The sequence below is a fragment of the Chiloscyllium punctatum genome, chromosome 49 (assembly GCF_047496795.1).
Source record: "Chiloscyllium punctatum isolate Juve2018m chromosome 49, sChiPun1.3, whole genome shotgun sequence".
NCBI lineage: Eukaryota > Metazoa > Chordata > Chondrichthyes > Orectolobiformes > Hemiscylliidae > Chiloscyllium > Chiloscyllium punctatum.
The window spans coordinates 61,261,891-61,333,979 of NC_092787.1; the positions used below are offsets into that span (position 1 = coordinate 61,261,891).

Consider the following 72,089-nt stretch of genomic DNA (forward strand, 5'->3'; position numbering starts at 1 on the left):
GCACTAGGTCCAGAATAGCCTGCTCTCTTGTGGGCTCCATGACAAGCTGTTCCAAAAAGCCATCCTGTAAGCATTCCATGAATTCCCTTTCTTTAGATCCACTAGCAACATTATTTACCCAGTCCACCTGCATATTGAAGTCACCCATGATCAATGTAACCTTGCCTTTCTGACATGCCTTCTCTATTTCCCGGTACATGTTGCGTCTCTGGTCCTGACCACTGTTAGGAGGTCTGTACACAACTCCAATTATGGTTTTTTTGCCTTTGTGGTTCCTCAATTCCACCCACACAGACTCCACATCATCCAACGCTATGTCATTCAATACCATAGATTTAATTTTGTTCTTAACTAACAAGGCAACCCCACCCCCTCTGCCCACCTCTCTGTCTTTTCGATAAGTCGAAAAACCATGGAGGTTTAACTGCCAGTCCTGACCCCCCTGTAACCAAGTCTCTGTGATGCCTACTACATCATAATCATTCACTATTATCTGTGCCATTAATTCATCGGCTTTGTTATGAATGCTACGAGCATTCAGGTAAAGTGCCTTAATGCTAACTTCCTTATTAGAGATGTTGTAAGTCATATCTTTGTGGCTGATCATCTAACTCAATGTCCTGTTCCTGTTTTCACCCCACACACTTCAATCCCTTTATTCCTAAGAATTATACCTAACACCTTCTTGAAAACATTCAATGTTTTGGCCCAAGCTGCTTTCTTTGACAGAGAAAAGTCTATTCAATGAGCCTCACTTGCCTGCCCTTTCTCCACAGCTGCTTTGTCGCTCACCTTAGGGTCATGTACAAAGACAGTGTTCAGTCTGGTTCATGGATGTAAGTTTGCTCGCTGAGCTTGGAGATTTGTTTCCAGATGTTTCGTTACCTTACTAGGTAACATCTTCTGTAGGCCTCATGTGAAGCAATGCTGAAAATTCCTTCTTTCTGTTTATATGTTTGGGTTTCTTTGGGTTGGTAATGTCATTTCCTGTGGTGATGTCATTTCCTGTTATGAAGTCACTTTTGGTTCATTTCCTCAGGGGGTGGTAGATGGGGCCTAACTGATGTGTTGGCCCAGTCAAAGTGGTGTACTTCCTCATCGCATGTGAGGATAGTAGTGAGAACACCAACGAGCCACAAAAAGACATGACCCACTCTCACTAGTATTCTCACATACGGATGAGGAAGGACACCACTTCGACTGGGACAATACATCCATCCTAGGACAAGCCAAACAAAGACATACATGAGAATTCCTAGAAACATAGCATTGCAACCGGAACTCTATCAACAAACACATTGAGTTAGATCCCATCTACAATGTGCATGTGCTTTTAGGAACTCCAAGGGTATGTACAGAACCCACAACGTCGGTGATATAAGGGACATTCCTCGTCTGTCATGTTCTTTACTTGGATAAAATTGCAATAAAACTGTGAATGACAATTGTGAACTTTCATAGATGCTCATTATAGCCAACGTCACAGCCTGTTATGTTATAATTATATATCTGACAAATCATTGAATGATATATGAGTGCTTGGACCATTTTATTGCTAGACATTAAAGATGCTACAGCGAACAGAATACAATACATGACCACATATGGTTACTAGATCAAGTGCAATCTGATTTACTAGCAATGATTTTCAGAAAGTAAACCATTAACATTTTAAGAAGTCAATTCTTGGCTCTTCTGTAGAATGCTTGGCTAAGTTTGAAAGAAAATTATTGATTATGTTTCTCAGTGTTGATTTCTATTTTTAGCTTTTTGATTTTCTTTTGGTGCTTTTTGTATTTGCAGTGGTAAAGAAATAGATATCTTTCCCGATTGACAATTTAAAAGGCATGCCATGCACATCTGTTTCTTGTCATAAAACTTTATAGAAAGTGGTATTAAAAAATACAAATGAAGTGAAAGACAAAAAATATGCCAAATATACACACCCTACCCCTTTTGCATTAAATTTACAAGAAAGCAATCCCTAAACAATTAATAGGAGTGTGCTAGGAATGTGCAGAAATAAAGGCATGAGGCTCTTGAAATGGACAATAAAATACAGAGAGCATTTCACTGAAGGTCCTTCCAATGGGATCTTGTTTCCCAACCACTTTATCAAATTAAAACAAACTAGGCTAAATCAAAAATTGCTGTTAATTCTCCAATTCCAGTGATTCTTTCTATTGGTTTGTTTGGTAACCATTCTATTGTTCAATAGAACAAAGGTCTCAATGAAATGCTCAAAATCCAAAATAATTGTAAAGCTTCATCACGCACAATTCCCTCATGTCATCTGAGATAATTATTGTCTGGAGCTTCTACAAGTATTTAGCAATTTAATCACAATAAATACTTGTTTATCATAAAAAATATTTGTTTGCTCCGTCCGCGCTCACCCCTGCCCGGACGGAATTTCACATTGGCCTCAAGATCCCGTACTTCCCCCAGGAACTTGTGCCCCACAACCTGAGCCGTCTCCGGAATTTTAGTTTTGTCCCTTTACAGGCAGGCCCTGTATTGACTGCTGCTGCACACCGTCCACCTCTTCTCCCTCATCCACCGTCCGGACATGCCGGGCGGTGGGGATTCCCAGTGGAGAGCTCTCTACGTGGGAGTCCTCCCCCTTTCTCTCGGGGATCTGGGGTGGAGGGTGCTGCATGCAGCGGACCCCTGCAACCGCAGATTGCGGTGGTTCACGGATTCCCAGCCCAACTGCTCATTCTGTGGCGCTGTGGAGTCCGTGGACCATGTATATATTGGGTGTGGGCGTTTGCACTCCCTTTTTGGTTTTCTTAAAAACCTCCTCCTCTGCTTTTGGTTGCAATTCAGTCCCACGCTCCTGATCTTTGAGCACCGAGTACGGAGGGGGGAGGGCAGGTCTCAGGACCTCCTTGTGGGTCTGCTCCTGGGCCTGGCCAAACTGGCCATAACCAGGTCCAGGCAGCGGGCCGTGGAGGGGGTCGTTAGGGCCGACTGCCTGCCCCTCTTCCGGGGTTACGTTAGAGCCCGGGTGTCCTTGGAGAAGGAGCACGCGGTGTCCACCAACACCCTGGAGTTGTTCAGGGAGAGGTGGGCACCGCAGGGAGTGGAGTGTATTATTTCCCTGTCCAAATCTATTTTGATTTAGTCCCTACCCTCCCCTTCACTGTTTGATCACACAGCATTGCCATTTGTGGAAGGCACTGCTTGTCACTGGCCACTCGGGTGTTTCCTATCTTCCTGGTGGTGGAAACTGAATAAAGATTTGTACACCTTGTGTCTCTCACTGTGTCCCACACCTGCATACACACAATGTGGATGCTGGGGGAAAAATAAGCACTCCCGCAATTAGGCGGTAGTGTGGGGGTAAAGAGAAACAAAAGGACTGTCAAAGGTTAAAAAAAATCAAATATAGTTGCTCAGCATTAACTAATGCCATTTTCACTTTGTATCGTGGATTCATATTCTGCATAACATGAAATTGGATTGAGTCCTTTGACCAAATATGGTAACTATGCATCACCAAATACTTAATAACTCAAATATTTGAAGTTAGGTAACAGGGTTGGTTGAACTAATATGTCCTTCAAGCAGCCTCACTGAATGTACACAAGAGAATTGTTTTTTGATGTTTCTCCAGTGCTATGAACATCTTGTTTAGTTCAGGGATACAGGTTACTATCAGGTCACTTGTTCATTTTGACAGGTTTCTAATGCTTGCAAATAAATTATAATCTTTCTAAGGTTTGATTCTTCAGGTTTCTCCTCTGGCAGCTATTATACAGCTGCTTCATGAGTTTAGGCAGCTGTTTTGTGACAAATTATTTTACCAGAGAGCCTGCAGGCTCAATTCAATCTGATACTTACCTGACCCACATGAGCAGGGATCATGTGGGTCACATTCAGGAACACAAAATAACCTATACAGAGCTCAGAACCAACTCAAACACTTCCAATGCCAACTTGGAAGTAATCAGCTGATTCAACAGAGACCACCATTTAAAGATAAACATAGAAACAGGAAACAGGAGCAGGGCTGACCCTTCAAGGCTGCTCCATCATTCAATAGCATCATGGCTGAGCATCCAACTCAGTACCCTGTTCCTGTTTTCTCCCCACACCTTTTGATCCCTTTAGCCCTGCATATTATATTTAATTTCTTCTTGAAACCATTCAATGTTTTAGCAGGAACTTCTTTCTATGGCAGAGAATGCCACAGCTTCACCATTCTCTGGGTGAGTAAGGCTCTTCTCATCTTAATCCTCAGTGACCTAATTTATGCACCACCCAGTCCTTCCTGCATTTGCCTGTCTAGTCTTGTAAGTATTGTATAGGTTTCTATAAAATTCCCCCAGTCAATCTTCTAAACCCCAGTGAATATACTGCGAATGGGTTCAGTCTCTCTTCATATGTCAGTCTTGCCATTCCAGGAATCCTGCCATATCCAAATCATCCTTCCTGAGATAAGAAGACCAAAACTGCACACAATACTCCAGGTGAATTCTTGAGAATTTCTTAATTCAATCCCAGTCCACACAGCACGTTAACTCAAGCAGATCTTGTACTTTCCTTCTGTCCAGGCTCGAATGAAGGCAGATCAACCATTTCTACAAAGAAATCACTGAAGTTATTGATTTGTCTTTCCTTTGCATTTCACAGCTAGCCTTTCTGATCTAATTGTTTTCAAAACAGTTTGTTTTGATTTATCTTGGGGACTTGTTTTCACCTGCTCCTTGCTAATGAGCAGCCAGTTTTAATAGAATTCTAAGGTTATTTTATATCTTTACATTTCTATTAGCCCATCAGTGGTTTTCACTTCAGTTATTGGGAATACCAACTTTACCTAAAAGAGTGGAAAGAGCATGGAATTTGTGAACCAGAAGAGTAGTTGAAATAAACCAAATAGATGCATTTCAGTGTGTCAGTTCTTTGCTAGACTAGTCTAAAACTGAAATGTAACAAGAGTGCATCAGTTATTTGAAGTCAAATACATATTGACCAACTATGATGTTGTATTGATCCAAAGTTGTTTCAGTGTCACTGTTATAAATCAATACATTCAGACATAGCAACCCGATTTAGGCACTGGTGAATACTCAACAATTACTGAAAGTTAGAAGAATAAGCTGTGGGGGTATTTCATTTTCCAACAAATATTACAATAGGCTCATGAATGAAAAAAAGGTAATAAGTTTATCATAAATAAATAATTCACTCTCCAGTAACTCAATACAAATAAAGCCTCTACTCAGAGCAAGGTGATGAAAATTGTACATTTTTCATAATCAATCAAGTGTTGTTGAATGTCATTTTTGATGTTGCTGATTATATATCTCAAAGATAGTTTGATATTGGGAATAACACTGAGTTATTGTATTTATATGTTAATTCCAAAGAAAGTACAGAACTCATCAAGAGTCAAAGTATGCCCGGTGCCAGGGTGCGAGACATCTCTGACCGGCTTGAAAGGATATTGGAGCGGGAGGGGGAGGATCCAGTTGTTGTGGTCCACGTTGGTACCAACAACATAGGCAAGACTAGGGTGGAGGACCTGTTTGGGCACTACGAAGCACTAGGCAGGAAATTGAAGCACAGGTCCTCAAGGGTCATCATCTCCGGATTACTGCCCGAGCCACGTGCCAATTGGCATAGGGACAAGAAAATTAGGCAAGTAAACATGTGGCTAAGGGATTGGTGTGGGAAAGAGGGATTCCACTTCATGGGGCATTGGCATCAGTTTTGGAACAGGGGGGATCTGTACCGTTGGGACGGTCTCCACCTGAACCGATCAGGTACCAATGTTCTAGCGAAGAGGATAAATAGGGTGGTCAGTAGGACTTTAAACTTCTGAGTTGGGGGGAAGGGAAAGTGAAAGCGACAGGGAGTATGGAGGTAAATGGAAAGATAAGCAGCAGGATAGCATGTGTCCAGGCGGATTTAAAATTGAGGCAGACTGGGAATGCAGAAAAAAGCAAGGATAACTTAGGACATATGACTTACAACATCTCTAATAAGGAAGTTAGCATTAAGGCACTTTACCTGAATGCTCGTAGCATTCATAACAAAGCCGATGAATTAATGGCACAGATAATAGTGAATGATTATGATGTAGTAGGCATCACAGAGACTTGGTTACAGGGGGGTCAGGACTGGCAGATAAACCTCCATGGTTTTTCAACTTATCGAAAAGACAGGGAGGTCGGCAGAGGGGGTGGGGTTGCCTTGTCAGTTAAGAACAAAATTAAATCTATGGTATTGAATGACATAGCGTCGGATGATGTGGAGTCTGTGTGGGTGAAATTGAGGAACCACAAAGGCAAAAAAACCATAATTGGAGTTGTGTACAGACCTCCTAACAGTGGTCAGGACCAGAGACGCAACATGTACCGGGAAATAGAGAAGGCATGTCAGAAAGGCAAGGTTACATTGATCATGGGTGACTTCAATATGCAGGTGGACTGGGTAAATAATGTTGCTAGTGGATCTAAAGAAAGGGAATTCATGGAATCCTTACAGGATGGCTTTTTGGAACAGCTTGTCATGGAGCCCACAAGAGAGCAGGCTATTCTGGACCTAGTGCTTTGCAATGAACCAGACTCTATAAAAGATCTTAAAGTAAGGGAACCCTTAGGAAGTAGCGACCATAATATGGTAGAGTTCAGTCTGGAGTTTGAAAGGGAGAAGGCAAAATCTGATGTAATGGTGTTACAGTTGAATAAAGGTGATTATGAGGGCATGAGAGAGGAACTGACTAAAATAGACTGGAAGCAGAGGCTAACCAGGAAGACACTAGAGCAAAAATGGCAGGGGTTTGTAGGTATAATTGAGGACACTGTACAGAGGTTCATTCCCAAGAAAAGAAAGATTAACCGGGGAGGGATTAGACAACCTTGGCTGACAAAGGAAGTCAGGAAATGTATTAAAGAAAAAGAGAGATCCTATAAAGTGGCTAAGAACAGTGGGAAATCAGAAGATTGGGAAGGATACAAAAGCCAACAGAGGATAACAAAGAGTGTAATAAGAAATGAGAGGATCAAATATGAAGGTAGGCTAGCCAGTAATATTAGAAATAATAGTAAAAGTTTCTTTCAGTACATAAGAAACAAACGACAGGCAAAAGTAGACATTGGGCCACTTCAAACTGATGCAGGGAGCCTAGTGATGGGAGATAAGGAAATAGCAGGAGAACTTAACAAGTACTTTGCGTCAGTTTTCACAGTGGAAGACATGAGTAATATCCCAAAAATTAAAGGGTGTCACGGGGCTGAGTTGAGTATGGTTGCCATTACGAAAGAGATAGTGCTAGAAAAGTTAAAAAGTCTTAAAATTGATAAATCTCCTGGCCCCGATGGGATACACCCTAGAGTTCTGAGAGAGGTTGCTGAGGAAATAGCAGAGGCATTGGTTGAGATCTTTCAAGAGTCACTGGAGTCAGGAAAGGTCCCGGATGATTGGAAGATGGCTGTAGTAACCCCTTTGTTCAAGAAAGGATCAAGGCAAAAGATGGAAAATTATAGGCCAATCAGCTTAACCTCGGTTGGTAAAATTCTAGAATCCATCATTAAGGATGAGGTTTCTAAATTCTTGGAAGAGCAGAGTCTGATTAGAACAAGTCAACATGGATTTAGTAAAGGGAGGTCATGCCTGACAAACCTGTAGGAATTTTTTGAAGAGGTAACAAGTAGGTTAGACCAGGGAAACCCAGTGGATGTGGTCTATCTGGACTTTCAAAAGGCCTTTGATAAGGTGCCACACGGGAGGCTGCTGAGCAAGGTGAGGGCCCATGGTGTTCGAGGTGAGCTGCTGGGATGGATTGAGGATTGGCTATCTAACAGAAGGCAGAGAGTTGGGATAAAAGGTTCTTTTTCAGAATGGCAGCCGGTGACTAGCGGTGTCCCGCAGGGTTCGGTGCTGGGGCCACAGCTGTTTGCATTATATATTAATGATTTGGATGAGGGAACCGGGGGCATTCTAGCGAAGTTTGCCGATGATACGAAGTTAGGTGGACAGGCAGGTAGTACTGAGGAAGTGGGGAGGCTACAGAAGGATCTAGACAGGTTGGGAGAGTGGTCCAGGAAATGGCTGATGGAAATTAACGTGAGCAAGTGCGAGGTCTTGCACTTTGGCAAAAAGAATAAAAGCATGGACTACTTTCTAAATGGTGAGAAACTTAATAAAGCCAAAGCACAAAGGGATCTGGGAGTGCTAGTCGAGGATTCTCTAAAGGTAAACATGCAGGTTGAGTCTGTGATTAAGAAAGCGAATGCAATGTTGTCTCTTATCTCAAGAGGGTTGGATTATAAAAGCAGAGATGTACTACTAAGACTTTATAAAGCTCTGGTTAGGCCCCATTTGGAGTACTGTGTCCAGTTTTGGTCCCCACACCTCAGGAAGGACATACTGGCACTGGAACGTGTCCAGCGGAGATTCACACGGATGATCCCTGGAATGACAGGTCTAGCATATGAGGAACGGCTGAGGATACTGGGATTGTATTCATTGGAGTTTAGAAGATTAAGGGGAGATCTAATAGAGACGTACAAAATAATACATGGCTTTGAAAAGGTGGATGCTAGAAAATTGTTTCTGTTAGGCGAGGAGACTAGGACCCGTGGACACAGCCTTAGAATTAGAGGGGGTCATTTCAGAACGGAAATGCGGAGACATTTCTTCAGCCAGAGAGTGGTGGGCCTGTGGAATTCATTGCCACGGAGTGCAGTGGAAGCCGGGACGCTAAATGTCTTCAAGGCCGAGATTGATAGGTTCTTGTTGTCTAGAGGAATTAAGGGCTACGGGGAGAACGCTGGCAAGTGGAGCTGAAATGCGCATCAGCCATGATTGAATGGCGGAGTGGACTCGATGGGCCGAATGGCCTTACTTCCACTCCTATGTCTTATGGTCTTATTGAAAGGTGCAGCATGTTCAAATGGCCGAACAGCCTACTCCTGCTCCTATTTTCTATGTTTCAAGGAATCAGCACGAGTACGATGAGTCAAATGGTGTCCATCAGGGATGTATTATCTTATAAATCAACAACATTTCTAACTTATGTGAATACCTGCTTTGTCGCTCATCTTAGGGTCATGTACAAAGGCAGTGTTCAGTTGGGTTCATGAACAATGACAGGGCTAGAATTAGTGGGTAAGGCCTGGGATCTTATGGAAGTAGCTGGAGTCAATACTTAGATTTGTCCCAATATTTAATTGGACAAAATTTCTCCTCATCCAATCCTGGAGGTTGGACAAGCAGTGAGATCAAGGATACCTAATGGAAACACTCTGCACAATATGAATGAATAGAGAGACCAAGGAGATCCATTTTGTTCACCGAAAATAGATGATTTTTAAAAAAATTTCCTAAGTATCATTTCATTTGGACCTAGAATTAGATGGCAGGGTTTATACATATCGTTCAGCTATTACTGTTGCATATGAAATATGTTCTGGCTGTTCCCACCGTGCTAACAGAAAACATAAATCCTTCCCAAAATCTATTTCTAATCTGGTAACATATCATTGGCCATTGTAGCCTGGTTGAAAGATTACATTATTGAGGGCATTATTCTATAAGATAGGAGTCAACTTGCAGTGTCAAGGTTATTTCAGAACAACAACAGTTGATATAAAGTCAGAAGTTCTGTCTAACATATTTTATCACAGATATTCCATTTTAGTGGACGTAGTATGAGAATTTGTAAACTTTCAGGATACATCAGTGTGCTATTGATTGTTTAAAACTGTAATATCTGCAATTTTAGAAACAGGTACTGAAATAACACTATAGACTTGCAGCCAGCAAAAATAATTTGCTTTTATATAGTGCCCCTAAACTTTTTGATAAGAGCGTTATCAAATAAAATTTGATACTAAGGGGATACAATGTTATTATTACTTAAGGTTTTATCAAGGATCTTAGATTTTAGGGATGGCTTAAAGAAAGAAAGAGAGTTTCAGAAAAGTGTTGAAAAATGTAGAGTTTGGACATTCAATGGCACAGCTATGAATGGAGATGTGAAGGATATCAGTTAGGCACAGTAGGCAAAAGTTGGAGAATGCCAGGTTTTCACAGCTGGACTAGAATGTGGCTGCTGGTTTAAGTTCTTGAACTGTTTCCTATTCAAGATCTGCCAATTACAGCAATAATGCAAATAATGCAGCTTATTGGTTAATAATTACTAGTTAATCAGATCAAATAATACATCTCTTCAGTTGATTGCAACTGTCATAGGAATGACCATGCTCAATCAGTCTGTGCATACAAAACTCTGAACATAGTGTCTAACATTAAGTGTAATTCTGCAATGGGAGGGCACTTGCTCAACCATGGGAGAAAGTGAGGACTCCAAATGCTGGAGATCAGAGTTGAAATGTGGTGCTGGAAAAGTACAGCAGGTCAGACAACATCTGAGGAGCAGGAGAATCGACATTTTGAGCATGAGCTCTTCATCATGAATGTGGGGGTGACACAAAGAGGCTGAGAGATAAATGTGGGGTGGGGGGGTATGTGAGCTGGGGGGGACGGTAGCTGGAATGTGATAGGTGGATGAAGGTGGGGGGGATGATAATGATAGATCAGAGAGGAGGGTGGAGTGGCTAGGTGGGAAGGAAGATGGACAGGTAGGACCGTTCAAGAGGGCAGTGCCGAGTTGGAAGGTTGGATCTGGGATAGCGTGGGGGAAAGGGGAGATGATGAAACTGGTGAAATCATCATTGATCCCATGTGGTTAGACTAAGCAACCCCCACCACCCCATGGCTGAATACTTTAACATCCTCTCCCACTCCGCCAAGGACATGCAAGTCCTGGGCCACCTCCACTGCTAAACTCAAGCCACCCGATATCTGGAGGAAGAATGCCTCATCTTCCACCTTGGGACCCACCAGTTTTGTCATTTCCCTACCCCCACCCTATCCCAGATCCAACCCTCCAATTCTGCACTGCCCACTTGACCTGTCCTACCTGTCCATCTCCCTTCCCACCTACCTGCCCCACCTTGCCATCTGAGCTATCACCTTCATCTACCTATCGCTCTCTCAGCTACTTTCCCCCTCGCCTCACCACCATCCCACCCCCCCTCCCATTTACCTCTCAGCCTCCTTGGGGCCCCCCCAACATTCCTGATGAAGATCTTATGCTCAAAACGTCGATTCTCCTGCTCCTCAGATGCTGCCTGATCTGTTGTGCTTTTCCAGCACCACACTTTTTGACTTGCTCAACAATCCCTAGTGTGCTATGAAGTACATGGATAATCAATTTCACATTGTCCATTCGGCTCACAATGCTATTCACTTATGTTTGCAAGCAAGCAGGACATCAGTGACTTAACCAACTTTGAATAGTAGCTGCACTAGCCAGTCAAACCTGAAAGTATCTGTTGTATAGTACCAGTCTGTAACTTGGGCCGTCTGACTCACAGGACAGCTCTGTTCATTGTGTCTGCACGTCTGCCCACTATAATTTGTGAGTGAGTCAATTTAAAAATAATCAGCAGCAAAACATTCGTTTTAAACAAGGTATAGGTTGTTTATTATAAAGATTGCAGTATGTTGCCTAAATAAAAGTAATAAAATTACTAACTAAATACATATAAGGATAAAGGACATTTAAAAAGGTGAAGCACAGTTCAGCTTGTCATACTATCATTGCATAGTGTGAAGGATTGATTGTCTGGAGTGAATTAGCTACATTCAAAAGCTGCAATAGCCTCAATGGTTGAATAGTTAATGTTTGCCTTTGCAGGTGGGTTCAGTAGATGGGTGACTTCCAGGAATGACTGAAGCTCCCTTTTCAACACATGAATGACATTTGAAAACTGCCTGGATTCCTTTCAGCCTAATAGGGATGGTTTCTTGACTTATTCTGCAGTTTCTGGTTGCAGAGAGAAAACGCCAGCTCTCACATGCTGCTTGCAGGTGGTTCAGCTGAGGCTGGCGCCTACAACTGTCGTTTGTGGATTCTCCAGAGCTCTCTGCACAAATTAGCTGCTTCCAGCCAGATGGTTATGCAGTTCAAAACTCAAAATGGTCTCCTATCCCAAACTGTCAAATCATGCTTCCATGTTAATTATTGAGTCAGTTCTGGAGCACTGTGCCATTCATTGTCATTTACTCCAGGGAATTAACTTTTTAATTGTCTCAACCATTAACTTGAAGGGCTCCCATTCCTCCAAAGCTGGTGACATAGGAAAAGTTAATTATAACTCTGGGAAAAATAAGTCAATGCTTTTCTCTTTATCCACTGTGGAAATGTTAATTGAATTTCAAATCTCTCTTATGATCTTCAAATTTCTCTTGTGATCCTCAAATGTCTCTTTTGTTCTTCAAATGTTTCTCGTGATTTTTCTTCTGATAAGGACGGTGTGGTTCCAATCACAGCTGAAGCTGCAATAGGCATTTTATGTGTTGCCAAAAATCCTTTCTCAGTTGACATTTCTCCAGCGCCCACATGGTCTAATGTGGGTGAGAAGAGCCACCTTCTGGTCTCATGAGAAGAGTCTCTTGTCCTTAAGAATCTTATATCAAGGGAAAGGCTGGAGGCATTGGATATTGCAAAGACTTTGGGTCCAACAATAGAACTGAAGGCTTGTGCTCAAGAACCTCCAAGCCAAACTATCCCAGTACAGCAATAGCATTGGCATCTACCTGAAAAAGTGAAAAATTGCCCAGGTACGACCTGCACACAAAAGGTAGAACAATCCCAACCTGGCCAATTACCACCCATGAGTCTACTCCTGATTAGATTAGATTCCCTACAATATGGAAACAGGCCCCTTTGGCCCGACAAGACTACATTGACCCTCTGAAGAGTAACCCACCCAGAGCCATTCCCTATATTTACCCCTGACTAATGCACCTAACACTATGGGCAATTTAGCATGGCCAATTTACCTGACCTGCACATCTTTGGACTGTGGGAAGAAACCCATGCAGACACGGACAGAATGTGCAAACTCCATGCAGACAGTAACCTGAGGCAGGGATCGGACCTGGATCCCTGGCACTGTGAGCCAACAGTGCCAACCACTGAGCCACTGTGCTGCCCCAATCATTAGTAAAATGGTAGAAGGTATCGTCAACAGTGCTATCAAGCAACAGTAACCTGCTCACTGGCAACTAGTTTGGGTTCTACCAGGAGCACCCAGCTCCTGACCTCATTATACCCTTGGGCAAAAGAGCTGAACTCCAGAGGTAAGGTGAGTGTGGCTGCCTTTGACTTCAATGCTGAAATTGAGTGAATGTGGCATCAAGGGTGCATTATTACAGAGACTGGCAGGAGACCCAGTTTTAGGTCAGACTCTTTCAGGGTCCTTCATTACTCTCCCACAGTGGGCAGTGCCTTTGGCACTCGATAACTACTAGCCCTTTCAGACCTATTTGCAATATAAGTCAATTTACCTGAGAGCGTTGATCCAAATCTCCTTTGCAAGTATTTTGTAGATAGAGATTCCATATGTTCTTGATCACGTGGATGCTGACATATATCCAAGGACTGTGTTCCAATCCATTAATACGAAATGCATTGAAGGAAAATTTATCTTCTGTGTGATGTTAAGTGAAGTAGTATGAGACTGCATACTTCAAGGGACCTTTGCTGATGTTTCCTGAAAATCCTGAAGCCACTCTTACACAAATGCTTAAAGTCAGGCAGCAATCAAGTTATTTCACCATCCAACAGTATGCCTCTTGTTGACAATGATGATTGGCAACAAAACAGAGAAACATGCTCATCACCAATCCTAACCTTATCAGTTCAAGAAGTCAGCACGAAATAAGAATTTGAAAAAAATGAACTGTTTGACAAAGATGACATTTTCATCAGCATCCTTTTCCTATTTCATCCCAAATCATCCTTTTGTAAAGAAAGCCTTAAATGCTTTGGTTTAATTAAATACCACAAAGGGGAGAGAGGCCGATGCCTGGCATAAGATTACAAAGTCAACTAAAATGAACAAATCTATTTATGGGGAACCAAATATGAATGTGATAGACCACAATTGATTCTGGGTCCAGAAATCAAGTAACTTATACAGGTCTCATCAAGCTGGGAAATTTATATTTAAAAGCTTTAGGGAGGCACTGAACCTTCATTAGTGAATGTATAATTACAGAACTCCTTTGTAAATATTATTGAGGATTTTCCACTGGTCAATGAATTTTATGCTCTTATAATGAGTCTCATTGAAGTTAGTGTTAATTTGTTTTAGTGTTCACAGTAACACTGATGATTTGAAACACAAGAAATTAGTTAAAGTTAATTTGAAGTTAGAACTTCATAAAGTACAAATTATGTATTTGAAAATGCTAATTGGTTCCATCAAAACCTAAGCTTACATTACTTTAATATTTTAGACAAAGTTTAAGATGATTCATTGTGCTGGGCATTTGGTCTCAATATTAACTTGAGGTAAGAGTTTTGTGGTCCCGGACATATGTATTTTATTCTAACAGATCATCCTCTGATTTTGTCATTGTGAATCATCAGAATAACTAATTGGAAGCATTGCATCTGAAACCAAAGGATCTTTGGTGGAAGTGAAAAATAATAAAACACGTTGTTACAATGAAAGTTCCCATTATTTTCAAACCACTTTTCCAAACAAAATGCTTTTGATTTAAAATAGGGTTCTTTGTTCCACTCAAATTCCTTTTCCGAGGGTGGATGAGAGAATGTCAACTTTGAGACAATTACAGAACTGTTCTTTAAAGTGTTTCCAGAATATGAGCATAAAATATTGTGGTAAACTCATGAGGGCTGGCTATTTTCCTCTGACAAAAAACATTGTTCTGTATCGAACAGCGTGAAACAATTCTTAGCTGTCATTTTTTATTAAACATGTGCTCATTGAAGGATTCATGAAAGCATGTTTTTGTTATTAATCAACCTATTCAGGGATGTTATTACATACCTCTTGGTGTAGGTGGTTCTTGAATACAGTCCCACTGGCTCTGTAGGTAGGAACATTGCCACTAGGACATAAGGCTTAAGGTAATGACAATGACATGGAACTGGAAAAAGTTTAGAGAACTAATGTAATGTTTTGCATTTGTGGTTGTAGGAAAAATGCCACATAAATTGTATGATAAGCACTTTCAGGATTTGTTGCAGGAATGAGGAGTATATTGCCTTAAATATGTTCTCAAAATGGAGTCTTAGTTTAATTGAAAAATGCCTGCAGAATGGAGTCAGTATTTGAAATGAATTCTGGGAAGTAGCTAAGAATCAAAAATGCAAATAACATGAGATCCTTAGATAATTGTGAAACATAAAGCTTCTACTCCAAAAGTTTTAAGAGCTGGTTATTATAAACAAAATGCTCCTTCTGAGTTTTGGGAGGCTCATACCACTTTCAATGATCATAAATGTCACATCCTCTTGATGTCTTGATGAACAGGCAGGGTGGATTGTAAAACACATTTAAAATGTGATCATTCCAAGACAAGTCTCTGTTGCCTGTAGCCATCTCTATGAACCAAAATTTATTGAAGGTGCCTGTTGGAGAAAGCAATGAATTATTCTGATGCACATCTCACTCAGATTGGTCAATGGAACATAAAGAGTCTCTATTTGGCAAACAATGTTAACTTTGCTATTAATAGACTCTTTTTGGACAGCATCGATAGATGCAATAATGCTTAAAATAGCAAGGCAATCAAATAAATCCACTAAAAAAAAGCAAACCAAGCAGGGGAGTAGCTTTCTTGAGGGATGAATTGAAATAAAAGAGATTTTACAAAAGTCAAGTTGAACCATGGTTAAACCACACTGAGACTACTGTGCATATTTCTAGTCTCTGTTTTGTAAAGAAAAGTCATGGAGGCACTGGGGGAAATCGAGAAAACCTATCATGAAAAGCTGAACAGGATGGGGCTCTTTTTCCTCTTCCTAAAGAGTAGCCTGAAAGATGTCTGTCTAAAATTTAATCTAGATATTTAAAATTACCAAGATACTAAGCAAGCCATTTGTGAAGGAAACCAAAGTAGGAGTCATAAGTACATCACAGTTACCAATAAATCCATTCAGAAGAATCGCCTTCACACAAACATAGAACAATACAATACAGTAGAGGAACAGGCCCTCCAGCCCACAATGCCTGGGCCAACCATGATGCCATTCTGAACTAATCCCATCTATCTGCACATGCTCCATATGCCTCTATTCTCTACCTGTTCAAATGTCTGTCTAAATGCCTCTTAAATGTTGCTAATGTATCTGCAACTGTCAATCGATGCATTAAAAACCTTGCTCCTTTAAACTTTCCACTCTCACCTTAAACCTAGCCCTCCTATTATTTGACATTTCCATTTTGGGAAAAAAAGATTCCAGAATCCACCCTATCCATGCCTTTCATAATTTTATATACTTCTATCAGGTTGCCCCTCAGCCTTTGATGCTCTCATGAGAATAAGTTTATCCAACCTCTCCTCTATCTAATACACTCCAAACCAGGCAACATCCTGGTAAACCTCTTTTGTACCCCTTTCAAAGCCTCCACACTCTTACTATAGTGTGGCATTCAGAAACCTACCCAATACACCACATATAGTCTTACTACAGGTTTATACAGTTAGGATGTTATAAAGATAAATATGGAATGAGCTGCTGTGACAAAAGATCAGGCAAAAACCACTCATGGGACAATTGGAGAAGTGTGTGAGTAGAATGGAATTGAAGGATACATTTATAGGGTTGGACAAAGAGAGATAGATGTCAGCTCATTTGGGGCCTAATCAGCTACTTGGATGAATTGGCTAAAATAATCTGTATCTGTGCTGTAAAAACTGCAAATTACCTCTTAATTTGGCACATGATGTATTTTTTGCAACTGCAAAAGCAAAATGATGTGACTTGTGCAGTATAAATCTACTGTGAAACATTATTATTTCAAAGAACAAAGAGAACAAAGAAAATTTACAGCCCAGGAACAGGCCCTTCAGCCCTCCAAGCCTGAGCCGATCCAAATGTACTGTTTAAACCTGTCGGTCAGTTCCTAAGCATCTGTATCCCTCTGCTCCCCACCTACTCATGCATCTGTCCAGATGCATCTTAAATGAATCCACTGTACCTGCCTCTACCATCTCTGCTGGCAATGCGTTCCAAACGCCCACCATCCTCTGTGTGAAGTACTTGCCGCATGTATCCCCCTTAAACTTTCCTCCTCTCACTTTGAAAGCATGACCTCTGGTTATTGAATCCTTCACCCTGCGAAAAAGCTTGTCTCTATCCATCCTGTCTATACCCTTCATGATTTTGTAAACCTCAATCAGGTCCCCCCTCAATCTCCTATTTTCTAATGAAAATAAACCTAACCTACTCAACCTCTCTTCATAGCTAGCACCTTCCATACCAGGCAACATCCTCGTAAACCTTCTCTGCACCCTCTGCAAAACATCCACATCCTTTTGGTAATGTGGCAACCAGAACTGTATACAGTATTCTAAAGTTTGGGAGAAGATTTGTAGCTCGGGTGCTCGTTGTTGTGGTTCTGTTCGCCGAGCTGGGAATTTGTCTTGCAAACATTTCGTCCCCTGTCTAGGTGACATCCTCAGTGCTTGGGAGCCTCCTGTGAAGCGCTTCTGTGCTGTTTCCTCCGGCATTTATAGTGGCCTGTCTCTGCCGCTTCCGGTTGTCAGTTCGAGCTGTCCGCTGTAGTGGCTGGTATATTGGGTCCAGGTCGATGTGTTTGTTGATAGAGTCTGTGGATGAGTGCCATGCCTCTAGGAATTCCCTGGCTGTTCTCTGTTTGGCTTGCCCTATAATGGTAGTGTCGTCCCAGTCGAATTCATGTTGCTTGTCGTCTGTGTGTGTGGCTACTAAGGATAGCTGGTCGTGTCGTTTCGTGGCTAGTTGGTGTTCATGTATACGGATCGTTAACTGTCTTCCTGTTTTCCGATGTAGTATTTTGTGCAGTCCTTGCATGGGATTTTGCACACTACATTAGTCTACACTAAACTACACAACAGATGCCTAAGGGAGAGACAACAGAACGAGGACATGCCGCAACCCAAAGGACTAGCCACACTACCATACATCAGGAGCATTTCTGAACTGACAGCCAGATTACTGCGACCACTAGGACTCATAACAGCACACAAACCAACAGCCACGCTCAGACAACAACTCACCAGAACAAAGGACCCGATACCCAACATGAGCAAAACTAATGTAGTGTGCAAAATCCCATGCAAGGACTGCACAAAATACTACATCGGAAAACAGGAAGACAGCTAACGATCCGTATACATGAACACCAACTAGCCACGAAACGACACGACCAGCTATCCTTAGTAGCCACACACACAGACGACAAGCAACATGAATTCGACTGGGACAATACTACCATTATAGGGCAAGCCAAACAGAGAACAGCCAGGGAATTCCTAGAGGCATGGCACTCATCCACAGACTCTATCAACAAACACATCGACCTGGACCCAATATACCGGCCACTACAGCGGACAGCTCGAACTGACAACCGGAAGCGGCAGAGACAGGCCACTATAAATACCGGAGAAAACAGCACAGAAGCGCTTCACAGGAGGCTCCCAAGCACTGAGGATGTCACCTAGACAGGGGACGAAACATTTACAAGACAAATTCCCAGCTCGGCGAACAGAACCACAACAGCAGTATTCTAAATGCAGCCGAACCAATGTCTTGTACAATTTTAAAATGACCTGCCAACTCTTATACTTAATACCCCGTCCGATGAAGGCCAGCATGCTATATGCCTTCTTGACCACTTTATCCACCTGTGCAGCAACCTTCAGGGTACAATGGATCTGCACTCCCAGATCCCTCTGCCCATCAACTTTTCCCAAGGCTCTTCCATTCATTGCATAATTCATTTGAGAATTAGTCTTGCCTAAATGTATCACCTCACATTTGTCTGGATTGAAAGCCATCTGCCACTTTTCCGCCCAACTCTCCAGTCTATCTATATCCTTCTGTATTCTCTGACAGTCCCTTATGTTTTCTGCTACCCCACCAATCTTTGTGTCAACTGCAAGCTTGCTGATCATACCAACAGTGCCCTCTTCTAGATCATTTATGTATATCACAAACAACTGTGGCCCGAATACTGACCCCTGGGGAACACCACTGGTCAATTTTCTCCATTTCGAGAAACTCCCTTCAACTACTACTCTCTGTCTCCTGTTGTTCACCCAGTTCTTTATCCACCTAGCTAGAACACCCTGCACACTATGTGACTTCACCTTCTCCATTAGTCTACAATGTGGAACCTTATCAAACGCCTTTCACTGCAATATACCCCCAAAGAATGTCTCCTGCTCCTTCCAAGATGTTGTTTGTGTATAAACAATCAACAAGGGAAGTTCATTTTAAGTATTGAAACAAAGCATTGCTTACAATTACTGAATAGAGATGAATACACAAACTTGCCTTATACTTGAAGTGGTCTGAATTTCAGGGAACAATGAAATTATTATTGAATTTTTCTTTTGATGTGGGGCAGGACAAAATATCATATGAGATGTCTGGCCACTTTAGACCATAAGAGCTGATGTGATGCCATGTGTGGCTAAAGGCAAGAATTATTTTTATTTTTTATGGTAGCCTGTGGTGATTTTCAGTTTTCTTGAGGTTTATTGGGATGGATAGATTAGTTGTCCTGCAACAACTGGAGTAGGAAACACCTTCTTCTGTAAACAGAGAGATCAATAGCAGAATGGATTTAAAGCAGTTGGCAGAAGAATTAAAGCGAGATTTAAGGAGATCCTTCTTCACTCAGAAAGTTTTGGAATTACAACCCTCTATACATTTTAAAATGTTAGAAATGTCACTCCACTAAGTGTTGTAACCCATAGCCATATGGTCAAGTAGCTGGATAGGGGCGTTAATACTTTTTTCCCAGATGACAAAGGCACAGTGGGCTGAATGGCCTTCTCCTATGCTATATGTTCTTTTGGTGATTTCAAAGTAGCACCTCTCTGCGAATTGTCAAAGATGTGTAGCTGCCACTGGAACTATTCAGAGAAGGTGTGGATGAGGAGGATTGGGTACATTTTGGCTTGACAGAACTGTCTGCAGCAGAGGATGTGCTTAATCATGGATCAGGAACCCATCTGTCATTGAAACAGATTTTGTTGTGGGTTTTTAACTCCCACGCCACATTAGCATTATGATTTCAGGTTTTACAACCAATCAGAAAGGGTGGGCAGAATCACAAAGAGTCTAAGGAAGGAATGGCTGGTCTGTCTTTTGGTTGCTGAAGCATCTGGATCAGAGCAATGAAAAGGATATGTGTGGTAAACCTCTTCTCCTGTCTCAGTGTGTCAGATGTCTGCTGTGTGAGTCTGAGGGATTGACATAAGTCACACTTGTCCATGGAGAGGAATGGAAGGTCATTAATGTGGGATGAAATGGCCCAGGAAGTGATCAGCAGGACTGAGGGTCCCTCTAACCAGGTGACAGTGAACCACAGGAATCTAGGACTTGAGTGGACAAAAAAGATCAACCATAGCCTTAGGAGGTCATACTGAGTTTCCCAACATTCTCCTCCCTAACATTCCTCACAAATACACACATTAAACATGAATACCAGCCTGCTCCATTGGGAAGGACATTGTTATTCAGCACTTAAAAGATACCAGCACCAACTTGCAATTAGCATCTTTTTTTTTAAGATTAGATTCCCTACAGTGTGGAAACAGGCCCTTCGGCCCAACCAGTCCACAGAGACCCTCCAAAGAGCAACCCACCCAGACCAATTTCCCTCTGACTAATGCACCTAATACTATGGGCAACTTAGCATGGCCAATTCACCTGAGCTGCACATTTTTGGACCATGAGAGGAAACCGGAGCACCCTAAGGAAACCCACGCAGACACAGGGAGAACGTGCAAACTCCACACAGACAGTCTCCCGAGGCTGGAATCGAACCTGGGATCCTGGTGCTGTGAGGCTGCAGTGCTAACCAATGAGCCATCGTGCTGCCCATAACTTTGCGAGGTGTTGGTGCTCAGATATTTTAAGAGAACTGTCCTTCTGCTCATCAGTTCTGCTTTGGGAGTTTCATTTCCTCACCCTTTGATCCAGATTTTCAATACTTCTGCTCTGTGGAGAGATAGAGGGGGAGGGAAGAGCTGCCTGGTGTTGCTGTTGGTCTTGCTCCTGATGCTCATCAAGTTGGTGCTCATTTTGTTCCTCATTCAGGTATGTATGGTGGAGATGTTTCCCTGCTGAATTGAGCACTAACAGGAGGGAGGTAGAAATCAAAGTGAGCAAAGTCCAAGGCAGGCAAACTGAATTCCCAGAAGCTGGAAGTCGCCTGTAGAAAGCACATTTGGAGATGTGGGCATGGCTGCAGTGAGCTAGTTTCCCAGCTCTCAGGTTCACTGAACAACTATAGCTGTCTGCAATCTTCTCTGGTTATTCCTGATGAGTCCCACACATGACAGGAAACTTATGCTTGAAGTGTAATGCATAACTGTGTTAAATCCTGAACAAATCTCCGTTAATAAATCCCCATTAATTATTGCTAATCAGATCCACAGATGTGCCTAGTTTATCTGAGCAGACCCCTGTGAAATTTGGAATTAGAAAGGATCATGTTGAGGTTCCCACCAAATGCTACTCATAGAGTCATAGAGATGTACAGCACGGAAACAGACCCTTCAGTGTAACCTGTTCATGCCGACCAGATATCCCAACCCAATCTAGTCCCACCTGCCAGCACCCGGCCCATATCCCTCCAAACCCTTCCTATTCATATACCCATCCAAATACCTTTTAAATGTTGCAATTGTACCAGCCTCCTCCACTTCCTCTGGCAGCTCATTCCATACACGTACCACCCTCTGCATGAAAAAGTTGCCCCTTAGGTCTCTTTTATATCTTTCCCATCTCACCCTAAACATATGCCCTCTAGTTCTGGACTCTCCTGCTCCTTGGGATTTTAAAACTCTATCCAAACTTAGCCCATTCCTAAGTGTTGAGACAACTCAATGTGAACTCTGTTGATTTAACAATGAATTGTAGTTTACCTATTTTGGTCAAGTCAAGAGTGTGGTGCTGGAAACGCACAGCAACTCAGGCAGCATTTGAAGAGCAGGAGAATCGATGTTTCGGGCATAAGCACTTCATCAGGAATCCAGCACAATGATCTCCAGCATCTGCAGTCCTCACTTTCCCATATTTTGGTCAAGTGCCAATTTCAGGGAGTTACGGAATGTCTTCTCTCATTGGACATGGTGATTTTTCTCATGCTGTCTTCCACTGTGTTGCATGTTAATCATGTATCTGGCTTCAGCGTGATGCTTATCGAGACAAAGGTGCTCCCTACTGCCAGGACTATCCACCATAGACACCATGAGACCACATTTAAACACCAGCTGCACGCCAGTTCAACTACTGCAAGCCAGGAACTGCCGATTCAAGTCTGCAGCTTGAAGGCAATTTGAAAGGAGGTGACTAAAAATTATAAGTTGGCACTGCACTGTTTGTAGACAGGAACCTGGAGGTCCTTATGGATGGGGATCCTTGTTGACAAGGAGGGCCAGTCTCTTCTGTCAGGACCATCAAAAGGAGACATGCCACCAGACCCTGACAGTGTGGAAAGGGGTAGTAACCTGGGTCAGTGCTATTTCAGTGGTCAGAAGAAATGCCAGTGATGCTATAGGAAGATCAATCCTTTTGCCGTTTGCAAGGGAAACAGCCACAATCACCTGTCTGCGACCTAACATTGATTCTAATTCCACCAATGCACACACATCCCACCAAGGCTTATGGTCCACTACCTTTTAATGTTACATCCAGCACCTTCCCTCCATGGCTCTCACTCACTTCATTCTCCCTAGCTACGAACCTTCCTTCCCCCTCCTCTTCCTAATTACTCGCTAAGGCCACCATACCATCTCTCCTGCTCCTACACTACCAGAAACAGCTCTCCCAGTCACTTTCATCTCACTCAATCCCTCCAGCTGTTCCATTGCAGGAGAAAATGTTGCCTAATAAGGGCAAAAGAACCAAGATGGGTAGCAATGAAGCAAACATTTGTCTCCTCACCTCAAAAGGAGAGAAAATCTTTAAATTAATGAAGATAAATCATTCACTGACACCTCCATGATGAGTAAAGGTCATTGTGCTGTGCTGCACTCTCATTACCACCACTGTGAACATATTCATAACCGCCACAACCTTCCACCCTTTTGGGTAATTTCTTTCCTCTATCCTCTCATGCAGGCATCAGTGGCAATCACACATCTCCCCTGAAGAGACTAGCCCCATACACATCAGCTCCTCCTTCATCCCTGAGGAAGAAACCACAGATTTCCCTTAGGATGACCCAACAAGGCAGCCTCCTGAACCCTCCAGAAACTCAGAGACTGATACCTCACTGATTACTTGTCTAGTTGGACTCAGAATCATTGTCCAATAAGTTCATCAATGCCACCTCTCTGTGGCTGATCAAGAGAGAAATGTTCCAGCTCACCAACACTCACAGCACTGCCTGAGACTCATGCTTCCCTCTGCAGCCCACTCGCTCCAATTCCCACAGTTATGATTCACTTTTTTTCCCCAACTGAGCCTAGACTGGTCACTGATAACTCCTGTTTCATGTGTTTGTTGCCTACTATTCAACACCACAGAAAATATTAAGTCATCTTCTACAATCAACATTTCAATTCACTGTCTGGTCCATAGTGATCTAGGAAAAACCAGCAATGAGCTTTTCTATACTCTCAGGTAACCAACCAACCAGCATGTGGGTGTCTGTGTCTGATTCCTGCCAATACACATGTGAGCAGGCATCTGTTTCCTGTGTGTGTGTGTGTGTGTGTGTTTATATATATATTTACTGGCGGTGTAGTTGAGCGTGTGGTAAAGAGGACAGAATGTATTAATATTCCTCCACAGCTTGCAGACACTAGGAACAGCACAAAACCACTTGCTGCAGATTCATTCCAACCAATATTTCCACCTCAGGAAGTTCAACAATGCCAAAAAGCTGGTCATCTACTGACATCCACCACCAGTAACTCCGCAGCCCAAAGTTCTATGGGCAACATACAAATATATGAAATAGGAGCTGTAGAGCATGTGACCTTGAACCTATTCCATCATTTGATAAGATCATGGCCGATGTGGTTATGTTTCAAGTTCCACAGTGTCAGCCACAACATGTTTTGACTCTGTTTCTTTCCGTCTAATTTATCTCCAGCAATCAAGATACAATGTCAACACAGTACATTTGCAGTGGCATCTAACTGAACAAAGTTCAGTATAAAAGCCATGATGTGGAGGTGCCAGTATTGGACAGGGGTGGACAAAGTTAAAAATCACACAACACCAGGTTATAGTTCAACAGGTTTATTTGAAGCACTAGCTAGTACTTCCAAAAGCTAGTGCTTCCAATTAAACCTGTTGGACTATAACCTTGTGGTTTGTGATTTTTAACTATATAAAAGTCCGTTTGTTCATGTTACTCTGTGATTGCCATGTGACATTATCCAGATCTGAAACTGTGAACACAGAGAGTGTACAAATCTGTGTAACCTGCATTCACCACTATTTATCGAGATAGCAAATTTAACAGATATGTTCCAGAGTGACATCTCCACATCAAAAGGAGATCTTCATAATGTTGCTCATTTTATAGGGAAAACTTCAGATGAAAGGATGAAATAATTAGTTCTCAAAAATCAGATTAGATCAAAAATAGTTGGGGTTTACAGAAAGACAGTGGAAAAAGTAATCAATATATTATAGCATTCAGCTAATATATGCTTGAGGAAAATAACTGCAATTGTTAAGATGAAGGGTGAACTCAAAAATCTATTTGTTATTTGAAGAGTCTACCAGTGACAGTAATCTATTGATTAAACTTTTGATTCAGTTTTACTTTAGCACTTTTTTCACTGCAGCACAATGGATTTAGTTTCGAACCAACAAGATTAAACATTGAGAGTGATTTGATAACCTTGGGATTATTTTTAAAAACGCACTACCAGTCTAAGAGAGTTAAAGTTGTTTTCTCAGCTATTCTCCTTAAAGTCGTTTCTTTTAATAATCGCCTGTGTGTACAGCATCTTTAACAGATGGCAATGCAGGTTACCTGCAGGATTTCCAGATCCCCAGTCAAAGATAAATAATAAACAAACTATACAATGTATTATTAATACAGGAAAAAATATTGTATGAGATAATAAAAAGTTGAAGCCCAAAGGCAGTCATTACCTGCCCTACTAGGAGCCCAAATATTTGAGACCACTGCTACACCACTGCGAAAGATGCCTACTATTCCATCCACTCCCTCATTTCGGGAACTCTGACCACAACGCTGTGTTTCTTCTCCCAGCTTACAGGCATAAAGTTCAAGCAGGAGACCCCCTTGTGGATACAGGCCCAGCGCTGGTCGGAGGAGGCAGAAGATCAACTCCGGTGCTGTCTGGAATCAGATGTGTTCAAACAGTCCACAGGTACCTTGGACGAGTACGCCACCACTGTCACAGGCTTTATCAGCAAGTGTATGGAGGGCTGCATTCTGAGGAAGTCAATCCGGGTGTCCCCCAATAGGAAACCCTGGATGAATCAGGACATACAGAACCTGCTAAAAACCAGGTGTGAGGCCTTCAGATCAGAAGGCCTAGTCAAATATAAGGAATCCAAGTATGACCTTCACAGAGTCATTAAGACAACCAAGGACCAATACCGATCCAAACTAGAGACCCATACAGACACCCGGCGACTATGGCAAGGACCGAATGACATCACAGATTCTAAAAAGAGACAATAGCAGATGATGACACATCCCTCCCAGATCGTGTCAACACCTTCTATGCTCACTTTGAACAAGATTTTGGTGGAGAAATAACATGTATTCCAACAAGTCCTCACTAACCTATCCCAATAGTCACTGCATCAAAGGTCAGATCAGTTTTCCTTCTTGTGAATCCAAGGAAAGCAATGGAACCAGATGGAGTACCAGGCCGTGCACTCAGGGCATGTGCAGATCAACTGGCAGAGGTCTTCTTGGACATCTTCAACCTCTTCCTGCAGCAGGCCACTGTCCCGGCCTGTTTCAATAGGGCCAACATCATCCCTGGGCCTAAGAAGGCTCATGCAGCATGTCTCAATGATTACCGCCCAGTGGCCCTAACATTGGTGGTCATGAAGTGCTTTGAAAGGCTGGTCATAGCATTATCAACTCCAGCCTCCCCACTACTCTTGACCCACTCCAATTTGCCTGTCGGATCAACAGATCCATGTCAGATGCCATATCACTTGCCATTCATTGCTCCCTTGAACATCTTGACATGAAGAACAGCTATGTAAGAATCCTACTCAGTGACTACAGCTCAGCCTTCAACACTATTATCCCCTCGAGACTGATTACTAAACTTAGTGATCTCAGACTAAGCCCCACTCTCTGCAACTGGATCCTCAGTTTCCTGACCCACAGGACACAATCTATAAAGATTGGGGACAATATTTCATTCTCACTAACACTCAACACTGGAGGCCCCCAAGGGTGTGTACTCAGCCCCCTACTGTCCTCACTGTATACCCATGACTGCGTCACCAAATACCAGACTAATGCCAGTTACAATTTCGCTGATGATACCGCCATAGTCGGTCGAATCTCAGATGGCGATGAAACAGACTACAGACTGGAGGTTGAAGACCTGGAAAAATGGTGCACTGAGAACAACCTAGCTCTCAACGCCAGCAAAAGCAAGGAATGCATTACTGACTTTCGGCAGGATGTTACTCATGCCCCCCTACACATTAATAGCACAGAGGTGGAAGGAGTGGAGAGTGTCAAGCTCCTGGGAGTGGTCATCAACAACAAGCTTTCTTGGCCTCTTCATGTGGATGCACTGGTTACAAAGGCCCAACAACATCTCTTCTTCCTCAGGCAGCTGAGGAAATTTGGCATGACGGAGAATGCCCATGCCAACTTTTATAGGTGCAGCATTGAGAGCATTCTGCCTGGGTGTATCACAACCTGGTATGGCAACTGTGTCATTCAAGATGGGAGACGGTTACAGAGAGTGGTGAACTCAGCCTGGACAATCACAAAGGCCAACCCCCCATTTATAGAATCCATCTACCAGGCCCCCTTTCAAGCAAAGGCCACCTGCATTCTCAAAGATCCATCCCACCCTGGCAATGTTTTTCTACAACGTCTACCATCGGGGAGAAGGTACAGAAGCCTGGACACAACCACCAGCTGGGTTAGAAACAGTTTCTACCTGACTGTTGTTAGAAATCTGAATGGACTCTCAAATTCTTAACATTCACCTGAACCGGTGTTTTTGTTTTTGCTGCTGTTTACCCATTACTTATCTATGCTACTTAACTCTGTGATCTGCCTGTATTGCTTGCAAGACAAAAATTTCCATTGTGCCTCGGTACACTTGTCAATAAATTCAATTTTGCAATTAAAGTGAGCATCAATGACATTACTGAAACATATTCTCTGCTATCTATTGGGCAATGCTGCCTGGGCCAACATTTCTTGCCTATGTGGAGTTGTTCTGGAGAAGGTGGTGGTGAGCTGCTTTGATGAACCACTGCACTCCACCTGCTGTGGCTGACCCACAATGCCATTAGGGAGGGAATTCCAGCATATAGTTCCAAGTCAGGATGGTAAGTGGCTTGAAGGGGAAGTTGCATGTGCTAATGTTCCCATAAATCCTTCCAGACAGAAGTGGTCATGGGTTTGGAAGGTGCTGTCGAAGAATCTTGTGTTAATTTCTGCAGTACGTCTTGTAGATGGTACTCACTGATGTTCCTCAGCACCAGTGCTAGAGGGAATCGATATTTGTGGATGTGGTGCCGATCAATCTGCATGGCATCAAGCTTCTTGAATGTTATTGGCACTGCACTAATCCAGACAAACTAAGAGTATTTCATCACATTCTTGATTTGTGCCTTGTAGATGGTGGACAGGCTTTTGGGGAGGCAGGAGGTGAGTTACTCGCTGCAGTATTCCCAGCCTTTGACCTGCTGTTGTTGCCACTGTGTTTAGTTGGTGAGTCCAGTTGAGCTTCTGGTGAATGATATCCCCAGGATGTTGTTGCCAGAGAATTCAATGATGGTAACACCATTAAATGTCAAGGACAGTGTTTACATTGTCTGTAATTAGAGATGGTCATTACCTGGCATTTCTGTGGCACAAATGTTACTTGTCACTTGTCAGTCCAAGCCTGGTTATTTTCTAGGTCTTGTTGCATTTGAACATGACTACTTCAGTAGCTGAGGAGTTGTGAATGGTACTGTACATTGTGCAATCATCGGCGAACATTTCCACTCTGACCTTATGATGGAGGGAGGCAACTGAAAGTGGTTGGACCGAAGACACTATCCTGAGAAATCCCTGCGGAAATGTCCTGGAGTTGAGATTGCTGATTTCCAATAACCACAACCATCATCCTATGTGCCAGGTATGATCCAACCAGCAGAGAGTTTGCCCACTGATACTGAATGATTCCAGTTTCCTTCAAAAATATTACATCAGTGATCAGGGAGTAAGCCAACACTGAAAAGACAAGGTAACGTGTAGGGCACAGAATAATTTTCTGTTCACATATATGTTGATTAAACCTTTGCATATTATCATTGCTATAAAGGTATAATTCCTTATCAGGATTTAAAATATTTTCAATCAGTTAATTAAAGTGAAAAATTATTTTCAAAATTTATTGGACTTAGGTTAATAACTTGTTTCTTCAACAACTCCATATTTAATTGAGTATTTAGCAAGAAATTGTGTATTGACGCACTTGCCTACGTCATTTGAACATTGGTCAGTAAAAAGGTTTAAGTTTCAAACTCACTACTATTGTTTCTGTGCTTTGGTGGAAAGGTGTTGAAAGAGAGAGAAATGGAAAGCTGCTTTGGCAAGATGCTATCCTTGTGTTCCCTAAAGCATATCCTTGGTAAAGTGCCCAGAGGCTAAAAGCAGATACCGTTATTGATATTGCATTAAAATTATTGAGGAAATTCATAACCTTTGGGAAAAAAGCCTATTATTTTTCCTTGTTTCAGGCAGAACACTTCTTTGTGCTGGAAGAAATTTGTGAGGTGCTAATTAATGCTTTTACATTTTCACTTGAGATATTTCGAAAACAAAGTCATTTGGGAAGAGATACACTCAGTTCTATCACAGGTGAAGAAAGGAAATTAAAATGCTTAAATTGACATGGCTAAATTAACTGCTGCGAGAGAATTTTTACTGAATAGCATGGCTTATCAATTATTTCACATTACTTGACATTTGTTAAATTCTATTCCAGAAATAGTTTAGATTTTTAATCATTTCTGTGGTGGTGATTTAAATGAAATATTAACGGATTAGGAGAAGGTAGGCTAGTTTAGTTGGCTGGTTTGCAATGCAGACTGATGCCAACAATTCCTGTATCACCTGAGGTCTCTGTGAAAATACTGCCTTCTCAACCTCATCCTTCATTAAAAAGGCATGGTGAACCTCAGGTTAAACTCACCACCAGTTGTCTCTCTCTAATAAGAAAGTAGGACCTCGGTGCCTTTGCCTCATGGGAGTACAGCCCAGGAAAGATTTTTTTTTCTGCTTCATCTCATCATCTCAGTGAAGTCAATATTTACATTATGACTTGAACCTGAATTTCAGATTGTGGGTAAAATCCAGAGATCCTGGTTCTCTGGACCTGCTGGAACTTGAGGAGGGATGGTGAAAATGCCAAGAACAGGGCCAACTCATGAATAAAAACTAAAACAGCTGGGCACACCCCAAAGAAATCAGCCACAAACTGGGTTTCTTTAAAACCTCGTAATCAGTGTCCAAAATAAAATTGGTTCTCTTCATTGAAGTAGCCCCTCTATGGACCCTACCCTCCCATATACCTCCCCCCACCCTTTTGCTTCATTTCCTCTCTTCACTCTCTCTCTCCCTCTGGCTTCATGGGTTGTGTGCAGTTCCATAGAAAAATGGACAGAGTTCATTTAAATGTTTGTTGGAAGTTTTCCATTGACCTTTTAAATGTCACCGAGTGTTTACTGAAGCTGGGAGACCACCCCACTGTTCCTCCACATGTGGAGCAAGGCCTCTAGCCTGGGCTGCCAGCTTTCAAACCAGCCTCAATATCTGCATAAAAGGACAGCTATTTTTCACTATGAGCGGATCGCCATGCTGCTTATTAACCTCTGTCAATCTGACACACTGTTCCGATGTCCGATCAACCTAATATCTCACTTGGGTCTTTGAAATCCTATGAAGTTTTAAATCAAATGACAAAAATGAACAGAATTCTAAATTTAGGGGTGCAATCATAGAGTCATACAGCACATAAACAGACCTTTCAGTCCAACTAGTCCATGCTGACCATAATCCCAAACTAAACCAGTCCCACCTGCCTGAACTTGGCTCGTATCCCTTCAAATATTTCTTATTCATGTACTCATCCAAATGTCTTTTAAGCATTGCAAATATGCCTGCATCCACCACTTCCTCTGGGAGCTCATTCCATACACAAACCACTCTCTCTGTAAAAACATTGCCTCTCATATCTTTTTAAAATCTTTCTCCTCTCATCATAAAATTATGCCCCCTCCATCCTAGAGAAAAGACACTTGCCATTCATTATGCTAATCTGTGTCCATCACGATGTTATAAACCTCTATAAGGTTACCTCTCAACATCCTAAGCTCCAGTGAAAAAAGTCCCAGCCCATGAATACATTTGAATAATGCTGTCATCTGTATACGTGTGAATGTTTTTTACTATCAACAATATTGCTAAAACTTAGTCAAACATGGAGCGATGATAACAAGCGCTCAGTAATGTGGAATCATCAATGCTAGCATTATTTGCAGAGTGTAGCAAAAGAACATGATGGGGAGTATTAAAAAACAGCATTACATTATCACATAACTGTGCTGTGATCTCGAAGGGGTCCATTAACTATTAAAAACAAATTTTGAACTCTCAGTTCTGAATAGAAAGCGCACAATTTCACATTTTAAACAAAATATTGTACAGTACTGGAATTAAACAAAACAAATGCTAAGGGTGGAATCTTCCTCTCCTTGATTGCGGTGAGAGAGGTGGTAAGAAAGTGAAGTAATTCACTGAGTTCGCCCTGGAGAAAAACTCAAAAGGTGTCGGCCAAGAAGATCCAATGGTGACTTCCTTGACGTCCAGCAATGAAGGCACCCCAGTGTTTAATTAATGGTCACCTAAGGATGTTGTCATCTTCAGAATGGCCTATCTGACTGACAGATGGGAAAGGTGGTGAGTTTCTGACTGTTTAAACCATTGTGACCTCCCTGCTGAATTATCACAATTAATTAGAATGGACAGCTTTGAGGTATGTAGGGAAGAGGTGTTGGAAGTTCTGGAAAGGGTGAAAATAGATAAGTCCCCTGGGCTTGATGGCATTTATCATAGGATTCTCTGGGAAGCAAGGGAGGAGATTGCAGAGCCATTGGCCTTGATTTTTATGTCCTCGTTGTCTACAGGAATAGTGCCAGAAGACTGGAGGATAGCAAATGTGGTTCCCTTGTTCAAGAAGGGGAGTAGGGATAACCCTAGTAACTATAGGCCGGTGAGCCTCACTTCTGTTGTGGGCAAAGTCTTAGAGAAAATTGTAAGGGATAGGATTTATGAACATCTGGACAGGAATAATGTGATCAAGGATAGTCAGCATGGTTTTGTGAAGGGCAGGTCGTGCCTCACAAACCTTATTGAATTCTTTGAGAAGGTGACTAAGGAGGTGGACGAGGGTAAAACAGTAGATGTGGTGTATATGGATTTTAGTAAGGAGTTTGATAAGGTTTCCCATGGTAGGCTACTGCAAAAAATATGGAGGTATGGCATTGAGGGTGAGTTGGAGGTTTGGATTAGGAATTGGCTGGCTGGAAGAAAACAGAGGGTAGTTGTTGATGGTAAAGGTTCATCTTGGAGTGCAGTTACTAGCGGTGTTCTGCAAGGATCTGTTTTGGGACCATTGCTGTTTGTTATTTTTACAAATGACCTGGAGGAGGGGCTAGAAGGTTGGGTGAGCAAGTTTGCGGATGATACGAAAGTCGGTGGAGTTGTTGACAGTGAGGAAGGCTGTGTCACGTTACAGCGGGACGGTGGCAAATGGAGTTCAATGTGGGTAAGTGTGAGGTGATTCACTTTGGTAAGAGTAACAAGAAGATGGGGTACTGGGCTAATGGTCGGATACTTGGTAGTGTGGATGAGCAGAGGGATCTTGGTGTCCATGTACACAGATCTCTGAAAGTTGCCACCCAGGTAAATAGTGCGGTGAAGAAGGCATATGGCATACTGGCTTTTATTGGTAGAGGAATTGAGTTTCGGAGCCCTGAGGGCATGTTGCAGTTGTATAAGACTCTGGTGCGGCCGCATCTGGATTAGTGTGTGCATTTTGGTCGCCATACTATTGGAAGGATGTGGAGGCACTGGAACGGGTGCAGAAGAGGTTTACCAGGATGTTGCCTGGTATGGTAGGAAGATCGTATGAGGAAAGGCTGAGGCACTTGGGGCTGTTTTCATTGGAGAAAAGAAGGTTTAGGGATGACTTGATAGAGGTGTACAAGATGATTAGGGGTTTAGATAGGGTTGATCATGAGAACCTTTTTCCATGTATGGAGTCAGCTATTACGAGGGGGCATAGCTTTAAATTAAGGGGTGGTAGGTATAGGACAGATGTTAGGGGTAGATTCTTTACTCAGCGAGTCGTGAGTTCATGGAATGCCCTGCCAGTAGCAGTGGTGGACTCTCCCTCTTTATGGGCATTTAAACGGGCATTGGATAGGCATATGGAGGATAGTGGGTTAGTGTAGGTTAGGTGGGCTTCGATCGGCGCAACATCAAGGGCCAAAGGGCCTGTACTGCGCTGTATTGTTCTATGTTCTATGTTCTATGAATGACAGAGGGGGAGCCTGGAGGCATGAGATAGAGAGCAAGGAGACGTTCTTTGAAAGACACTCCCGTGCCCTAGTCTGTGACCCCCTCCACTCTCTGCAACTCTAACCCCATGACAAGACAACAAAGAAAAGCTTGTCTTCTTGCCACTGAATCAGATCAGGAGAGGGCCTCAGCTGGTGGATTCTACGACCAAGAAACTGACAGTCTCTGATTGGCCAACACCTTCTGGTGACCTGATAGGATGAGAAATCCCCTAAATGAGTTATTTGGTGTGTGGTGAATCATCTCACTGGGGTGGGGGGGGGGGGGAGGGGGATGGCGTGTAAGTCACTACCTAATGCATACCACCCCCGCACTTTGTCAAGAAAGGGAAAATCCTGGCCAATATATTTTCTAGACCTGAATACCTCAACATGACACACACATTCTATTTGTATGTTCACCCAAGATTTTTTCAAAATGTTACACTTCTATCTTTTCCTGGCACCAAACCAAAGTAGTGCAACAGCTCTTTGGAATTCACTTCAATTTTCTTCAATGATCTAACTATTATCCAAGGGATGAAAGATTTTAATGTTCCTCCATGGGCATTTGGCCATATAGAGTCATAGAGTCATAGAGATGTACAGCATGGAAACAGACCCTTCGGTCCAACCTATCCATGCCGACCAGATATCCCAACCCAATCTAGTCCCACCTGCAGCACCTGGCCCCTATCCCTCCAAACCCTTCCTATTCATATACCCATCCAGATGCCTCTTAAATGTCGCAATTGTACCAGCCTCCACCACATCCTCTGGCAGCTCATTCCATACGCGTACCACCCTCTGTGTGAAAAAGTTGACCCTTAGGTCTCTTTTATATCTTCTCCCTCTCACCCTAAACCTATGCCCACTAGTTCTGGACTCCCTGACCCCAGGGAAAAGACTTGACTTATTTATCCTATTCATGCCCCTCATAATTTTGTAAACCTCTATAAGGTCACCGTTCAGCCTCCAACGCTGCAGGGAAAACAGCCCCAGCCTGTTCAGCCTTTCCCTATAGCTCAAATCCTCCAATCCTGGCAACATACTTGTAAATCTTTTCTGAACCCTTTCAAGTTTCACAACATCTTTCCGATAAGAGACCAGAATTGCATGCAATATTCCAACAGTGGCCTAACCAATGTCCTGTACAGCTCCAACATGACCTCCTAACTCCTGTACTCAACACTCTGACCAATGAAAGAAAGCATACCAAATGCCTTCGTCACTATCCTATCTACCTGCGACTCCACTTTCAAGAAGCTATGAACCTGCACTCTAAGGTCTCTTTGTTCAGCAACACTCCCTGGGACCTTACCATTAAGTGTATAAGTCCTGTTAAGATTTGCTTTCCCAAAATGCAGCAGCTTGCATTTATCTGAATTAAACTCCATCTGCCACTTCACAGCCCATTGGCCCATCTGGTCAAGATCCTGTTGTAATCTGAGGTAACCCTCTTCGCTGTCCACTACACCTTGGTGTCATCTGCAAACTTACTAACTGTACCTCTTATGCTCACATCCAAATCATTTATAAAGTGATAAAAAGTAGAGGACCCAGCACCGATCCTTGTGGCACTCCACTGGTCACAGGCCTCCAGTCTGAAAAACAACCCTCTACCACCACCTTTGAGCCACTATGACTCTCTAACTCTCCTTAACGATTTGACATTTGTGGAAACTAATCCAAGCATGGACTCCACAGTCTCCTTACTTAGTGGTCTACTGCTCCTAATAGCTTTGTCTCTTACCTGTTTCCAAACTATTCCAGCTTCAGACATACACTGTCTTCTTTCACAGAGGGAAGATACAGATAAAATTAAATTAAACGTCTACCATCCTACGATCTATTCCCATGGCAATGTGTCACACTTGGTATGACCAACATTAAAATCCAAATTAATTATCTTCACCTTCCAAAACATTTTCCTTGGTCTGAAAAGTAAGTGGATCCTCTCAGACTTCTAATTGCTTTCAAATCTTTCTTTGAATTACATAAATAATTTAAAGCATTAATAGGGCCAACAGCACTCCTACAAGATATACAGGCTTTGTTCCTAACCTATGAGAAGATGATCTACTGTTCATTGTTGTTCCACCTAAGCTCTTTAAATAAACATGGATCACCTGTTGAATGATGATTACCTTCAGGGTTTCCCTACTATCTCAAATTCAGTTCTTTTTCACCTCATTTACCTTACACTAAAAGTTTTATTTCTAAAGCATATAAATCTTGAAATTATCTTCACAACACTGTCTAAGTAATGCTGAAAAATGGCACACTTTGCTAAAGTTTTTCAGCTTGCACTGATCAGGACAAATCATAAGAATACCAATAAAGGGTAAAACCAGACTTTATACTGTTTGAGAGGAGAATACTGTTTGATTGGCAAGTGAACATTGCCATGGAGAATGGAACAGTTAATGTTAATCATGATCTGTTACAATACGACAATAATGATACAAATCAGAGTCCACTTGCCAAATCTTTTCTTTTACAACATAATCGCTGATTTTCTGCTTTATTGGTACTCTAGCAAAATGCCATGATAAGTGCAAAAAACTGTGACATCTTTCTTTCTGTAATACCGAGTTCTGTGCTATCAATTGACTATAAATATCGGTGCCATTTTATAATCTAGCATTGAGTTAATTCATGTAGAATTATGGGAGTCCAATGCTAACCAATTCAATGCATCAATCAGAAACAGTTAGGCAGCAAAGTCTACTGTTGGAAATATTATCACATCCAGTATTATGCATCTGAAAGATAAGTAACTCCAGCCACTAACAGGAGTAGACCGACAGCTGCTCCTAATTCCTATGTCGATACGTTAATGATGATGTGGAGGTGCTCGTGTTGGACTGGAATGGACAAGGTTAGAGGTCAGGTGGAGTCACCTGACAAAGAGGCAGCCCTGCAAAAGCTTGTGATTTCAAATAAACCTATTGGACTACAACCTGGTATTGTGTGATCTCTGACCTTGTACGTTTATAAGGAAAGAAGGTACAAGAAAAACTAGGATCAGATAAAGAACATAATGTTATAGATGTACATTAAGGGCCTACTGCCTGTAGCAGACCCTGCACCCACTGATTAAAAATAAAAGTATTTCTGTGGAGGCACAATAGCAGGACTGGAGTTGACTATTACTGTCTAAAAGAAAATCTGTATGGATGAACAGAGAAGAATAATCTAAATGTAAATTCATTGGTCTTACCTTGCATTTAAAACTACTGGAGTCAGTTAACCCAAATTTTCCTTTGACAGCTACCAACTTGGGTTAAAGCTCTGATATGAGTAAGGAGCATAATGACATCTGTTTCCAATGGTATATCAGCCATTGTTGACACACACCTCTATGTTTACGGACATGAGTCAGCTGCTTGAGTTACTTCCCCCAGTCAATGACTATCCGTATCCTAACTCTACCTGCCTACCTTGGCTTGATAACTTTGAATATCCTTGACTTGCAAAAAAATTAGTAATGTCAGATTTAAAATTATTAATTGAGCCGACATCCATTATTTTCTGTGGGTGCTATATTGTAAGCATCTTCATACAGATGCTGGTTGTACAAAGCGAGTCATAAATTATCCTAAATAGCCTGCTTCATTTTTATGGTTATGTCCACATATTCTACACTCCCCAGCAGCAGAAAAGGTTTCTCTCTAACCAACCTTGCAATTCTTTTCACTGAATCAAATCCTTACTTAGCAGTTTACAATCTGGGGTGTGCATCTCTAACTCTTGGACTCCTGGTAACAGGTGAATAGGCACCCCTTTCAAGGCCATTCTTTCTGAGGTTTCTGAGGGTTAACCAAATACTATAGTGCTGTAGCAAAACTGTCCCTCACTGCCACCACATTTCCTTTCAATTCTAGCACTCTAGGATTTTGTGATTATTCCCTTGGACCTGATTACTAATTGGCTCTAATTACTACTTGGGTCTGCACATCACGTTCAACTGCCACTGTTTTAAAAACACTTTTTAAATATCCACATTTATCCCTTTTTGATCCGAGGTGGAAGATTTCTCACTTAGCTGCATTGAAATCCATCTGCCAAAGCTTTTTTCCACACTCACTTAAATAGACACACGTAGTTCTACAGCACGGAAAACAGACCTTTTGGTCCAACTCGGCCACGATGATCAGATATCCTAAATTAATCTAGTCCCATTTGCTAACATTTGGCCCATATCCCTCTAAACCCTTCCTATTCATGTACCCATCCAGATGCTTTTAAATATTTTAATTGTACCAGCCTCCACCACTTCCTCTAGCAGTTCATTCCATACACGCACCACTCATTGCATGGAAAAGTTGCCCCTTAGATCCTTTTCAAACCTTTCCCCTTTCACCTGACACCTACACCCTTAAGTTTTAGATTCATCTACCCTGGGAAAAAAAGCTTGTCTATTCAACCTATCCATGCCTCTCATGATTTTGTAAACATCTGTAAGGTCACCCCTTAGTCTCCGACGCTCCAAGGAAAACACCCCCAGCCTATTCAGCCTCTTGCTATAGCTCAAACCTACCTGGTACACCAACAGACAGATTAGCCAAAGAACTTCACCAAAAACTAAAACACCTAATTGAAGATTCACGCCACTCCATTCACTCCACTCAAGAATTCCTGAACACCATCAAAGACACCAAGAAAGAAGAGGATGAAATAATGGTCACCTTTTGACGTTACAGCCCTTTTCACATCAATTAACATTGACCCAACCAAAGAAACACTGGCATCACTACTAGGAAAACCAGGATCCCAAACACCAGACAGCACCAACTTCAATAGCAAAGACAACATCCTCAAGGTAGTGGACCTGTGCCTCACCATCCACTTCACATTCGATAACAAAACCTATAAACAAGTCAATGGAACACCCATGGAATCATCAATATCAGGGCTCATAGCAGAAGCAGTAATGCAGAGACTTGAACAAGCTGCCCTCCCACCTAGCCAACCCAAACTTTGGGTCCGCTATGTAGATGATACCTTTGTCATCATAAAATGGAACAAATTTGAAGAAGCATAAAATACCATCAACAACACCCTGACAGGCATAAAATTTACAAAAAAGGAGAAGAAAGACAACAGACTCCCATTCCTAGATGTGACAGTTGAACGTACAGTTAACAGAGAGCTTCAAACAAGTGTCTACAGAAAAATAACAGACACAGACCAAATACTTAACTTCAGAAGCAATCATCCCAACACTCACAAACTGAGCTGCATCAAGACGTTATTTCAATGAGCGACATCACAGTGCAGCACCCACAAACTACAAAAAGCAGAAGAAAAATATCTTTACAACGCTTTCAAGAAAAACGGATACCCAATAAACACAATCCACCGATTCATCAGAAACAAATCCAAACAAGTAGACTCAATGCAACCAAAAACTATAGCCACATTACCTTACATCAAAGACATATCAGAAATGACTTCCAAACTATGCAGACCCTTGGCATCATGGTAGCCCACAGCCCCTACCAACACACTTAAACAACAACTAATGAAGCTAAAGAATCCAATAGATACCACCAGCAAATCTAATGTCATTTATAAGATACCATGCAAGAACTGTAAAAACAACACTACATCGGACAAACTAGCAGGAAACTTGCTACCAGGATACATGAACACCAACTGGCCACCAAAAAACACGACCCACTATCACTAGTTTCTATACAGACAGACAAAGAAGGACACAACTTTGACTGGGACAAGACACACATCCCAGGACAGTCAAAACAAAGAAATGCACAAGAATTCTTAGAGGCATGGCATTCCATCAATTAACACATCAATTTAGACCCTATCTACCTTCCCTTGAAAAAAAGAACCGGAAATGACATCCCCCACCTTAAGAAACCAGGACCTATAAATAGAGAGGTGGGGCATAACACCAGCGCTTCACCAGAGACTCTGACTGATGATGTTACCTAATATGGTGACGAAACATCTGAAAACAAACCTCCAAATATAGTGAGCTAATATATATACACAGCTCAAAATCTCCAATCCAGGCAGCATCCTTGTAAATCTTTTCTGAACTCTTTCAAGCTTCACAACATCTTTCCTGTAGCAGAGAGACCAGAATTGAACACAGTATTCCAAAGTTGGCCTCACCAATGTCCTGTACAGCCATGAGCTCCCAACTTGCTGACAGATCAACACAAGCATACCAAATGTCTTCTCCACTTAACTTGTCAATGTCTCTTCATAATATTATGCACCTATCTACCCAATTTACTATGCCACTAATCTTTGTGTCATTGGGTATTTTGGATATATATATGGCTCACAATTGCCTTATCTAATTTATTAATCGTAAATCCTTCTAAAATACCATTAGACACCTCCCTCTGATTCAAGTATCATTATCCCTACTTTCTATCTATTAACCAGGTTAATAATTTGCCTTTGATTTCAGAGAAATTCATTTTTTGTTGACAGTCTCTTAAATGAGACGTTATCGAATGCCTTTTGAGAGTCTTATAAAGAACCTGAATAGATACTGCCCTGCCAGTATTTTTGAAACTTCTTCAAGAGATCCTGGTACGTTTGTAAAAGGTAACCTGTCCTTAACAATTTCACATTGTTCTTTCTAATGAGTTTAAGTGCTCAAATATTCTTCTTAATTATAGATTCCAGTAGCTTTCTGACAACAGGCTGTCGTGTCCATAATTTGTTGGCTTTTCTCGCTTGCATTCCTTAAATAATGTAGTTACTTTTGGATACAGGTTCCTTCTTGAAAGCAGTTTCTGACCAAAATAGCTAATATGTTATTCTCTTGCAGCAAAACCATTTATTTGTAAGTGCATTGATTGTAACTTACAGAGTTTAAGATTAACAAAATACCATTTTAATCATGTATAAATGCCAGGCTGGAATTAATATATTAGCAGATAACATTTAAAGTACAATTTGCAATTCATATCAAAGGACAGTTGCAACATGATGAATAAACATCATATCTTTGTTGTCAAAGTCAAATAAAGGTTTAAAAATGTGCAATTCATCTATATTTTATGTGATCTTAAGCATTTTCACTTGCTCTGCTGTGTTCTATTCTTCACAATTCACAATTAAAAAAACATTAATGTATGTAGAATTATGTGGAATGGATTGGACAAAAGTAGGCTGTCAGCTAATGCATTCAGTGTTTACATTCCATGTGAACTTCCTTCCACTCCTCTTCACCAAACTACCAGTATAACCTTGAATGATTTGAAAAGGGTAACAGGGGAATGGCACCAGGTGAGATGTTCAAAGGGGGAGTCAATGGTACGCTGTAATAGTTCTGTGATTCTGTGTTTTATCTATATCTTCCTCCTTTGGATCTGGATTCACAATGGTTAATAAGAAGACATGCTATCTTCTTATAGTTTTAAATCACACAACACCAGGTTATAGTCCAACAGGTTGAATTGTGACAATCACCTGATGAAGGAGAGTCGCTCCGAAAGCTCGTGTGCTTCCAATTAAACCTGTTGGACTATAACCTGCTGTTGTGTGATTTTTAACTTTGTACACCCCAGTCCAACACCGGCATCTCCGAATCATTCTTATAGTTTGATGCAGATGGACAATGTGGTTCGTTGTTCCAGCTGAATCTCATGCTTTTCTTATCAGCTGATCCTGCTGTGTTTCAGGTCAATCAAGGCAATAGGTGCAGTCTATTTCTCTCCAAAGTAAAGGAGGATAACAGGCAGCCAGAATCACATTTATGAAAAAAACAAGGTTCTGGAGGTTAATTTGAGTCAGCCAACGTCATGGTGACAAAGGATAAAGTGTTATCACTTCTTGGGAATTATGGACTTCTGGTTGCTTGCTAGTTGTAGCTCGGCATTATTACTTTTGGAAATGAACAGTGGCTCTTAATTGTCTTTCAGTGTTGAATGTTACACCAGTCTGCTGGATACGAAACAGATGTTTATCCATTAAACCAAACTTTTCAAATCTTACTGATGATCAACAGAAATTACATTTTCCAGTCTCATCCTTCAACCTCTAATTATGCCTGTCATGTCATAGCATCAGTGACTAACTGAAGCTGCAATTTCCTAACAGAACAAATGGAAAACTTGAATACAAGGAATTACTGCGGATGCTGGAGCTCTGACACAAACAAACAACAGAAATTGCTGGAGAAACTCAGCAGGTTTAACAGTACCTGTGGAGAGAAAACAGAGTTAAGGGTGCAAGTGTAGTGACCCTTAGACTCAAAGCATTAACTCTATTTCTCTCTCCACAGATGCTGAGTTTTTCCAGCAATTTCTGTTTTTGTTTGTTGGAAATCTTGAACTGTTTTCTGGCTTTGTTTAAAATGTTGATCAGAATATGTTGTACACATTGGCTGAGTCCCTACCTTGCCCATAGCTCGTGACTAAAAGACGCAAACGGTGTCAGGTTAAAGTGGTAATGTTTGTGTTCCTACCTCTAAGCCAAAAGATCGTGGATCAAGTCCTACTTGCCCCAGAGATGTATCATAGCGTGTCCTAATGGGTTGATTAAAAGAAATAACTGCAAAATAGCTGTCCACAGAATCAATTGGCCTCAGAAGTTTGCTCTACATTGCCATCTCCAGGACACTGTTTGCAGTTTCATCAGGAGTGGCAACATTTTCTTTCTAAATGTTTCCACAGGCAAATGTCCACATAGAAGAATCAGTCAAAATTGTAGAAGAAGATGTTGGACAGAAAAATGCAAATATGCAAGACTAGAACTAGAGGCGCAGTCTGAGATTTAGGGCCAGACTGTGCAGGAGAGATGTCACAAAACACTTACATAAAAGGTGGTCGATGTTTGTAAGTCTCTTCTTCAAACAACTGTGGATGCTGGATCAGATGTTAATTTTAACTCTGGAATGAATATTGTTTTGTTAAACCAAGGTATTGAGGGATATGGGCCAAAGGCAAGTATGTGCAATTAGGCAAAATCTCACTGAATGATGGAATAGATTCAATGGGTTGAATAGCCTACTCCTGTTTCTATGTTCCTATGACTTTTAATGATATGTAAATGTGAGGTAACCATATTTCTCCTGCACTGCTGTCTTGTTCAATGTGTAGCATTCCTTGTTCAAATTGTTCTTCATAAATGTCTTAAATTATTTCACTCAACTCCCTTACAGAATAAATAATTTCATGACAGTCAATTATTAAGATCTATTAGGTCTAATATTGATTGCAGGACTAATTCTAACAAACAAGGCTTTCTTTTCAAGAATGATATCTCTGCCCTATATGCATCTAAAAGAAAATGGGTCCAATTATAAGACATTTTCTAAGCTCTGGGACATTCTAAAGTATTCACACTGAATAAAGAGGTTTTATTTGGAATTAATAGCCTAATTATGGTGTTTAAAATCATGAAAGGATTCAGTCAGATGACTCCAGATCAATGACGTGTAATCTTAAAATTCAAACTCAGTCATTTGGTGGGGACATCAGAAGCATTTTTTTCAAACAGAATAATGAATATCTCGAATTCTGTCTACAAACGGCTGTGGATGTTGGGTCAATGGATCATTTCAGGCTTTTCTTTTGTCCGGTGTTATGGTCTAGGGCAGACCCCCTCAAAATATTTTGAGAAGGTAGCCCAGACTTTAACTTTTCCCCTTTATAAAGCTGGATGTGATGTGAGTGTCCAGGTGTGATGCAATTGGCCAAACCACTCTGCTTTGAGCAAATCAGAATTTATTTAAATACTACATTTGAAACACAATCAAAAGAAAACGGAATGCAGAATAACATAACTATTGGAAAATTTAACCAATACAGTAACTTTTACTAATTGACTGTTCCAATTCAGTGACATCCCTTGAACACACCGTTTGGCAAAAAAGGTAAATTCAAGCACAAATTCTTACAGGCAGGAGGGAGCAACATCAAGAGAGAGATCTCAGAAGAAAGTCAGAGGAATTCTTTACTGAAGCTTGCAACTCCCCTGGACTCACACATCTTGTGCCGGCTACAGCTAAAAACAAATTAGAAGGAACCTGAACTGGGAGAACTCGCTACTCCCCTTCCATTGTTAAACTGTTACACTCTCGACCCTTTGGCATCTCTGCCTTTCCGACATCTCTTCAAAAAAAACAACAAATAAAGCAACCTTTTTAATGTGATAGCATAGTCACACTGGTTAGTGTATAAGGGGAAATGGAGCATAAACAAATAGAATTGACCTAGAGATTGGCCAGGAACAGACTTGGGAGGCTGACTGGGCCATTAATACTTCTATAAGTAACAGAGTAAAATGTGGCAGCCAATCCTGTGCACAGCAAAGGCCCACGTATAGAAACTCAATACAGCTGTAAATGGGCCAAAGCAGTACACTCCTGAGGAAAAATATTGACCCGGTTACCAGAGGAGCTGACTTGTTCATTTCTGAAAAAATACCTGTGCTAATTTATATCCGCCTGTGGGGCTATTCAAGGTCCTGATATGCTGCAGCTACCTCTGAATATATAATGAGATACATGAGGGCCTCAACTGGTGGAACATGAGGGCCTCCACCTTCCCTGCAGCTGACAACATTCTCTGTTGTCGGATTTAGGAGATGAGCACTCAATTCCCCTTATTCCCTGACCATTTTACCGCCCTGCAGCCTGTCCTTGGATGGCTGGTAAATCACAACCACCATGAGATATTTCAATTATGTCCTGGAATACCTCGTCCATTCCATCCCCAGGGGCTGCACCCAGAAGATTCAAATAATCTCTCAAGTGGTTTTCACTGCACCTATCTTTAACTCCTTTTGTTTAAATGAGATTACCTTTTCCAGGTTTTTCTTTCTAGTAAAGACTCACTAAGAAACAAAAAACGACTCATGAGCTAACACCTCCCTGCGACCTGTCCAGGCACATTTGTTCAATTCTTGGATCAAATAAAAACTTTCAAAATCTAAAAACCATTTATTTTTCCCACTGCTTCATGGACTAAAAGGTGTTTTTATTTATGATCATGAGGTCTTCATGGTAGTTTTTCTTTCTTTGCCAGAGCACAGATTTGACATTACTTTTGTCTTTAGTAATTTAAAAGAAGCAATAACTTGCACAACTTTAACAAAATCATCCCAAGGTGTTTAACAGAGGCTTAAAGTAAAAGCAGTTTGGACACTGGGACCAGGATGTTTGTGAGCTCGAATGACTTAGTATTCAAAATGGTGAGCGGGACCTGGAAGCAGATATCTTGCCCCATTTCTGACTCCAAATTTTACCAATGGGAAGGAGTTGGGGTGTGATTCATGTATAAGGGAAATCTGAACTCTGCAGAAATCTGAATTCAAACAGATTATATTTTAGCTGTTGGAAGAACATTAACCCAGCAGGTAGGAGCCATAACTTTATGGAGTAGAGTTAAAAGTTGCTGAAGCACAGATAAGGTCAGTTTAAGTGTCACGGTCTGACATTATTTCAATCCAGAGCCCTTCCAAAGATTAAATTAAAACAGACTGCTGGTGTCAGTGAAAGTGTAAAACAAACTTTGTGAAGCAGTATCTGTTCTAACAGTTTTAGTAGTTGTTCAGACAAAGTGGCATAATGGGAATATTAATGATGTAATTCATACTGCCTAGTCTGAGGACACTAGTTCAAATTGAATCATGAATTCAAATTCTAACATGGTTGATGGTGAAGTCTGTATTTAACTAATAATTCTGGAATTAGAACTAGCCTCAATAATAGTGAAAATGAAACTATTATCAATTGGCATTAAAAAAAATCATAATACCCTTTAGAGAAGGAAATCTGCCATCCTTACCAGATATGCTCTGCATGTCCCCCAATATTGACTCAACATTGATTTCTCCAATTTCAAATACCTTTCCCACCAATCCCCCAACTCCCTTTCCAGCCTCAACTCCTCCATTCCATCCCTCCAACTGACCTTTCCTTCAGCTACCAACTGGATTCATTCCTTCCATCGACCAACTAGATCATACCTACTACTGTATTCACCTATCACCACCTCACCACTCTGCCCTCTCCCCACCCATAACCCTTGCACCCCAGCTTTATCTGCAGCTCCCATAACAACCACCTCCAGTCCCGAAGAAGAGTCATACCAAAATGTCAGACCTCTCCACCTCCTGATGCTGCCTGCTTCTTGTCTACTCTGGATTCCAGCATATGCAATTTTGTTTTGTTTCTACATGTCCCCCTGGGCTCGCAGTAATCAGTTGGCTCTTAACTGTACCTGAACTAGTCCAGTAAGTCATACAGTTCTAGGGCAATTAAATTGGGCAACAAATGCTGGCCTTATTCATGACACCCTTTCCCTAAGGGCTCTTTACAAATGCTTGGCTGATTGTCAAGGTACAAATTGTCTAAGCAGAGTTCAGTTTGATTGATAGATTAAAGGACCTGCTAATAAATTGTCTATCTTTGATGCAAGGTCTAAATAGAAGAGTTTTTTTTAAATTAAGTGGTTAAGCACTTGAGATTTAAAAAAGATTTTGAATGAGTCTTCGTGAATGGGAATGTTGTGCACCATTTTTGCAATCTTGTTAGATAACAGTAAGCTTTTAAAAATAAAATGAAAAATCTAAATCCCAGTTACTTACTAAAAGGAAAGTCAAAATTCCATGTTTTAAAACAGATTTTGCAAAAATCTTTTGAAAAGAAGCCCTAGTTATAAGCTTAATTAATTGGTTATGCTATCTTTGGATTTCAGAGTATTAGTTAAATGTAAAGTAACAGGCAAATTACGGTCAAATATAAACTGTAAATTACACATTAAATGGCAGATGCATTTAAGACAGATCTTATGAACTGGCTTAGCAGTGTATAAAGTAAATAGATTATCAAACTCATGGAACAGAGTCCTTCAAAACTTTCTTCCTTTATAAAGATTTTCAGCTCCTGTTCTCATAGGTTGTAACCTGTTCCCCAGCCAACAACAAGACAGAATCAACCTGAGTTCTGCGCCAAAAATGGCACAATTCTACAGAACCTCTTCATTTCTTCAGAATGGCCTTGATCTATCAATGTTATATTGAAGTTATAGAGACAGTCTCTTTGCTTCTTCTCAGCCTCTGGATTGAGCCTCTATCTTGGCATATATGGTCCATGAAGGGTCTAGGGGACCATGGAGAGGGGAGCAGGAGGGGCTGGAGGGCCTTAAATCACAAAATTGAACCAGTATGAAATGTAAGAGAACCTTTGGAGGGTTTAATTCAGAAAGGGAAAGTAGAATAGAAAAGTAAGTTTGTAGAAAACATAAAAACTGACTGCAAAAGCTTCTATAGAGATGTGAAGAGAAAAAGGTTGGTAAAGACACATGTGGGTCCCTTGCAGTTAGGATCAGGTGAATTCATAATGGATGACAAAATGTTGGAAGGGTTCAGAAAAGATTTACAAGGGTGTTGCCAGGGTTGGAGAATTTGAGCTATAGGGAGAGGCTGAACAGGTTGGGGCTTTTTTCCCTGGAGTGTCAGAGGCTGAGGGGTGAACTTATAGAGGTTTATAACATTATTAGGGGCATGGATAGGATAAATAGACAGTCTTTTCCCTAGGGTTGGGGAGTCCAGAACTGGAAGGCATAGGTTTAGGGTGAGAGGGGAAAGATATAAAAGAGACCTAAGGGGCAACTTTTTCACACAGAGGGTAGTACGTGTATGGAATGAGCTGCCAGAGGAAGTGGTGGAAGCTGGTACAATTGTAACATTTAAAAGGCATCTGGATGGGTACATGAATAGGAAGGGTTTGGAGGGATATGGGCCAGGTGCTGTCAGGTGGGACTAGATTGGGTTGGGATATCTGGTCGGCATGGACGGGTGGACCGAAGGGTCTGTTTCCTTGCTATATATCTCTATGACTCTATGACTCAGATCACGACTTTTGGGGCCATTACTCTAAGTTGTAGCTGATAATTCTGAAATTATGTAACTTTTTGGGAACTGCCTCATTACAGAAAATCTGGCCATCAGTCCCAGCATGAGATTTCACAATGTAAATGGTTTTAAAGGGGCAGGAGGTGGTAGTACTTAGCGAAGGAGTTCCAAAGCATTGTTACTGGGCAGCTCAGAGCACAGCCATCAATGATGTGGCAATAAAATGAGTTCATGTGCAGGAAGCCAGAACAGAATGTTCGGTGAGCATATTTTCTGTGTTTTTTCGAGAAATAATCAATTACTTCAAAAATCATTTGGTTCTGAATTCTGGGTTTTTGTTGAACTAACTCATCATACTTAATATAAAATGTCTGAACACAAGCTAAGCCTAGGCATATCACTGAGAAGGGATGAGAACTGCGTACTGTTTTGCCATGTATTGATTGCGAGAAATCATTTGTAACAACATGCTTTGTGGTTTATATTAGTCTTGCAATAAATCAAGACAATTGATTCAGATTTTTTTTAAAACTGCACAGGCATTCAGAAGTTGAGGATTTCTTTTTGAGCAGCTCTGCCCAGTTGGATTCCTGGACTTCAGACTGGTAAGTAACTGTATCGATGCTGCATTGCTGAGGAATTAGCATTTGGAAGTCACATTAACTGGCTTTGGTTCTCACTGTACTGCACTATGCAAATTACTCCTCTAGACCCATTATTGTGCAGATACATTTGCTATGGTTTAGTGACAAACACTTGAAGGAAAACTCTAAGCCAATCTGCCAGACGTTGCCCCGTACAGTTAAATTATACAAACACAGTACTCACGGGCATCACGTTATATATATTTGAAGCAGGAAGTAAAAGACAGAATAATTTGGAAATACATTTCTTTAACCAAAACAATCCTGATTCTAAGCCCTTCCTGAAGAAGGGCTTATGCCCGAAACGTCGATTCTCCTGCTCCTTTAATGCTGCCTGACCTGCTGCGCTTTTCCAGCAACACATTTTTAAGCTCTGATCTCCAGCATCTGCAGTCCTCACTTTCTCCAACAATTCTGATTCTGTCAAGTATCTCTGCTTCTTAGTGGCCTGCTGCACTTTTGATCCCCTTGCACAGCCACTCTGAGAGGTGCCTGTTCAAAAACAAATTTACAAAGGCAAATCCATTTGTGCAGCCCTCATTCTACTTACCCAGGACTGAAATTCTTATTATCACTTCATCAAGTGCTTTATGCAATTATATTTTATCCACATTGGAACAGAACTGTTGCTTTCTCAGCAGCACAGGGAGTAGCGTGAATGTCATTGTGATCGAGAGTGTGGATAAAATGACACCTCCTCGAATGAGATCTGCTTTGCATATTCTTTCGGTCGCCTTTAGGGTACAAAATAGCCATAAGAATTCTATTGCCTTTGCTCTTGGAATTGGAAACTCATTTTGGAATAAGTGAATAACACAGGAAGGTTTGAGCAGGTCATCAGAAAACTAAAACACAAACTAAACCATACATTTGGCTCCTCCGCACTGAAATGCTGAATTTCAAGTTAACATTGAACAATGAGAAGAATATGCTCTGGTCCAAAATCCCAAAACATACTCCAACAAATAAGTGGAGCCACAAGACAAATCTTAAAAGTCAGTTAAATAATCAAGAACAAAATTATGACTATATTATTTTATGCAAACACCTTCCATCAGACTATTAGCCTCTGAACTGAACTTTGACTTTTGCTCTATGCCATGGTGTTTGAGAGGGTGTGGCAAGCATTCCATGTCAAGGTGGGACTTTTCTGAGTAAGAAATGGAAACTTTTGAAAGGCAGTCGACCCCAAAACACAGCATGTGTTGGAAAACAGTGAACAAAAAAGGAAATCAAATAAAGGAAGTGGAAGTCAACTTTAGCAAATTAAGTTAAATGCAAAATGTATTCAGTAAAACGTGCTCATTAAGTGTGTAATGGGAATTAATTACAGGAAGATGCTAGTTATAGTTTTCATTGTTCACAGGTTATGTCTGAAATATGCAGAAAGTACATTGTATGACACAATGCAACCTAAGTGTTTCCAAATTAGGTAACAACGATGTCTCATATTTCTGTATAGGCAAAAGTGAGTACTGCAGATGCTGGAGATCAATCAAGATTAGACTGGTGCTGGAAAAGCACAGCAGGTCAGGCAGCATCCGAGGAGCAGGAAAATCAACGTTACGGGCAAAAGCCGTTCATCATCATCATCATCATCATCATCAGGAAATATTGAATTTTCTGCTCCTCGGATACTGCCTGACCTGCTGTGCTTTTCCATCACCATGCTAATCTTGACTCATATTTATGTATGTCTTGTGAGGCAAATTTTCCAAATATATGATTTACAGGTATTTGATGGATTTATTGTGAACAAGTCCAATATGAGGCTTCTTCATGCCGGTTTTCCAGCATCCTTAGTATTTTGCTTTTATGCTGCTCAAGTGGATTATTTTTCCTTGATGTTATCAATCTACTTGAGCATTACTGTAGCATCCCCTAGTCAAGCAAGTGGATATTATGGCACCTCCTCCAGACCTGACCTTTATAGATGGTAGAGGTTTGGAGATGCCTGAGGTGAGCCAGTCACTTCACATTATGCAATCTCTGAACTCCTCCAATAGCCGCTCCATTTATGTCATCAATCTGGCTGAGTTTATGTCCACTGGGGCCGCAGAATGTTAATGTGGGGAATTCAGCAATGGTGATGCTAATTTATATCAAAAGGTGGGTAGTTAGTCTCTCTCATGATAAAAATAGTTGAGGGGTGACACTTGAACCACTTGCTAGTCACCCCTGAATAAGCCCAAATGTTATCCAGGTCTTGCTGCATGGAGTACTTAAGTCTCTCAAGAATGCAAATAATATTGATCACCGTGCTTAATGGGATACACTTCAAACAAATGTAGGAACTCAATGTGAGAGGCGCTGTGGGCCATCAGCACCAGCAGCAGAATCATATTTCAATACAATCTGTAACCTCATGGCACTGTATATCCCCCAGTCTACCATTGCCATCAAGCCAGGGGATCAACCATGGTTCAGTGAAGAACGCAGGAGGGCATACCAGGAGCAGCACAAGGCACACCGTAAAATGAGGTGCCAACCTGGTGAAGCTACCAAACTTGCATGTGTTGCAAGTGATATAGCATCAGATGCAAGTGATATTTGTCACGTCCTTGGCCTAGCTGTTCAAGTGGAGCTGTGATACTGATATTTACCTTACACTGTTGAAAATTGACCAGGTATGTCCTGTACATAAAAGCGAGAGAAATCCAACCTGGCCAATTACCACCCATCAGTCTATTGTCAATCATCAGTGAAGTGATGGAAGGTATCATCGACAGTGCTATCAAGCAGCACCTGCTCAGCAATGACCTACTCAGTGACATCCAGTTTGAGTTCCACTCAGTTCCTGACTATTACTGGCTCAAACATGAACAAAAGAGCTGAATTCCAGAGGTAAGGGGAGAGTGACTGCCCTTGTCTCATAGGCATCATTTGTCCAAGTATGGCCTTAAGGAGCTCTAGCTAAACTGGAGTCAGCAGAAAAAAATTCTCCACTGATTGGAGTTATTTCTGGCACATGAGAAGATGGTTATGAATGTTGGGGGTCTGTCATCTCTGCTCCAGGACATCTCTGCAGTAGCTCCTCAGGGTGGTCTCCTAGGTCCAACCTAGCTGCTTCATCAATGACCTTCTTTCCATCATAGGGTCAGAGATGGGATTGTTCACTGATGATTGTACAGTGTACAGCACCAATTGGGGCTCCTCAGGTACTGAAATAGTCTGTGTCCAAATGTAGCACCAGGCAATCACCATCTCCAACAAGGAATATCTAACCACCACTTCTTGACAATCAATGGCATTAACAATTGTCAAATAGATGCAGCTCCACAGAACCATTCATAATTCCATTACCATTACAGTGCCAATGATTAAAAATGTCTCAATTAGTAGTAATTGGTTGAGTTGTACATGTCCTTTTTGTCAGCAGGACATATCAGAAGGATTTTGCACAACCTTTCAGAATTTGACCTCCAAGTTTGCTGTTAATCTTCTCTACTGAAGTGGAAATCCTTCAAGAGTTCCAAGTCACTTGTTAAAATTTGCTTCGCACTGTTCTCATGCTGTTTCATGTCGGCTCATGTGGTAAGTAAACACTGGAATAGACCAGTTGGTCCAAATGGCCAGCTTCTGTGCAATAAATTCAAAGTAATCTGTGATACATGTTTTTTTTCTGCCTTTACATTTCTTTTCTAATGAACCACCCATTCTATACAGTATTTTAACTAATGCGAACTAATATTTTCTACAATTGTTTTCATTTATGCATTTCTTTTACTCCGTGACCATAGTTATAAAACTCAAAATGGTGTTTATCTTTTTTATGATTTGTTTTATTACTTTACTGAAACGCCAGGATGTTTTATATTGAGCTCTAGGCCTCTGTTCAACCACATCTTTCCATTATGTGCAACATTCTTTTGTTTCTTCTCCAAAAGGTTTTAACTTAAACATCTCGACAAGAAGTTGCCTCTGCCACCTGTTTGCCCATCCATCAACTTGACATCTTAGTCCTGAGAACCTTTACACTCTTTGTCCCTATGTGTCAAACATAATCTTTCTGTATCATCAGAAATTTATTCTTAAAGCTTAATTCATATCTTCTAGATACTGAATCCTAGCATACACCAATTGTAACTTTTGTTACAACATTCATTCAAACACCTAGCTTCTGTCCATCAAGCAATATTCCCTGTGCTGCTATCTCTTTGAACATGCAATAATGTCTTTCAAACAAATAAAACTCTTCTATCGAATGCCTTGTGAAAAATACTTCATGTGCTCCAGTACCGTTATCTAGCCAATCAGTCACATTATCAAAATACCGTACAATATTTGTAAGTTTCCTTTCTATGTCTATTTGTGAATTCATTGGGGATGTGAAACTATAAAATGGAATTTCCTTGCAACCCCTAGAAACCGACATAAAGAAAATGTCATTAGGCAGCACGTTATGATTACAATGAGTGTTAATTCTGCACAGCCTGTATTTGTTAATGAAAACAGAACAGGTTATGCCCTGAATCTATTCTCTATTGTCACCTTAGCAAGTCCACGTTCTTCATAAAGTTAAAGTCACATCCATTCTGTCAGTTTCAAAGCTGTTAATAATTGAACTGTGTAAAACAAAAACACACAGAGCTCTGTTTCATCTGAAAGATCTTGGTTTCGATTTCTTTTAAAGCAATGTCGTTTTTAACATTTATTGAGTCAAAATAAATAACTCATAACAAAATCAGTTTTGTGCTAAATGTAAATTATGGACACTTATCCTGTTTGACTTTGTGCTGCACTGATAAAGATATTTTGTGTGCAACGTTTCATGACTATGTCTCAGAATTGTTTAATGATTGCTACGTAATAGCAACAAGCTAATCTAATGAATAAATTCATCATTTCACCTGGATATGATGGTATTGGCATACTTGCTTTCTTAAAATAAACTTCTGACTCATTCATTACTGATACCACAGCACCCAGTGTAAACAGATGACAAGAACCTATCTTTTATAACATCACACAGGACGGGCAATAATACATTATGTACATGTTAATCTGGCTAATGAATGAATCATTCATTGTATTTATGATCCTTAAAACAATCAACAATCAACTGTCTAAGCAGTCTGTTGAATAACACAGTTTTCTTTGATTCTAAGGTCATGAGATAACCAGAATTGTCTTTTGGTAAGAGTCTTTGCTGCAGTCTTTCACATTCACATTTAAAGGTTCTTATTAAAATTTCACCTTTTGAAGTTCATTTTGTATTTTATGTTCATTACCTTTTGTTTTGTATTCCAAGGGAAAATTTATATTTATTCAGCACTGCTCACCTACTTCAGGGTATTCCATAATGCTTTTAAAGGGAAGCAATTATTACAGTGTAGGAAATGTAGGATTTCTCTGTGATTTGCTGTCCTCTTTTCAGAATGGATGGAAGGTTATAAGAATCTGAGTAATTAACACTTAAAACATCATTAAATAGATATATGGACTGAAATGGATGAGGCTTAGCTTTCTGTGGTGAATTCAGTTTGTATCTACCCCACAAGTAAGCGACTGCACAACATTTAAAGCAGTTAAATGAGATGCAGGACAGTGAGATGTTGCAGTTATGAAGGTACTGGCGCTGCAGCTCTGACAGTAATTTTTGGATTTTTGAGTTTAACCTCTGTTAATTCCCTGAAATGTGACATAAATGCACTATAATCGTGGTGAACAGTATTAGCCTGACTGTTTTTATGACAATTAATCAAGGGTCAATAATCATAAAAATCTGCATTTTAGAGGGGAATAAAAATTTGATCATCCTTTTATGGTGAAGAAAATGTTAAATATATTTTGATGCATCTTTAACATTGGCAATGCTTGAAGCATTTCGGAGCCAATACAATTTAATCACCTTCAGGCACAAACCTGGAGAATATAAGTGCCACAGTAAAGTTTACAGTTTGAGTAATCATTGACATGCTCTCTCAATTTTTGAAAAGCACGTCTAATTCTGCTGTTGACAAAAGTTTAATAACACAAGTTATGTTTGAACCTTCCAAATGAAAAATGTTCATGCTAGAACTTTGTGAACATACTTTACCTTCAACTTTGTTTTGGACAAGAGTTGATCCACCTGAGGAATTTCTAATTTGCAAAATGTAACCCATTGAATGTAAAGGTCTTGTCACTTGTCCTGTTAGCACTGCATGAGTAAGACCAAGTCCTGGAGTAAGGTAGGATTAGGTTATTTCTCAACTGGAATACATGCGATGTGCTGAATTACTTCCTTCTGTTCAATACCTTTTCTATGACTCTAAAAGTAGTGAATCTTCATACTGTAGCTGGAACATGTTAATAACTCATTCCAGAAGGGCAGTCTAATCAGAAACAGAATAATTACTGATACGCATAACAAAGGACATAAGTAAGCAATTTATACAAGAAACAAAACTGACTCTGAAAGCCTGCATTGACTTATATGAAATAAATAAAATGATAGCAAAACACATGAATGATGTACCCAGTAACATTTAATGTGGAAAATGAAGAGGTAAGTCCAGATGTGAAGCCTAGTGGGAATATGAGCTCACACAAACTCTGTTCAACCGAGGTACAGAGTTTATGTGATAAACATGCAGTGGATTAAAACAGGGTTTTGCTGTTTCTCTGATCTTGCTGCGTGTAAACTGGCTGCCCACGTATCCTATAGTAGCTGCACTGCAAAAGCATTTAATTGGCTGCAAAATGTGTCAGGAAGTTCTGAGGTCATAAAACTCCCTGTAGAAATACAAACTTTCTTTCTAACTCACTTGTACGGTGTTGCAAACATCAAAATTGTGCATACCGTGGATCTAACAAGGACTGCCAGGAGAAAGAACAGCCGGTCAGTCACTCAGTAACTAGTGAATGTATACAAACAGATATACACAAAGATATCAGAGATACGCTGACCAAAATTATAATTCCATTTTCCACTAAAGAAACCTTTGTCCTTGTTGCTGATTAGATCATAAGACATAGAAGTGGAAGCAAGGCCATTCAGCCCATCGAGTCCACTCTGCCATTTAATCATGGCTGATGGGCATTTCAACTTCACTTACCTGCACTCTCCCCAAAGCCCTTAGTTCCTTGCAAGATCAAGAATTTATCAATCTCTGCCTTGCAGACATTTAACGTCCTGGCCTCCACTGCACTCCATGGCAATGAATTCCACAGGCCCACCACCCTCTGGCTGAATAAATGTCTTGTCAATTCCATTCTAAATTGGCCCCCCCACCTAATTCTTAGGCTGTGCCTACGTGTCCTAGTATCCCCGCATGATGGAAACAACTTCCCAGCATCCATTCCTTCTAAGCCATGGGTTATCTTGTACAGACAGAAGTCACACAACCCCACCATCACAATGAAATATTGAATAAATATTCTGAGAGGAGTTCAAAAGTAAAGCAGCACTTTTTAAGTAGAAGACAACTCAAACCCAAATCATCAAAATGAATGTTAGGGGTAGAAATAACAGCATTCATAAATGAGCCAGAAATGGCTCAATTCAGGTTACGTTCAGGTTGTCAAACATACTTCACTGCACAGTCAATGTTATGATTCCAACTTAAATGCAGCAAAATGATTCTCCTACTCCAGATGGCATCACTGTTTGTTTTCACATTCCTGACACTGTGCCTGTTAGAGCAGCATTAGGTGCTAAAGCTGGAGCTCTTCTGTCTCCAGATGTGAAGGTCAGTGAGTGTCTGCCCTGAGTTTATTACTTTTACCAACTGTGGATTCAAACAGCAAGAATGTTGTTTTTTTTAAAAGGTGGAGGAATTCAACATCCCAGCAGCTTCATTAATCAGGATTTAAACATAAACAGGCAAGAACTTCATGCCCAAGGCAAGATTCCAAAATCACTAACATGTCATTCAGCTCAAAAATCTGATCATTCTGCCAAATGGAGGGTAAAGCCAGAAAATAATTTACAACCACTCACTATCTCCGAGCACAGTGGAAATATCTCTGTTTGTCCTAGATCTTGATATGCATTAAAGTGATGTGTAAGCAAAGCAAAGGTAATGTGAGAAAAATATTTTTTTCACTCAGCAGGTTTTTAGGCTATGGAATGCACTGCCTGGAAACGTGGTGGAGACAGTTTCAACCGAGGCATTCAAGAGAGTATTAGATTTTTGTTTGGATAGTATTGGTGTGGAGGGATTTGGGGAAACAGCAAGAGATTAGAGGTAGGTTGGCCTGCTTCTGCATTATAAATAATTGTATGATAGAGAGAGTGTATCAGAATGTATGCGTTTTTGAGAGAGCATCTATCAGTGTCTGTCTCTGAGTGTGTGTGTGTGTGTGTGTGTCTGTTTGTGTGTGTGTTGTGTGTGCCTGCATACATGCGTGTGCTATCACATGTTGATTTATGAGACATTTGTCACCTTTCTACAAAATATATTGTACACATACACATTCTGGAATTCGAATGTGGGCTGCTGTAGTATAAAAGGACAGTTACACCTTTATGGTGGCTTTGCTGGTAAATTCAGATGTAGGTGATTATTAAATTAACCCATATTGTGACAGTCACAAATGAATGCAGTAGACATAAGACTATAAGATGCAGGTGCAGAATTAGCCTATTCAGCCCATTGAGTCTGCTCTGCCATTCAACCATATAATTCAACCTCATTTTCCTGCCTTTTCCCTAAAAACCTTTATCTCCTTATAATCAAGAACCAATCTATCTCTGCCTTAGCATACTCAATGACTTGGCCTTCTGTGGCTGTGAGTTCCACAGATTCACCATTCTTTGGCTCAAGAAATTCTTTCTCATCTCAGTTGTAACGAGTCGACCCTTCGCTCTGAGGTTGTTCTCTTGGGTCCTAGTTTCTTCTGCTACTGGAAACATCTTCTCCATGTCCATTCTATTCAGGCCTTTTGGTTCTAAATACAGTTTATCTGACAGTCCTTAAATAGATCACTAAAAAAAGGTGGGTTTGTAAAAGGAAATATTGAATGTAGACTGTCATAATGCAGACCAGCACAAACAAATTTTTAGATCACAGAGCCAATACACTTTCACAGTTGTCCTTTGTCCTCTCTCTCTGGGATATGAGGAGGAAAACAAATAATGATTCCTGCTCCTCGTGCTCCACAGAGAGCCATTTTTATAAACAGACTATGAAAACAGAAGATTGTTGCAGCCCATTCCGGGTGGGGTGATTGATCCAAGACAGCTGGTCAAATTTCAGAATGCACCCAGAGCTTTCAATCTTATTATTTCCACAGCCTTTGCCAATGTTAACAATTTTCATTTACATAGTACCTTTTCCATGAAGTAAGGGGCTTCACAAAAACTTAACAGATGATCCAACATGAAAAAGCCTCCAGTCAGCTGGTGCAAAATGCTGATGTGGCCACTTAAGTTGCTGCTTATATTTTTTATCTCTGCATGTCTTGGTGCACATCCTGTAGTGTAACTGGCTGACTGCTGATTGCCATGTAGGCCACACCAAAGTCTGTTTAAAGTCTAAGTTAAATTGGAGTTTTAGATGTCCAGAACTACAGATCATGAATGTAGGTAGTTATTGACAAATCTAGTTATAAATTGAGGAGAAACTCACTTACTTAGGAAGTAATAAGATTATAGGCATTGCTTGTACAAAGAAACAGCTGAACCATTAGAAGGCCATTCTAATGGGATTAGATGAAGTGAAGTGGAAAATGACGTGTGTAGAGTATAAAAACTCCATAACCTGGTTAAACCAAATGCCCTGTCACCTATAGATATACAGCCTGCAGGAATAAGAAGCCAGAGTCAAAATACATTTTTAAAGTTTGGATGGAAATGATCATGCATCAAAAATTCAGCACAGATGTCTCAACTCTGATACTTACATCGCAAATAGGGCCTTTTAGGAACTTCTCGGAAGATGTTGTCAACCTTTAAAACAAGTTATTAATGTATTTAGTATCTGATAATAGAGAATGGTTTTCAAGTTGGATATTTCCATGAGTTATGAAGAACCTCACCTGAGCTGAGGGAAGCTGTCTAATTCTTAAGGAGCAAAAATATGTACCTGTGTTTGGAATACAGAGGAGTTAGTCATTTGTCTGTGAATGACACATCCTTTTTTAGAAAGGCTTTTAGACTGCCAGAAATAGAAGCAGAAGCAGAACCTCTACCTTTTCCATCAGCATTCCATTATGCTTTAAAGAAGATTTCTTAACATTAAGGTATCAAATCTCAATCATGGTTGTTACAATCCTCTTTTCAAAGTTTTACAAGCCTGTCCTCTTTAATTTCTCTCTGAGTTTTGTTTTAGAAATTTGAATCCACCTTAAACAATGGTCTCTACCTCCAATAATATTATGACCATTAGAAAATTGTGACCTGACTATTGCAGTTGACATAGCATCAGTGCTACCTGTTATGAAGTTGAAGGTGTGTAATGTACCTTTAAGAGAGTGTGCACTGAAAGCTTATAAATAACTGTCATATGACTAGCTAGCAGTCTCTGAGTGTACTGGAAAATTGGAAATATATAACATTTGGCTGTGAAGTAGATACCTGAGTTGGTTGCTGTTCTGATAACCATTTTAATTTAACCAATCAGTTTAAATTATGCCCCAGGATATTAAAACCCAATCAAGTTTGAATTTATTGTTTTTGCCTACATCGAACCAATGAAACAGTTTGATGTTGGGGATATAAAAAAGGCAGGGAGTTTGAAAGTTAGACAGAGTAACTGCCATCAACAGAGTAACTGCTATTGAAACACTTTCTATCAAAGGTACCTTTTCACGTGAAACATCTTCACAATAAAAAGAAAGAAAATGACCGAGGGAGATCTTCAGCTGAAAGAAGACAGACACCGACAACAACAGCCGCTATATGGTTTTGAAATTAAGCTGATGTAATTTTAATAAATGTTTTATTGGAACAGTGTATTGTTATAGATTTGGAGGCAGATAATAAACAGTTCAGAGAAGGGGGGCTTAGAGTTATGATTAGTTGTTATTTAATGTTCACTTTCAGAGTTTAAGAATAAATTGATATTATTTTCCCTAAATAGTGGAGTTTGGGAACTCTCTGTCACTCATATTTTAACAGATTGAGGAGAGGTGAGCTTTTCTGGGTGATTGGTTTAATTAACAGAGGGGTTCACCATCGTGTCGTAACACACCTTTTATCAATTCCAAATGCCATTTTCCCCACTATTCTAATCTGATTTTCTTTACAACATCTAGAATATTAGTCTGTTTTAAACTGGACAAACGTAGTTTATAAAATTGCTCCCAAAAGAAACTTGACTTGCTTTGTGGCTTCATTTGTGACTGAATTGAATATTAAGAATCAGGAGAGAACTTTTAAAATTCTTTGAACATTTCCTCAGATGTAAACAGAAACTCTTTGACAATGTTCTCCATGAGTTTAAATGGCTCTTTCTATCTCCCCTAAAATCTGAAAGAATGAGGGTCATTCAAGTTCATGGTTGAATCAGTTAAAAGGTTAGTGACCTCAGCTCAAAGATAATGGATAGGTCTGTGCTCCAGACTTGGACTAACCCAATGGCTAATGTGCAAGTATGATCAAGTACAAGAGGTCTGGTCAGGAAAGCCATTGTACACAGAGATTTCAGTAGAACTCAGCCACATTACTGCATCCGCCACTCAGCTGAGCAAACCATTAACAGTATGTGAAAGTGGGATTTTCTTTCTGACACCATCAGTTACAGAGGAAGGGGCCCAGAAGTCCGTCCTGTTCTGTTAAACACGAATTCTGGCAGGTTGCAGGTTTTGTGCCAGGAGAACCAGCAAAGGGAAGAGGGCACTTTCTTCAGTTTGTGAGGCTCCTCTATGTGGTAAATCCAACTACAAAGGCATGCTCTGCCCATTTGTCTACAGAGGTTTGTAGATTTTGAGACTGATAATTCTTTATAACATTCACTTCAGGGAGTCAATGGCCTCGTGGTATTATTACTGGACTGTTAATCCAGAGACCCAGGTAATGTTCTGAGGACCTGGGCTCAAATCACACTACAGCAGATGGTGTAATTTGAACTCAATAAAATCTAGAAGTCTAATGATGACCGTGAATCCATTGTTGATTGTGGGGGAAAACCCCATTTGGTTCACCAATGCACCTTAGGGAAGGAATCTGCTATCCTTACCCAGTCTGGACTACATGTGACTCCAGACCCACAGCAATGTGGTTGACTCTTAACTGCCCTCTGGGCAATTAGGAATGGGCAATAAATGCTGGCTTGGCCAGTGATGCCCTCATCCCTTGTCTTTTTTTAAAAAAAGAGAATCTTTAAGCAAAACAAGGCTCCACCAACATGAGAGACTAATCTCCTTTTCACCTTTATATGTAACTTGCATCCTTACTTACTTGAAAAGTTTGTGTCTGTATTTTAACCACAAATGAACCACAACATTTGGTATGCTTTCCTTTATTGGTCAGAGTATTGAGTACAGGAGTTGGGAGGTCATGTTGCGGCTGTATAGGACATTGTTGAGGCCAATGTTGGAATATTGCGTGCAATTCTGGTCTCCTTCCTACCGAAAGATGTTGTGAAACTTGAAAAGGTTCAGAAAAGATTTACAAGGATGTTGCCAGAGTTGGAGGATCTGAGCTACAGGGAGACGCTGAACAGACTGGGGTTGTTTTCCCTGGAATATCGGAGGCTGAGGGGTGACCTTATAGAGGTTTACAAAATTATGAGGGGCATGGATAGGATAAATAGACAAAATCTTTTCTCTGGGATCAGGGAGTCCAGAACTGGAGGGCATAGGTTTAGGGTGAGAGGGGCAAGATTTAAAAGAGACCTAAGGGGCAACCTTTTCACGCAGAGGGTGGTACGTGTATGGAATGAGCTGCCAGAAGATGTGGTGGAGGCTGGTACAATTGCAACATTTAAGAGGCATCTGGATGGGTATATGAATAGGAAGGGTTTGGAGGGATATGGGCCAGGTGCTCGCAGGTGGGACTAGATTGGGTTGGGATATCTGGTCGGCATGGACAGGTTGGACCAAAGGGTCTGTTTCCATGCTGTACATCTCTATGACTCTATAACGCATGGACTGCAGTGATTTAAGAAGGCAGCTCAAGGGCAACTAGAGACAAGCAATAAATGCTGACAACCAACGACACCCATGTTCCACAAAAACTTTTTTTTTTGTTTTTTAACTTAAGTAACGTGCAGGAATAGGCATGTAAATAACAATTCTTTTCAATGAAAACATAAATATGCATATTTTTAAACTGAAATGCTGAAGAAAAATTGAAATTAAAAAGGGATTACATATCAGCTTACATGATTTGTTTAGTCCATGGACCACTCAGAAGAACCACCTGATTTGCAGTTGTGATATCAAAACCAGTTTGAAGACACGTGGAGCGAGAACTGATACTGTCAACTAAAGTCTGGGATTTACTTGCTGTTGAATGAAGTTCATTGAAGACTTGAACATCCTTTATCATAAAATATGTTTTTAAAAGCCTTAGTTTTAAACAAAAACTAAGACTGTTAATTTCACCTTTACATTATTTACTTTTATAAACTGCTCATTGAAAAGTGACACTGTTTTAATGCAATGGGTCAGTGAAATTATCCATTGAGCAATTGAGCTGCAGAGACTATGAAAGGTCTGAACAGTTTGATCATGTTATTTACACTGCACCATTTCAATTGTTTAATGATCATTCCAGATTTATAACAATCCACTACTTTGAACAGCTTTTAGTTCAGATACATGAAATTTGTCTTGCAAGGCGTAAAAGTTGTTTTTCTCAGACGCTTTATATTTCAGTACTTTTTTTAGATTTTCCAGTTTGAAATGTTCAGGACCATAAGAAGGGTATTTCTTCACTATTTTTCTGAAAACACTTTAAAATGTTGCTTTTCATTGTGCTGCAAGCATGCAAATGCAATCTTTCCAGATTTAAATTCATGTCATTTTTTTTTAAAATCCAAATGCCACGTCCTTTTTTGGCCTGAAGTCAGGAGTAAAGAAAGTTTATTCCCATGGCAAGGAGATAAAGCTTTACATTATAAACATCAGGTTCTGGTTAAATTCAAAACAAGCATTCAAGCTGGCAAAAAAAAGGGAAATATCTGAGCATTACAGCTCAATTTATTCTTTTGCTGGCCTGTGAATTGAAGTGCTTGAATGGAACAACTTGTATCAGAAATTACCATCTTAAAACTTACATTAACAAAGAAACAATAAGCAAGAAACTTGGACAGAAGAGGAAGTGAGACAGAGTTTTGGATTCATTTTCTGAAATGAAAACAAAAGTCAAGTATGTTTAGATGCTATGAAATTACTTTCTAATGTCCCACAGTGACCCATTCTACTCTCCATTGAAATGTAATCATAAACTAAAAAATGTCTAGAATATATGAATATTTTGTATATTGCTAAGCTAAACATGCCTCCCAAACAGGACTATCAATAACACAAAAGCATTCAGGTTAGCTGTAAATAGAAATTGTAGCCAGGATATTACAGGGTGGCAGTCACACCATCTACTGGCCAGAAAGTTGGCAACAACCTCACCTTGGTCAGTGAATGTGAGATCCAACCTCAATTTTCAGTGCAGTAACTGGCTGCCTGCTGTCAGAGCACCTATTGCTTCAAGAGTGAAATCCTGCCCCAAAGAGCGGCTGGACAATCACATCGCCAGAAACTCTTCAATCCCAGCTATGCCACTGAAAGAAATGGCTATTCCTCTGACTGTAATCAAGAAGCTCCAGCACTGATAGATGAGCCTCTGGTACTGGGTGTTGATGAGGGCAAGGAATACGATTGAGCAACAGGTCTTGTCCCTGGGCCTTAGGCTACCTGAGCATCAAGCTCCCACCATAAACCTGCAAAAGGGCCTATCTGGAGGTCACCCAAGTAGCAAAGAACGCCCCTTTTCACCACTGGAGAAAATACCCCCAGTGGTGAGAAAACAACATTAAGTCTCCCTTAGTTGACCATTAAGGGGCCACAAATGGCCTCTAGGCAGTAGAGCTGTCTGCCACCACTCCCCATTGATATCCTCCCAATATTCTGTCCATATCCCTGCCTCTCACCAAGCTCCCGCAGGTCCTGTAAAATCCAATGCAATGTTACAAATATTCAACAATGAGATAAGTCAGATGGTATTCTTCTAAACTGCTTATTCAAAATATGTATATTGTACCAGGTTAAATTATAAAACATGTTGGATAATCAACCCTACGTCAAATCCTGATTCTGTGCTGATGATAAATTAGTTAGTGTTGAATAAGTGTTTGCATTAGAGGACAACAAGTAAAATAGCATGAAACTCTTGTACATAATTGTCAGACCATATTTCCATTGACTGGCATGTATTTCTTCATAAAGTATGAAAGTGGATATTTGCACCTACTTAACCATTATCCATGCACATAAGGCACAGTATGTTCAAAAAACTGTAACTGGGGCAAGCTTACTTTTCAATATAACCCATTTTAATCCATTCAAAGGTACAGAAATGAAGGAAGAGGTCTCCACGAAGAGTAAAACGCTTCATAAAATTCAAACAAAACCCATGAGAATGACCTTGTTTTTTGCACTGCTACTGAAAGCTAGATTGCATTGTGAAGGCACAGTCTGAAAAAATGAAGTTGGAGTCTACCCACCTTTGAGAATTACAAGTGTGGCCACTTATGTGGCAATGAGTTCAGTCCAGAAGAAGATTCAATGGCCATAGAACACCAATGAGGTTTGACACATTATTGTCAAGTGTGTCACTTGCACCCAATATTTTCAATCTTCTTCAACTATGTAAATTGATTTCTGTCTAGGTTGCATCTTTTCCTGGGTACAGATTATGGAGGAATCACCTGGCCCTATCTGTATTTATGTTAAAAATATGCCTATGTAAATATATGGTGCTATAAAGTACACCCTCTTTAGTAAAGAAGCTGTAGCACCATAACTGGTGAGTGAGCGCAATTGTAGCATGGCATATTTACACAGGCAGTAGCCAGTGTCAATGTGGACAAAGGAATTTCGAGTGAAATTATATAGAATTAATGTTTTTAAAATGAGGATTGAGTTATGTCTGTGTTCTCCAGTCTATCTCTCACTTAATCGCATTTCACAAGAAGGCTACTCTTGGTCTTGACTCTCTCTTGTGAAATACCATAGAAACCTGACTGTGTATGTGTGTGTGTCGTGGAGTCATAGGGATGTACAGCAAGGAAACAGACCCTTTGGTCCAACTCATCCATGCCGACCAGATATCCCAACCCAATCTAGTCCTTCTTGCCAGTACTCGACCCTTCCTATTCATATATCCTGCCACCATCTGCGTGAAAACGTTGCCCTTTAGGTCCCTTTTATATTTTTCCCCTCCCACCCTAAACCTATGTTCTCTCGTTCTGGACTCCCCCACCCCAGGGAAGAGATTTCATCCATTTATCATATCCACCTCATGATTTTATAAGCCTCCATAAGTTGCTGATCTTTGAAGGGCCCTATTCTCTCCCTTGTTACTCTTTTGTACTTAATGTATTTGTAAAAACCCTTTGGATTCTCCTTAACTCTATTTGCCAAAGCTATCTCATGTTCCAATTTTGCCCTCTTGATTTCCCTCTTAAGTATACTCCTACTGTTTTTATACTCTTCAAAGAATTCATTCAATCTATCTTGTCCATACATGACCTGTGCTTCCTTCTTTTTCTTTACCAAACCCTCAATCTCTTTAGTCATCCAACATTCCCTATACCTACCAACGTTTCCTTTCACCCTGACAGGAATATAATGTCTCTGGACTTTCGTTATCTCATTTCTGAAACTTCCCATTTTCCAGCCATCCCTTCACCTGCGAACATCTGCCCCCAATAAGCTTTTGAATGTTCTTGCCCAATACAGTCAAAATTAGCCTTCCTCCAGTTTAGAATTTTAACTGTTAGATCTGGTCTATCCTTTCCCATCACTATTTTAAAACTAATAGAATTATGGTCATTGGCCCCAAAGTGCTCCCCCACTGATACCTCAGTCACCTGCCCTGCCTTATTTCCCAAGAGTAGGTCAAGTTTTGCACCTTCCCTAATAGGCACATCCGCATATTGAATCAGAAGATTTCCCTGTACACAGTTAACAAATTCTTTTCCATCTGAACCCTTAACACTATGACAATCCCAGTCTATGTCTGGAAACTTAAAATTCCTACCACAATCACCCTATTATTCTTACACATAACTACATCTCCTTACAAATTTGCCAACTGGCCCACACCACCTCCACCTCGTACGCCCTTGCACCGGCCCGCACCACCCCCACCTCATGTACCCTTGCACCGGCCCGCACCACCCCCACCTCATGTGCCCTTCCACCTGCCCGCACCACCTCCACCTCACCCACCCTTGCACCAGCCTGCACCACCCCCACCTCGTACGCCCTTGCACCGGCCCGCACCACCCCCACCTCGTGTGCCCTTGCACCGGCCCGCACCACCCCCACCTCGTGTGCCCTTGCACCGGCCCGCACCACCCCCACCTCGTGTGCCCTTGCACCGGCCTGCACCACCTCCACCTCATGTGCCCTTGTACCAGCCTGCACCACCTCCACCTCACCCACCCTTGCACCAGCCTGCACCACCTCCACCTCGTGTGCCCTTGCACCAGCCTGCACCACCTCCACCTCACACGCCCTTGCACCAGCCTGCACCACCTCCACCTCATGTGCCCTTGCACCAGCCTGCACCACCTCCACCTCGTGTGCCCTTGCACCAGCCTGCACCACCTCCACCTCGTGTGCCCTTGCACCAGCCTGCACCACCTCCACCTTGTGTGCCCTTGCACCAGCCTGCACCACCCCCACCTCACACGCCCTTGCACCAGCCTGCACCACCTCCACCTCATGTGCCCTTGCACCAGCCTGCACCACCTCCACCTCGTGTGCCCTTGCACCAGCCTGCACCACCCCCACCTTGTGTGCCCTTGCACCGGCCTGCACTACCACCACCTCGCACGCCCTTGCACCGGCCCGCACCACCCCCACCTTGTGTGCCCTTGCACCGGCCTGCACTACCACCACCTCGTGCTCCCTTGCACCGGCCTGCACTACCACCACCTCGTGCTCCCTTGCACCGGCCTGCACTACCACCACCTCGTGCTCCCTTGCACCATGCCCCCCCATTCCCCTCCTCTGTGAATTAAAACAATTCTGATCTCCAGTAACTTGAATACCTGACATTTTGCCCAGATGTTAAAGTTTACATGATTTTGCAAAGTAATTCTATTCCAAATCTTGCAACTTAATTTTGTTTCTGTACCAGGAAAATCCTTATGTATGAATAAAGATAGCTTTCCTGATTTAAGGTACATCTGAGCTGATGTCAAATGCACTTATTGTACATGTTTGTTTTCATGTTCGACTTTGAAACAGCAACAGTTATATCCCCTGAAACCTGTATGAAGGCCAAGAGGAATGAGTAAATACACTAATGGATTCTAGATCTCATTTTATCAGAAGTATTGCAGAATTATGTTCTTGTAAAGAAAGAACCTGCATTTACATGGTCTGCTTTATTCCCTTGGGGCATCTCAAAGCATTTTACAGTCACTGAATTACTTTTATTGTTCAGATGGTGAACTTTCTGTACCCTGCCAATAGGTCAGCCATCCAGTCATGTAGCTTCAAGCAGATTGGGCCAAATTTTCAGCTGGGCCTGGTAATGTGTTTTGACATGCAAATGCTACACCTTGATTCTATTTTCAAAGAAATCTGATTTTCCTCTGCATTTGCGACCCTTCACATTTTCCTCTGTTCCTCTGTGGGCAGGAAATGCGTGGAGTGCAAAATGCACACCCTTCCTGGTTTTAAAAAGTGGAACAAACATCAGAATTTGATCCACAAACCATTTTCAGCTGGCACTGCTGGATTTCAGAAGCCCATTAAAAGCACATCAGATTGGGAACTTCTGAGAAACATGGAACACCTCCTGAGTGGGCCTGGGCTGACCACATTGATAAACTGGGTGGTTGCTCATAGTTACACACCCTGAGGAGCGCCAATTTTGTCATTTTGAATGCCACTTAAATAAAGGAAAATTTCCTCCAGTCTTCTCATTTTTCCTGTATTGAATTTGGGGGGGAGGAGCTGGAGTATGGTGTGAGGGGTGGGGTGGGAGTGGTTGCCAAAGTCATAATTAGTCTAAAGTGCCATAAACTTTTGGGCCAGCCCTGCTATTGAGGAAACATTCTGAAAGGTAAAAGGGAAGTTTTTCACACCTCTGATTATCTGTTAGATGTTGCATTATAGTATAAATGTTTTTTTTTGCTGCTGTGATTTATTGTCAGACTTTGACACAGAAAGGTATGTTGAATGTTACATTGACCACCGCTGTGTAATTTTCATGCACAATATTGTATCTTTTCTAATGGATAAAGTACCACAGTACATTGAATATTATTTTTAAAAAGTCTTCCACTGTCACATTTTTGTGCTTTAATTTGGTTGGATTGAAGGATAAGATTCTGTTAGTGGAGTGGTTTTATTATGACATCAGTTCCATTATGAATGATTGGCTGGGTTTCAAAAGCTTTAACTAAGCAAGTGGTCCTATTGATTCAAAAACTATTGAAACTAAATCCATAAATAACTGAATGCACCTGTGATGTTAATACTTACTTATTTATAAAGATCTTTTTTAACTTTTGGATTTTTGGTCCATTATCAGCTAGAGTGAGATGTTTTTCGGGTTTTCTCTGAGTCATAGAGATGTACAGCACGGAACCAGACCCTTCGGTTCAACTCACCCATGCTAACCAGATATCCTCAATTCATCTAGTTCCATTTGACCCATATCCCTCTAAACCTTTCCTATTCATATACTTGTCCAGATGTCTTTTTAAATGTTGTAATTGTACCAGCCTCGACCTCTTCCTCTAGCAGCTCAATCCATACATGTACCACCGTTTGTGTGAAAAAGTTGTCCCTTAGGTCCTTTTTTAAATCTTTCTCCTCTCAATCCTATGCCCTCTAGGTCTGGACTCCCCCACCCCAGAGAAAAGACTTTGTCTATTTACCCGGTCTATGCCCTCATGATTTTATACACCTCTATAAGGTCACCCCTCGACTTCCAATGCTCCAGGGAAAATAGCCCCAGCCTATTCAACTTCCCCCTGTAGCCCAAACCCTTTAATCCTGACAACATCCTTGTAAATAATTTCTGAACCCTTTCAAGTTTCACAACATCCTACCCATAGGAGGGAAACCAGAATTGCACACAATATTCCAACAGTGGCCTAACCAATGTCCTGTACAGCTGCAACATGACCTCCCAACTCCTGTACTCAATACTCTGACCAATAAAGGAAAGCATACCAAATGCCGCCTTCATTATTATCCTATCCACCCAAAACTCCACTTAACGGAGCTAGCAATAGTCAATTAATTGAAGAATGACTGTTTATCTTAGTTTTTAGGTAAAAACGCATCAGAAAATATCAATCACAGATTCCTGATCGTCCATCAACACCACTCATATTAAAGAAAACCATCATCCTTTCAGTGCTTGGCATCTCCCAGAGATATGCAAAAAACACTGAGGAGTTAGACAACGTCAAAATGAACATGATATAAATTCCAAAAAAACTTAACATTTCTAAGTAATTCAGCTATGTATGTCAAAAGTCAAAAAGATTGTTAGAGATGTAATGGTTTTCCACTGACTACAGTAAGTCCAATTGCTATTAAGTGTCTCTAGACAACTGTACATAGTGCAGACTGGGTTAGTGATAGGGAGGATAGATTGAGCAAATACGAGGGTGTGATATGGCATCAGAGAAAATGAGTAGCATGGAGTGGAAGGTGGGGGGTGGGGGGGGGGAAGTGGAAGAAGCACTGTGAAAGGGATAAAGGGTGAGGTTTAGGAGTCTTGAAACAGCATTTCAAGTCTGGCCATTGTGTTAGAGAACCAAGGCAGTTCTTCCTCATCCACACTCCTACCACTCTGTCAAAACTCTCAAAATGCACTACAAACCTGACCACTGTGTGTAAAGATGAAAAACCCTAATAAAGTCAATAACACAAAGACCCAGATAATGTTCTGTGGACGTAGGTCCATATCCCACCATTGCAATGGAATTTGAATTCAATGACAAACTGGAAGTTAGAAGTCTGATAATAACCATGAAACCATTGTCAATTGTTGGGTAAAACCCACCTGGTTCACGAATGGTTTTTAGAAAAGGAAACTGCTGCCCTTACCCAATCTGACCTACATGTGACTCCAGACCCACAGCAATGTGTTTGACACTTAAGTGCCCTCTGGGTAATAAATGCTGTCTCGCCAACAATGCCCACATCCCATAAATGAATTTTTAAAAAGAAGAGAAAATGGGTCTGGAACAAGTTTTGCAATCTGTAGAAGTGCACAGATTGGCTTAGAGTCATGGAGATGTACAGCATGGAAACAGACCCTTCGGTCCAACCCGTCCATGCCAACCAGATATTCCAACCCAATCTAGTCCCATTTGCCAGCACCCAGCCCATATCCCTCCAAACCCTTCCTATTCATATACCCATCCAAATGCCTTTTAAATGTTGCAATTGTATCAGCCACCACCACTTCCTCTGGCAGCTCATTCCATACACTTACCACCCTCTGTGTGAAAAAGTTGCCCCTTAGGTCTCTTTTATATCTTTCTCCTCTCACCCTAAACCTACGCCCTCTAGTTCTGGACTCCCCGATCCCAGGAAAAAGACTTTGCCTATTTACCTGATCCATGTCCCTCATAATTTGGTAAACCTCTATAAGTTCACTTCTCAGCCTCTGATGCTCCAGGGGAACAGCCCCAGCCTGTTCAGCCTCTCCCTATAGCTCAAATCCTCCAACCCTGGCAACATCCTTATAAATCTTTTCTGAACCCCTTCAAGTTTCACAACATCTTTCCGATAGGAAGGAGACCAGAATTGCACGCAATATTCCAACAGTGGCCTAACCAATGTCCTGTACAGCTGCAACAACCCCTGTACTGAGACAAGACCAACATTTGCCCCATTTTGTCAGTTAAAGATTTTTCAGTGTTTCAGATACAATAAAATATCCTTTTAAAGGCAACAACACATATTTTCTGGACAAATGGCATAGCTATTTTGCCTTCAGAAAGGTCCCAGAAAAACTATTCAGTGAAAGATTAATGTATTATTCCGATTCATTTATTATTTGTCATCAGAAGAAATACTATCAATCAAATTTAATTCTCTATTTTTGTTTGAAGAGCGCTGTGAGAACATTAACAATCAACTGCAGCATCAAAGTAGTTAAACAAGACATTGCAGGACACATTAGGTGGTTACTAAGCAATATTGATTAGAATAAACTCCAGATTTCGTCATTGTATTGCTCGCAAGACAAAGCTTTTCACTGTGCCTAGGTACATGTGACAATAAATTCAGTTCACTTAGTCTCACTTACACTGGTGATTGCAATAGCAGTTGCTCTATCATAGGCTTGTGGTCCTCATTTTGAGTATACCATACAGATTTACAATTTGCAATGGTGTCAAGTTCAATTCCCTGCCCATTTGGATTGAGTGTTGTCTGCTCTCTACTAATTATTCTTCACCTCCTAATCCTATTTCATCTGAAGGTTTTGGGCCTTGAAATGGTTCTATTTCCCAACCATGATATATGTGATGCTTTATATTATTTTAAGCAGGTTTTCAAGACAAAAACATTTCTTCTATTTAAATCAAGCATTTGTGTTGAAATGCTTCTATATCATACAAAAACATGCTTCTTGTCCATTGTTCATTAACATGCTGATAGGGAAGGCTATGCTAACTTAAATTGCAGCAGATATCTGACATTTAGTTGGGCTGTTCAGCAAATAAATTATATAGGCTTACCAAGCATTTTAGCACAAGCACATGCTGTCCAATGCACAAAAATATCGTTTTTCATTTCATAAGGTTCAGATGGTGAAAGCCTTTATGTCCATTTGGCTACATCCTTTCAGAATACCAATCTACCCTGACCCCAGTACCTTGCTCTTTCTATAGCATTTAATTGTTTTCTTGCTTAGTCAGGACTGTCCTTGCACCACCCATAGGTCGCACAGACTCCACCTATTTGCCTTCTAATGGTTTCACATTCTCAACCTTTTATTGAAGAGAATCCTAAATGTGGTTGAGTCAGTATTTGGTTTAGAAAATTGTGCATGAGTTACACGCAGGGATACTTAAGTAAAAGAAAGTGTAATTGAATCTTCAGGTCAGGTCTTTGAATGAGATTTAAAACAGCTGAGAGTACAGAGTTCCCTACAAATACCCAACTGTATTGAGTGGATTATATGCTCAGGTGTTGTGTCTGTGGAGTATATCTATGGTGAAGACTTATGTCTGTAATTATGCCTTTGAAGAATTTCTTCACCTTTCAATTTTTATCTTCTCATAATCCAAAAATAGGTTACTTCTGTATATCCCTTAAAAAGCACTTGAAGATACGTATAGATTGATGTATTAAAATCAGAATTAAAGCAAAATGCTGTGAATGCTGATTTGAAATAAAATCAGGAAATGCCAGAGAAATTCAGCAGGTCTGGCAGTATCTGTAGAGAGAGATAGAGACAGAGACAGAGACAGAGTTAATGTTTTGAGTATAATGTGACAGCACTGACCGAGTGCCAGATTAGACAAATTTGACTTACAACAGCTGCTGCCAGACCTGCAGAGCTTCTCCAGCACTTTCTGTTTTTAGTTAGAGAATGACATCAAATGCTGAAACAAAAATTTTGAAATAGATCATAACATTCTGAGCTCTGTAAGGAAGTTCTCTGTAGCTTGGCACAGTTTATGGAACAAAGAATGGATTAAAATGACAGAACAGAATATATAGCTCAGTAAAACCAGCTATTTCTGGATTAATCAGGAAATACAAAGCTGGATACTAGTTCTTCAGATAAACATTGCAAGGAAAAGACAGAAAGCTTCCAATATACACAGGACCATTCATGGATGTGGGCATCACTTGCAAGGCCAACATTGATTGTCCATCCTTAACTCTGTTTTTGACGTTGTTGTGAGTCTACTTCATGAACAGTTGTAATCTGTGTGGTCAGGGGACTCATACAGTACTACTGGGGAGAAAGTTTCAAGACCTTGGTGCAACAACAAGGCAGGAGCATTGGTAAATTCCCAGGTTAGGGTGGGGTGTGACTTGGAAGAGAACTTGCAGCTGGGTATTCTCATGCTCCTGCTGCCTTTTCTTTTCCTATCGATAGAGGTCTCTCAGGTTTGAATTGTTGTGCATAGGGGATGTTGTAGATGGTGTACACTGCAAACATAGACGTGCTGGTGTGTACTGAATGAACGTTTAAGATGGTGAATGATCTACAGTTTCCAGGGGTGGAATTTTTCTAGTCTCTAAACAACATGGGCAATGGAAAAGAGTTGGGAAAATACAGCAAGAATGGGAAAAAATGAGATTCCTGAGGTCAATAAAATGTATCCGAATGTCTGCATAAGCTTTTAACAGCTAGGTGAGAATCTCACTAGTGAGTGCAAGGGATCTGTTTGCGAGTACTAACATCTCAATCTTAACAAATCTCAACTCATTTATATGCAGCTTGCTATTTTCCCAAGTCATGAGTACCTTCTCTAAGTATCAATCTTGAGCAGTATTCCCCAAAATTTTAGGGCAGACTCCATAGGTAGTGGCCACCTTCACCCCCAACAATGGAGGTTGGCACCAGTAAACACCAGCCTCACCACATCATCAGGGAACAACTTGTTTGAATACAGATGAGCACTTCAATT

At 41.0% G+C, this 72,089-nt stretch overlaps 1 long non-coding RNA gene across 2 annotated transcripts; it reads left to right on the top strand.

Annotated features, from left to right (window-relative positions):
• Nucleotides 1-39,345: 39,345 nt before the first annotated feature.
• Nucleotides 39,346-58,245, top strand: LOC140469250 (uncharacterized). 2 transcript variants are annotated; one of them, XR_011956038.1, is made up of 5 exons: nucleotides 39,346-39,460; nucleotides 47,263-47,328; nucleotides 50,747-50,901; nucleotides 55,402-55,538; nucleotides 58,092-58,245. It is a non-coding gene; the product is annotated as an uncharacterized lncRNA (long non-coding RNA). The 2 variants fall into 2 exon arrangements; XR_011956039.1 differs by having other exon boundaries at nucleotides 55,405-55,538.
• Nucleotides 58,246-72,089: the final 13,844 nt, after the last annotated feature.